Source organism: Lepeophtheirus salmonis, chromosome Z, assembly GCF_016086655.4.
Source record: "Lepeophtheirus salmonis chromosome Z, UVic_Lsal_1.4, whole genome shotgun sequence".
Classification (NCBI taxonomy): domain Eukaryota; kingdom Metazoa; phylum Arthropoda; class Copepoda; order Siphonostomatoida; family Caligidae; genus Lepeophtheirus; species Lepeophtheirus salmonis.
In genome coordinates, this window is record NC_092584.1 from 187,240 (window position 1) to 241,611 (window position 54,372).

The following is a 54,372-nucleotide window of genomic DNA, read 5'->3' on the forward strand; positions in this document are numbered from 1 at the left end:
TATGTCAATATAAAAATGATGCAAATCGAAATTGATTCACTAGCAAGAGCTGTTTTAATTGTATATGAATCATAATCAGATGAAGAACATATGCGTCGGCCATGGCATTTACTCATGAACATATGTAGTTATGATGGTATAGTAATTCTAAATGCACTAGTAAAATATATATAATCATGCAATAATATGTTACTGCACTTTTACATAGAGCAATCATCTGGATTTAGTACATAATAAAGTTTGCGTCTGTGTGTATTCTTTACCTGTGTCTACACTGTTGGGCCTAGGAGTCTGAAACTTTGCATGGGTAGCTCACTTTAACTTGGTGAAGCTAGGACGGGGTGCCGATTTAAGGGGGTGTAGTTTTGAATATCTGGGTATTTGTGTATGATTGTACATGTTCAAATTATGAAAAGAAAAAATCAGTAAACAGGGGCGTCTGGAGGATTATATATGTTGTTGGGGGAAGGGGGTTCTTGGTTTATTCAAAAATTCAAAAATTAAATTTCAAATATTAAAAAATTTAGAAAAAAAATTCAAAAATCCATAGCTATTTACAAAAAACAATTTCAATAATTAAATTTATGGAAAAAATATTAATTTCAAATATTTCAAATCTCAGATTTGATTCATTATTATATATTTAATTAAGATCCGAGTGCACTAATTTCTATACCGGGTGGTCACTTGGAATCTAAACACTTACTAATTGAATGATTAATAAAGGTTGAGTGACGAATGTTAATTCATATTTGGATATATTAAAGCATACAGATTTAGTTTACGAAACGAACCAAATCTGAGCTCACTCACTAGCTTAAAAAAAGTAAAACTTTTAGAAAAGTTTCAAAAATCCAGAGTTATTCACAGAAAATTAAATATTTTAGAAAAAAAAAAATAAATTGAAACTATATCTATATACTAGGTCTATAATATGATAGGATCATCATAAACAGTCAAGTCACATATCAAGCCATTGTGTTGCCTCACATTCCTTATGAAGACGTAAATAATAGTGATGGGGCGATTAAAAATAAAAAAATTATGATGCCGATGCAATTTTTAAAAAAATTTCCAAAGCCGATTCCCATGGCAATAATGATGGTTTTGGGATTTTTGAAAAATAATCCGAAAATAGAAAAAAATTTCATAAATTGAATTGAAAATAGTATATTTTCCACAACTATTCATAAAAAATTCAGAAATCCTATGGTTGTTCTCAAAAAATAACATTTTTTGGAAAAAAAATTCAAAAATCCCCAGCTGTTCACAAAAAAAAATATTTTTCGGAGAAAAGTTTTAAAAATACAAATTTATTCAAGCAAAATTAAATTTTATGAGAAAAAAATTCCAAAAATTAATTCCTTCTTATGCAGGGCCATTTTTTTTTTTAATTTTTTTCCTTACATAAAAAACGTAATAAATAATAAAATAAAAGCATTGGAATTGAAAATTAAACATTATTTTCCCAATTCCAGAAAAAAACAACCGATTCTTGAGTCCGATTAATTGTCCCATCACTAGTAAATAATTCAATACTTAAAGTGTTATATAATTGAAAAACAAAGCCATTAAAAAACCTCTTATGCTCAATCAATTGTAACTTCTAAAATCACATTAAAAAAATAAAATTATGATACATTGATCACAATGGCATCTTTGATTGTTCGTTTCATGTTCCAGAAACAAAGCAGGAAAATTGTCCAAAATCATTTGTTCGCTAATCAATACTTCTCAAATGTTGGGTTATTCTTTGATCACTCAAGATCAATGCGTAGGGCTATCCATAGGATTCTATTTTGGGGAAGCCTTATTTTTTAGATTTTTTTTTTATCCAAAATTTAAAATATTTAATTTTTTTTTTTAAAGCCATAGTTATTCACAAAAAAATTACTTTTTAACAAAAAAATTCAAATATTACATTTTTTAATTTGAAAAAATTAATTTTTGGAAAAAAAATTTCAAAAATTAAATTTTTTGGAAAAAGAAATTGAAAAATTTAATCTCAAATATTAAAATCTTTGAAAAAAAAAATTCAAAAATCCATAGTTATTTATAGAAAATTAAATTTTTTGGGAAATAAATTTGAAATATTACATTTTTTGGGAAATAAATTTGAAATATTACATTTTTTGGGAAATAAATTTGAAATATTACATTTTTTGGAAATAAATTTGAAATATTACATTTTTTGGGAAATAAATTTGAAATATTACATTTTTTGGACAAAATGAAAAAAATTCACAGCTATTCACATTAGATTTCAAATAACAAATATCTCGACAAAAAAATCTTCTAATAAAGAGCAAAAATTTCTAAATTTTGGAAGGGGTATACAACCTGTCCACCCAACCCCTAATGAGTGAACGTTGAAAATACTAGTCTGGTAGAAAAAGCAACAGCTGATAAAAATACAGTCTTTCAATTTTATAATGATATCGTCGTGATGACAAACATATTTATTTGTTGTGAGACTCGTTCTGTGATCCATTATTTTTGTCCTTACTAAAAAAATGTCATTTTAAATTGTAGAACCGATCTAGACTGATTTTTTGTGTAGAATGTACGGGTCCAGAGCACAAAAAAGTTGACAGTGGACAAAAAATATATTGAACTTTTTCATTTTTTTTCCAATAACGCTTGGATCATAAACAAATATTCATTATTTTCTAACTTGTTCTGAAATGGATTACTTTTTTCTGGTTAGTTTTTCAATAATTTATTTATGGTTCGATCTTTCGGTCCATACATCAATTTTCAACCATGGAGACAAATGTCCTATATAAAAAACGTCCTTTATATTGTGAGAGCGATCAAATGCGATTTTTTTGCGGTCCAGACATGAAAAAATCGACAGTTGACAAAAAATAGACTGAAATTTTGGTTGTGATAGCACCAAGACTATATACTTATTTATTAGTTTCGAAATGTTTTATTCTGGGGAGATTTTTTGTGTAGTCAGGGGTCTGAAAGCGTTCACCAAACTTGTTTTTTTGTAATAAAACTTTATTTTATATTGTGGTATTAATGTAAACCTATTTGTTATGTAAATTGAATTGTATGACAATACCGGTCCGGTCCGAAATGCAAAAATTATAGCTGTATCCCATCACTAATATCTTTAGTAAATATTATTAACATAAAATAATTCACAAATTTATATCCGTTCAGAAAGGGATTTGTAATGACTCAGTGATTAATTTATCCTAGAATCAATCAGCCTTACGTTTATTAAGCCAAATCATTTAAACAGATTAGCAATAAAAGGACTATGGTACTTGAAAAATCCATATTGTATGAATTTAGATTTACATATCAATTTATCGATGTATTATTTATCCATAAGACAAGTCTGCTCCTCTCCGAAATCGATATCAAGGTCGTTGAATGCCTTGTAATATATATTAAAGTATATTACAACATACTGTTATTTGCTTTTTTTTTTTTTTTTATTTTCATTAGCTTGTTGTCTATGACATTCACAGAGTTTAGTTCGTATTCAATCTTCATACCTTAGTGACTGTTGATTCTCTCATTTTGTATGCACTATTAACATTAGAGCTCAACTTTATATTAATATCGAGGAAAGTTAGTTAGAACAAAGCCTTAAAAGTCCATACCTGTCTGGGAATTAAACACATCAATAACATTAATATTGTTCAAGAAAAGTGACGAGTATATACTTGACCTTGCTCCTGATTGTTTGATTGACACTCATGTAAATACAAAAATAACATTTGCAGCTGTAAGTATCAATCTAATTACACACTTATTGTTATATTAATTAATGTTATTATGGACCGAATGGTCCATTCAAATCTGAACACTTTGAATTTTAAACTTTAACGAGATATGATTGATTAAGTAACTTAAGAATTTCAATACTATAGATATATGTTTGTACGAGCTCTCTTAAACATTAATGTTGCCGCCCTTAATGGCAATGATGGGTTCCAGGCGGTGACGGAAAGCCTGGCACCAGCTGAGGAAATAGTACTCTGTCATGCCGTCCCAGTGTTGGATGACAGTGGCTTTGGGGACCTTTTTGTTTGGATGATGAACACAACAGGCCTTGCCTCTCGACATGCATCCAAAAGTTGTATTCGAGGATGTCGGCATCAGAGCTGTAGGGCGTCAAAAGTGAAGAGTTCAACCGAGTCTTGCAAGAAAGATGGGTTTATTTTATTACTGGTGTCAAAAGTGGCCTATCTACCCTCACAAGGCTCTTTCCACCAACTTTTTTAGCTCACTGGATAGTCTTGTGTGAAGCCCCGAGATCTATTGCATGGACCCTTATAGACTTGAGGGGATTGACCTAGGATGTTTTCTTTAACTCCTCCGGGTACAGTTTGACCTTTTTGATGGAGCCCTTCCTCTACAACGTTACAGACTTCCTGACGACTTAGACAGTGGTTTTAAAGTGGCCCAACTGCTTGGAAATTTGTTGATCACCTTAAGTGGCATTTCTTAATTTGTACGTAAGCTACAGTCTCAAGTTTATTTAGTTTTGTAACTAATTGTTTATGCTTTAATATATCGGAATATGAATTAATTTCAATAACTCAACTCAAACTTCATTACTTATTGAATTAGTAAGTGTTCAGATTTCAATGGACCGTCTGGTAGATCTGGGATTCTCAAGGGGGGCTTGTGGTCCAAGTATGGCCCTCGAAACTATTTAATAATAATACGATTAAAACACAAAAGCTAAAAAATATGCATTATGTGCTTGAATTTATGGATTTGATGCTGGTATAATTCTTCTTTATTTGGATAAATAGGGGATGAATAATTTGGCATCAATCCTTTTTTCATCACCCGCCTTTACTACAACCATATTTAACCTCCAAGCTAAACTATTCACTACTAAAACTGATACAACGAAAGATTTCATTGTTCCCTTGCTTAATCCGATATTTATAACTTTTATATAAATCCACGGAGTCTATCCGTGGACTAGGGGATGAGCCCAAGATACAAAAAGGAAATAATACCTTAAATAATGAGATGTGATCTCCCTCAACCTCATCCTTCAGTCCACAGATCGACTCCGAGCTCCTCCTCCCACAGAAAAGACAAACTCACATTCGAGAGTAGCCTAAAAAGCGATGTTCTCAACCCTGGAGCCCGTCCAAATAGTACTCGGCCTTTGTCTCTGCAAAATTATTGTTCGCAAAATACTTTTTGTTTTGGGCTCAATTACTCCGAGTTGGATTAATTTAGATGCATCAAACTTTATCACAGCAAGTCTTGATATGTCTGCTATGTTTTGAATTCCTTTAAAGGTTATACGTTGAAAAACAAATGTATAATGAGAGCTCGATACTCGATTTTATTCATTTTGACAAAACACGTACATTAACTTATTCAAACCTCTGTTGTATAACAGCTGCAGGTCCGAAAGGGCTGAAACCTTTAGTGATTAAAGTCAACAGACGCTAAATAGATGTGTCTAGCTATCATTTACGGATTCAGCCATCTCTAAGTTGAGATCGGAAAGTTTTCAGACGACCCTCGTAAACATCTCTTGCCGATTTGTAAAAATAAAAGAAACCGAAAATGAATGTAGTAATCCGAACAATTTGAAGAATTGTTTTGGAGGAGAGCAGCTGACCTGTTATTACGTTTTATTATATCAGCCGGTAGAAGGAAATTAACACAAATCCCACTCTTTGTCTAGCAATGCACCAGACGAGAATTATAAAAATGGTGATCCACAATTTAATCGTAGAATTGAAAGGACTTACACTTTTAACTACGAGCAACCCCTCTTTGTTACTCTCCGTCTTTCATGAGCACACGCACTTGTAGTTACTGTATACTTAGATTTTCTCTCCTCAAGAATTAAATAGTAATAATAGCAGTATTGTAAACTCAAAATCTTGATTGTCAAGTACAAAAGACCGCTTCTACTTTTTAGGACACATTTTATACAACTTTGAGCCACAAAATGTTAGAAACCTGCAAGTAAAGGCTCGAGCGCGCCCGTTACAAATGAAGGTAGAACAACTGAGAGATTACAACAATAACATAACATGATTTCAATCATATCTCTATGTAAAAAACACTTAATTATTTGATTCAACTAGCCGAATAAATATTTATACCTAAAAAAAGGCCTGTTATAGCCTTCATATTGGAATTAAATAATTCCATAACAAATGGCATTTATGAATTTCAAAAGAATTTTTATAAATGATAAGTTTGTTTGACAATTTAACCCTAATTAATCCTTTTTTTTCTTCTATAAAAATATGACAAATGGCCTTTTTAACTTATATTATGTCATTGTAGTAGTTTTTAGCTCATCTAATACTTTTTTAGAGCGATATGCTGCGATGAAAATCTGGTGTGTAAGGGGCATGATTTTTTTTTTTTAAAGAAACCAAAAATCAATATGATAACTCTTACAATTTGAATTGCAATAAGCTGTGATAAGGGAGAAGGAAATAGAAACGGCCATTGGCAAGAATTACTCCAATGTCAATCCTTAATTCTACCCTAAGTCCAATTAAGACTTGCAATTATAATTCTCCAACAAATGCTCAAGGTCACGCTACGTCTTTTATGAACACACACGAATGTTCAATCAGATTTTGAATATAATTGAATCTATTAAAGAGAGGAATTTTACTACTCATGAATTAATTAATAATGACAACAGCTCCTAAGGAAAATAAAAATCCTTTTTCAGAGTACCAATTGCAAAAAAAACTGCCCAGCTAAAAAGTACACTGGATTTACACCACTAATTATATGTCTGAGCATAGAACAATTTATAATCGTAGTCGCGTTATATGGCGCAGATATTATCATTCTAATAAACAAACAACCAACATTCTCTATAAAAATACTTTATTTTATTCTTTAATAGTTGGTAATTTTGTTAAAGAATTTAAAATAAAACTTTTGATACCATTTTTCAATCTATCCCCCTTTGATCATGCTTCGATTTGTTATTTTGAACTTTTCAAAATCCCTTCTAAATGTCAATCAATGTATGAATGCAGGGATCAATAAGTATATTTATTGTACATATAGGGTGTGCAAGCTATCATTACCGCAAAAATTTCATTTTCAAACGTCATTTTCTCTCTAAACAGTTGTAAGATTTAAACTTATTAAATCTATGATTCTGAAAGCTTTATATATTTTAATTTATTTCATTCAATAAAACCACCTCCAGTCTCAATTGCACACTATTTACGAGACCTAAATCATGAGAAGGCCCTCACCACTTGGTCTTTTAGCAAATCATGGAATTTCTTCTTAATTCGACCAATAAGTTTGTTTTTGGTGTTGTAGGGGGTTCGATTGGCTTAATTTTGGATCGGGACCAACACAAAAAAATCAATTGTATTCAGATCTGATGAGTTTGGAAGTATAAAGATCCCCGGGATCAAGTCGTCCAAATTGTTTTGACGTAATTTAAGACTATTTTGGTTGTTGCCTCATAATCTCCTTTATAGGCCTCAAATTTCCTCCTAGCCTTGTGAAGGAACGTCTCACTGAATCCCAGATCAACTGTTATGTTGTTGCTCTAGGGATGGATTTCAAGGAGGCTCTGGGCTTTTTACAAATATTTGGATTAATTCGTTAATTTGTCGAATGATTCCATTTTTTTTTTCAACTGGTGCAAGTTTAAACAAGCTATTATCTACCGAGCAAAAATTAGCTGATTAATTATTTTTTCAAAAAAAACTACATCAAAGTAGAATGGGTAGCTTGTGTACCCTGTGTTATAGACATCCATCTTTATTGCGATGTTGATCCTTTGAATCTAAAATAATTAACTACTTTTTTTTTTCACGCCCTGGAAAATAAATCTGTTATAATATCATTATCAAAACGGTTTTTTATTTTTTCATTATCTGATAATAGTTGAACTCCACGAATTGTGAAGGTGACGCATTCATTGAATTATGTATCTTCATATTATACAGGGTGTCCACAATAAATTGGAACTACTTTAAGCTTCATCCAGATCCATAATGTGGATATTCGAGCTGAAATCTTACTAATATAAAAGGTTGCGTCAACGATACACTATAACTTCCACCACAATTGTTTTGACAACAAATAATAGTCATCATGGAATATGCAAGGAGAGACGCCATCCTCGAATTGGCTCGCGCAGGACACAAGCCCTCTGCTATCTACAAGCTTCTTAACTACACCAAGACCACGGTGTACCGGGTCTTCAATGTCTGGGAGGTTGAGGGGAAGGTCTGCCGCAAGGCCCACAACATGAAAAGTGACCGAATTCGCCCTCCCCGCTTCCTTGAAGGCCTCTGGAAGTCCATCATTTCTTCTCCGGGGACATCTTTGTCAAGGCTGGTCAAGAACCGTGAAGTGAGCAAGCAGATGGTCTCCAAGGCTGTGAATAAGGACCTCGGGTACAGGTCATACCGAATGGCCAAATAACACATCCTCACGGCATCCATGAAAGCCACCAGGCTCACCAACGGTAAGCGTCTCCTCAATGGCCTGAAGAGCCATGGAGGAAGAATCCTCTTCTTCTCCGACGAGAAGAACTAGACTATCGACAGAAGCTACAACGTCCAGAATGACAGGTGGGTTGCCAAGGAGAGAGAAGAGGTCCTTGCAGTCTTCACCACAAAGTTCCCGGCGGTCTTCACCACAAAGTTCCCGGCGGTCTTCACCACAAAGTTCCCGACCTACGTGATGACCCTGGGTGTCATCTGCAGTACCGGTGAGGTGATGCCTCCTTTCTTCTTCAATCCCAAGGAAAGGGATAATGCGATGAGGTACTGCAAAGTCATGGAGGAGTTCGTCATCCCCTGGATGAAGTGTACGGCCGCTGGGAGAGAGTTTATATTCCAACAAGACTCCGCACCCGCACACATCGCCATGAGGACCACTAACCTCTTCAACTCCCACGACATCACTTTCTGGGATCGCACCACCTGGCCCTCCAACTCACCCGACCTCAATCTGTGTGATTACTACTGTAGTGGAAGTTGGAGAGGGAGGTGTGCAAGGTCAGCCACAAGAGCATCGCGGCCCTGAAGGGTTCCATTACGAGAGAGTGGAATGTGTTCGATTCTGCAGAAGTCATCAGGGCATGCAAATCCTTTAGGTGTAGGATGGACAAGATGATGGCTGCTGAGGGAGGACATGTTGAATAAATTTATTGTTTAATATTATGGCTAACTTTTTCATATTAACAAATATACTTCAAATTCCATTTTTATCAAGCAGGTTGAATTTTAAGATAGTTCCAATTTATCGTGGACACCCTGTATACAGGCTCCTCCGTCTAAAATGTAACACTTTTTGAACAATACAAAAATTGTTATATTTCAAAAAATATCAAGGGACCCCTATTAGCACTTATTTTAAACTTTTATAGCCCCCTTTTGTTTTAATGACCAGTTTCATCCTAGTTCTGAAACTAGTTCTTTACAAAGCATGGACCTAGGTTGGCTCAAGCAGTAATGGTGGGGCCCTTTAGTTGGTCCTTTGTTGTGTATTGGACTCTTCGAAACTATCCTTTGTGCCCAAAAATATCAAAGTATCTTACTTTTCAAGCCTGCTGAGGAGAATTTTGTACTGGGTCACACAATTTACTCGATACAAAGGCTTCACATCCTCAGAAAGAGTTTCATTGTAGGTTTTAAGTCTTGCTTCACTAAACAGCGCATGGTGATCTGACTGATGTCAAATTGACTCTCACCTCGCCTTTTCAGCCTTGAATGGTTCCTTTAAATGTTGAAACCAATTTTTTTGTCCTTGATATGGGCCGTGCGGAAGCTTTTGGTGTGCCTTTTGAGGTCATCTGGTGCACAGTAGATCGGTTACAGCCGAGCACTTTATATATCTCTGAGGGGGATTCACCACGCAAGGATAGTTCCAGAATTGTAGCTGTGCGTTGCTTCAGGTGTTTGGTTATAGAACTCTTATTTCTCAGTTGACTTTGCCTAATACCTTTAGATGACTGTAAACAGTAAGCTATTAGGGTTGAACTATTTGCTACTAATTGCATATTATTTCTGCATGGAACACCCGTAAATATACTTATTATTTTTTCCCATAAATTGGGAAGTTGTCCATTTGGCAATATAGTATTCTGCAATGTGCCTACACATAAATTTTTCTCAGTAGAACTTTCTAAATATGTAACGTAGAGCCCCTAAAATATACAGAGGTCTCCTTTGTTAAATTTGTGCCACTCTGCCACTGTAGGTCATAGTATGCACAACCATTCCAAAGATATGATAACATGTACACACTAGCGAATTGATTGAGCAGAGTGAAATATCTGTTCTTTTGCAAAAACAAAAATCTTGCTGATTGTCTGAAAAAGTCTTTAAAAATTAACAAGAATTCAATTAAGGGCCATCTCACAAGCATCATGAGTATCCCAGACGTTTTTATTCCTGCCAACCTTGGTTAGCTCAATGAACTCCTCAACAACAGCTCCTATATCACTGGATTCGTTCCATCCGGAAAGAACGTTGAGACCTTTAAAAAGATCAACAGTAATAAAGGAACGGGAGCTTATCCTCATGTTGCTCGTTCGTATCGTCACATCGCCTCAAACACACAAGACGAGCGATCCAAATGGGCCGGTACTCCTGCAGCCGCCGCTGCTTCCAAGGACAAAGAAGATGATGACATGGATATCTTCGGCTCTGACGAAGAGGAAGTCGAATCTGCGGAAAAGATTCGTATCCGAGAGGAAAAACTCAAGTCCTACAACGAGTGTAGGTCCAAGAAACCTACAATCAGCCCCAAAACCTCCGTTCTCTTTTATGTCAACCCCTGAGATGAGGAGACAAACATGGTTGCCATGACAAAACAGACTTTTATTAAGGCTGGAGGTGATCAAATTGAATAAAATAAATCAAAATCCATGAAGCTTTCAGAATCTGTTTTTTTTTTTCAAATCTGATAACGAGTTGGAAAGAAAATTGCGTTTGAAAAAAAGATCCTCCACTCGACACTGATAGCCTGCACAGCCTATATGTTAGAGGGCGTTGTGAAAAATGTTTGTTTTCCTAGGAAGTTACTGACTGTTACCCCGCTTATCGTATATTTTTGTTTTTTACTTTGCTCATAGGCTGTTATGTTATGCGAAAAAAATATGAAATCTGGGAGGAAGGGTAGTATTGAAACAATGACATTGAGTAATAGAGTTCAAAAAGGTTAAGAACCACTGGTTTATACATTACAAGTAATATTCAATTATAGATTACTTATATATATATAACTGAAACTCAAGAAATTCCAATACATTGTCAACCATGTTAAATATGAGATCGATCTGATGTACACAATACTTTTTTGTTTGTATATAACTAGGACAAAAAGATATTTTTTTATGGTACATGGTTTATTTAACAGATGAGTTACTCCAAGGGCAAAAATGGATGTATCTAGACATTAGAGAAACATATTATATAGCCATTTTTCCCTTTAGCAAATTTTAAATTATTTGATTAATGCTACACTGAATATTACATATTTGACATTAATTACTCATTCTGTAGTTTTTGAGAGTGACGCATTGTATGTACAGGACTAATTAAGAGATTAAACCAAGATGGACGAGACAGGATCTATAAAAATAACTATTTAGGTTTATAAATTTGTTAAAATATTTATATATCAGTAATACTTTGGGCTACGACTAGTGGTGTGCCGGTCCTTTTTAAGGACCGTGGTCCAGTACAACTTGTTGCCCCTTTAACAAGATAAAATCCATCCCTTGTGACATTATAATTCTTCTTCCATTTTTCGTTATATAATCGAATATATGATATAACTAAGTAAAAATATAAAATGTTCATTATAACGAAGACTGTAATATAATCAACCATTTACATTTTTGGGAAATATCCTTAGGATCACCAGTTAAGGACCAGTCCCAAGGACTGACAGTGCCAAAGACTGACATTTTTTTTTTTTTAACATTTCCCCTTTCTCTCCCCGAACAAACAGATCAATTATCAAACAGAAAAAAAAAAAAACACTCAACGAGTAATAAAAAAAATAGAATCTTCATCAGCTGCTTTTGGATATTTTTTCTGTTTCTTTTCGGTTTAAAGATTGCTTGATATAATAAAAAGAACGAGGGGATAGCTATCGAACCTATGGTTGAAACCAAGTGGCGAATTAAAACAATATGATCTATATTTGTTCAAATTTAGTTGCCTACGTTTTTATTGTAACATTTTTGTATTAAAAACTGGTAAAAATACATAAAAAGTACTTGTGCCGTCCGACTTGAGATATTCTGTCAGAAGATGGGGGATCCTTGTGTATGAGAAAAATTCCGAATAGATCTTTAAAGCCCTCTTGATGGTCCCGCTGCCACAGAGAACTTGCTGGAGTGGTCGTTTATGGATTTTGTTGAAGTTTCCTTGATCCTCTTCTCCAGACTAGACAAGGACTCTGAATGCATCTTCAAATTATGTACACCCCTTCCTGCTTTCCTTGAGAGATCTTTTCCATTGTTTTTCACTTTGGGAATCTTGAAAACAAGGCTCCCAAATCACTTCACAATGTCCATTACCTTTTCCACACAAATTCTTGCGTTAATCAGATAAGTCCACTGCTTTTTTTGCTTCTTGCTCACTCATGATGAAGAACTAACGAAATATTTTTTTTGTTTTTTTTTTATGGACAAAAGACCAACGACGGAATGCAAAAAAAAAAAAAAAATCTCAAAACCTCCATATATTAATGAGAATACTACAGTTTATTACAAGTCCACGCTTCTCATACGAATCCCGTACATGTTCAATGTTCATATAGTAAATTTTGAGGGTTGTGTTGGCTTGCAACCCCGACCCTCCCGATATCTTCAAATAGATATAATTTGAAATTCATTCTAGAGGTGATCCAGGGTTTGAAATTTCCTCTAGGGGAGACCAAATTGTATTTAGGGGAGATTTAGAATACATGTTACCAAAAATCAACTTTTTTTTTTTTAAACTGTCATAAATTTCGCAAAATAAAAGATAATTGAATGCTCGGGCAATATAACATATGTAGTTATCTAAGACAAATAATTCCAAATTATTTTTGATGTAGTAAAATAATTAATTGTCATTTTTTGGTGTTTTCGAAACTAACCAAAAACAGGATACTTGATCCACCAGGTGGAGATATCATACAAGGTAGGAGGAAACATGGTACAGGGTAGGATTAGACATGTTACAATAGAATTAAACATGTAAAAACTACCATTTGTTATGTTCAAGCATTTATTTTACTTTTTATTACAGTTTGTCAGAATAAAGTAAGTACTTGTAATAATATTTATAAGATAAACAATTAAAACATTTACAGAAATAGAGCAAATTTAATATTAAAATTAAATTTTTTTTTTTTTTTTACTATTTACTGTGAATTATAATTAAATTATGTCATGAAATTACATAAAAAGTAGAGCATCATTATATATCAAAAGTATTTTAATTAACTGAACAACATGCTAGACTATGATATTTAGTAAAATAAAATTAAAATCTCAAACTGTATGATAGAAATATATTTCAACCAACACATATCTATAATGTTTACTTTTTGTGTCAGAAATTTCAATGTCGAAATTTTCTATAACTGTATGCATTAGGCAATCCGGGCTTTATGTTGATTTGATAAACAAAGGAAGACATTCAATTGTATAAGAACAGGGTGGTTAGTACATTTTAAAGTTATTGGGAATGAAACATGTCTCCTCCGTAACAAGTATCCTCATTCTCCCCTATATAAATACTCCCGCAAATTCAACCTATGGGTCTAAGCCTCTAAATACATAACCAAAATAGACTATAGTCAATTATGTAGAAGTTACAACATACATCATTTAACAACATACACAAAATATATAAATGAGATTACAAATATATTATATAAAATACTAATAAAAATTAAATTTGTTAAAACTATTATCGAAAAGCTATCCTTGAAACTTATATACTATTTACATTCTGTCAAAAAAGTACCGGGCATTGTTAATTTAAATAGCCCAGGTGGAAAGAAATTAAAAACTGGTTTTTTTTTCTAGGTCGGCAGCACTGTTTTTCATTATGATGTCAAGTTTGAGGGCGATCTGTAGACCAGTTTACTTGCAAAAACTAGATAAGCCAGGTTACCTCCCTAGTGATCCACAATTTTTACAATGAACGAAATTATTGAACAAAGAGTTTGCCTTAAATTTTTATGTGGAGAAACAAAACTTCATGTGCAGACGCGTTGAAAATTTTACAAAAAGCTTTTGGTGAATCAGTTTTATCAAAAACCTGTGCATATAAGTGTTACAAGGCGTTCAAGGAGGTTCGTGAGATCGTCAAGGGGAAGATCCTTGTTTTCTTTGATATCTGGGTTCTAGTGCATCATAAATTCATCCCAAAGGAACAAACGGTCAATAAGGAGTACTATTTGGGCGTAATAAGCGTTTGCCTGAGAAAATACGTCAGAAACTATGGAGTTATGGAAGAACAACTCGTGGATTTTAAACGAGGATAACGTGACATCGCAAAAAGCCACGATTGTGAGCAAATTCAACCACCATCTTCACCTAATTAAGCTCCTTGTGACTTTTTTTGGTTCCCGTGGAAACCCTTTTGAGTCTATTGAATCCATAAATAAAATTCATGGAAGGAGTTTAAGGCCATGCAAAAAGTGCTTACAAAAAATATTTCCAGGACTGGAGAAAACGTTGGCATATGAGTATTACATCCAATGGAGATTACTTTGAAGTTGACAAAATAAATTTTAATGATTAAATACGAAGTTAGTGTTTTATTTAACAATTACCGGAACTTTTTTGATTGAATGTATTTGACTTTTACGCATAGTTGGATCGTTTAAACTCAAATGGTTAATTTTATGCTTCAAATGATGTTGATGATAATAAATCAATCTAAGTACTGAAAAAAAAAATCAACTTCCATTGGTGCCCTAAAGTTTATATTTGACCTGTCACGGATTAATAACTACAAGGTGGTAAGATCAAATCGACACTTGCGTGTGTCGGTAATTTTGTTATGATGAAGTTGTCTAACACCGGTTGGTTTTTTTTTGCCGCCTGATGCTTTGATGGACCAACAAACTTTAGTGAAGTTTTGGGCGTCATTGCGACAGCTTTTCCAGATATAAAGAAGATTGAATTAACAGAGAAGGAACGGTCTTGCGCCAGGTCGAGGATTTTTGTCCACAAGAACATGGATATTTCAAATCGGGAGGTCTCAAATGTGACTGGAGTCCCAATTTGGACCATGCAAAAGATTCATAAGGTTCTTTTGGAGAATGAAAGTCCCAGACACGTCTTTAATCTCAAAAAAATCGAACAGGAAATTCAGGACAAGCAAATTCATCCGAAAAGTTCAGAACATGATCGATGATAACCCATCCAGAAGGTTCATCTATATTACTAAAGGAGTTAGGACAATACAAAGTGACCGTGAGAGCCTGTGTGTTGGAGTAACTGAGATGCAAGAGATACGGGATGAAAACTGAACTGCAATGAACCCAAAGGGCGTCCCCCAAGGTCATGAAAACGAAGTTTCCAGCAACTTTTGGTTGACTTTAGATTGGTCTCAAGTGAGGGGTCATCTTCAAAACTGATCTGATGGCCAACACGGGCATCTATCTGAAGGTGATAAATGAAATTCGGAAGGAAATGTGGACCTCCTTCCTGACGAGATCCATGCTAGGATTGATACTAAAGACGGATACATTATATGACCTCTTTTTCCACGTTCATATGTATAATTCATTCTAATTTCTAAGTAAATCTGCCGAAAAATGTGGTAACAATTTAAAGATTTTTGAAGAATGTGACAATTTGATCGGAACACACTCTATAGTTGTTACTTTAAATTTAAATCTCAAATTAAGGTCTTTAAATAATTATTTTTGATGTGTGACGAACATATTTTATACAGTATACCATTTAGCTATTAGCTATAATAATCATTATAATTTAAATCTGCGTATATCTAGTATTTGAAGTAGTCTTCAACAAGTGGACCAATGAGATAGAATCCAATAATTATTTAGCTATATTCAATATGAAGAGAATATGTAATATACATTACATGGCATGTTTATTAAATTTAAACATTCCCTTAAAAAAAGGGAACTCTTTGAGTCGAGAAATGATATTATACAATTAAATCTTCACTCTTAATTCGTTGATTCCACGTCTAGGAGTTAGTTAATCCCCATATATTAGATTACTCCGAAATGATTGAGACTGTCCTGGTAAGGCAAGAAATTACATTCAAAATCCTAAAAAAAAGTACTCAATCATCTCACATAGTCTCCTCTAGGTCGGATAACGTCATGGTAATAGTTCTCCAACTCCTAAAACTCCCTGAGAGCTCCTCTTTGTTCCCTAACTTCATCACCCACTGAATGCCGTGTTATGGAAGAAAAATCTGTCACAGAGATTGATGGGACTTCAAAATCTGCTTTCTGTGGTGTTGGAAGAGCTTAATCAGGATCCTACAGCACTTAACTCGCTCATCCTTGTTGGCCTAAGAGAGAGCATGGGGTAACCACACGCTGAGGAGGTTTTTGAAACAGTGATCATCTGTCATGATTCTAAAAGTACGAAGGATGGTAAGGAAAGCTTTGCTGAGACCTCTCGACCGCTCAAACGGAGTTTGTTGTTTACCAGGTCCTTGACTTGAGCGCATTTGTTGGGTGTCCTTGTTCCACAGGGACGTCCTGATGAGACACCTTTCTCGAGCTTAAAAGTGCCATCTCACTAGCCCACCAAAAGATGGTTGTACGACTAGGACAGGCATCAAGATCAAATATAGTCCGGTCAGTGAGAATGTCAGACACGGGTTCTCCCAGTGTGTAGCGGATCAAAAAGTACGTGCAAAAATTGTGAGTCTCATTCAGCGACGAATGAAGTTAATGAACAAAGAAGAGCTCTCCAGGCAGTTTTAGGAGTAGAACAACCATTCTCAGGATGTTATCCGAGCTGGAGAAGACTACATGGCATGAACGAATACTTTCTCGAAACTTTCGAATATAATTTCTTATCTTACCAGGACAGCCTCAATCATTCCAAAGCAGCCTAATAAAAATCCATTGACTGTGTTCCTAATGTTTAATTCATGGATTCTAATGGTAGTGTAATACAAAATTAATCCCTTCATGGTATTTATCTTTTGTTAGTGATAAATGCCTTTGATAAATTGTTAAACTATTAGTTATTACTAAAATGTACATACATTAGGCCGGTTGGTTTTTTAACTTTTCGAATTTCGATTACGACCGAACGGAGAAGTTGTTATGCGCTACGGAAAGAACCTATACAAAATTTTATTACTCCACCACAATATTATCTATGGGGCACAATTCTTGAACATGTGTTCCCATTTCTAATCTTTTATGTAGGTTGTATCAACTTTGATACTTAGAAGAGTTTTGAGACTTAGAAGGTAAAGTATTCAATCTGCTTGCCTTAGTCAATATCCAGATCTCTGCTGTTGTGTGCTCCGTTCGAATTAGAGCACCAATCTCGATTCTTTTGTCTGTTTGTGAGGTCATTTTTTGATTCAGTGCATATATATTTGTGAAGGGGCTATCAATATACACAGCTTATAAGCTGATGGGAGAAATGATTAATTCATATCCCGGGGTTTTGTATTCATCTCTTTCATAAGTATCCAAATTTCAACTACGCACCCGGTAGAGGCCACATATTGACAACTTTTCCGTATTTGTAATCGAAATTCCAAAAAGTGGAAAAACAAACCCTTCTAACCTAAGTACGCAAATACAAATCATACTAATATATTATTCACAACTCATTTTTTTAATTATTAGGTTTCATTTGAAATAAACTAATAGGCTTTGCAAGGAATTCCCCGTGCACTCTCTCTTGACATTTACGCATAACAATAGAATAATTACCTAACTTTATTTAGAGTTTGTTGAATGTATTCTTGAGGATTCGTATATATATACATATTATATAATGAATACGAATTTGTCATACGAGCCTGTCATCATAAGTAGGAATTAATCCATCATTATTATACGGAAGAGTAATTAAAATAGTGTGTATTTTTATTTTGTAATTATTACGAATTATTTACATATTTTAAATGTCTAATAATTATTATTATAATCTATATCTGTAGAAGCGTTTCAGTTTAATATTAATTAAGCTAACGGATGGTTTGTCATTAGTTTTGGCTCTAAGATTTCATTAATTACATACTCTTTGGAACAAAAGTTAAAAAAATATCTACTACTTTGTATTACTTCTTCAAATTGTGTACTATGTGATTGATTTTGTTGCAATTATTTAATTAATTTTTCCACATAATCATTTTTCAATCCTTCTTCAAGACATATTATTATTTATCAGGGGTATGTAATCGAGGTATAAGACTTAATTAAGAGTGGGATTTCAGCCTTTCCAGTGAGACAAAAAATCCATCTATCTCGAGTTATTGAATTATATAAATAGGGTACGACTTGATAATTAGTAGAGGGGAGCTCTGGGGGCCATATTTTGAAGGCATGCGACTTTGATTTGGAATTGATAGTCGTACCTCGAATATTTATTTGTCAGAGCTAAGCTTTTAAACTCCTGTCTTTCATTATGAATAATGGTGTTTTACACTTTTTAGAATAAAATGGATAGTTTTTAAAGTGTTAACATTCAATATTAGACTTTAGTGATTACACCTCACAATAAAACTAATATTATATTATCTTGGGACTTGAACTATAAACTCGATGAAAGTACTTGGATTTGTGAACATAGACTTGCGATCCGACTTGCAGTAAAAATACTTTTTCCCCACGTTTGATATACATAAATAGACTCAAAAAGATTTTATATGTTACCTTTATCAGGGAATTTGACTGGAAATTGTGATTATTCACTTGAATCCTGTGATAAGCATTGAATAAATAACTTTACCTCTTGTATAGGCACACTCTCAAATTGTTAGACTATAAATACAGTAATGACTAATGAGTGTGACTTAATATTATGCAGAATTTATAACCTTGTGATTAAAAATTTGACAGTTTTATTACGATTTTTTTTTTTTTTTTTTTTTGCCTGAGAGGATAGGTTTATGTATTTATGTTTTTTTCTTTAACTTGACTCAGCAGTACGTTTATATATTAATGCTGTAAGTAACTTATATTGATAATAATATAGGATACTCACCTAAATAAGCTCGTTAGACTATCTTCCGCTTTTTATACGTACAATATATGTTGAAGACAGTGTAATAAAAGTGTGGTACGCGTAATTATTACAGACATTTTAAAAAGACTTACATCAACCGCGCCCTAATCGGCGGACCCTCAAAATGGTCATTATATAATAACGAAGAAACGTATATGTATATATATATTTTTTTTTTGTCGTCTCTTTCAGGTTTCAACCTGGGTTCGTTGCCGAGTTATTGTCCTTCTAAGTCATCAGTTGAGTCGGATCAATCGTTAGCTTCAGTTCAAGAAATTATACGTAGAGATAAAATGGCAAACAATGAAGGCTTAGAGTTGATGATCAAATCTTTGAAAAAGATTAAGTTATCTAGTAAAGAAGATGATAAAAACCCTTCAAAGATATCTCATATTTTTGTGGTTATGGGAGCTTCTGGAGATTTAGCGAAAAAGAAAATTTATCCAACTCTTTGGTCCTTATATTTTCACAATCTGTGTCCTCCAAATACAAGATTCATTGGTTATTCAAGATCTAAAATTGATGTCAAGACTATTCGTGAAAAATCTGCCCCATGGGTTATCGTAAGTGCTGATCCATTCTTATTTTAAATTTGATTGTAACTACTTTTTTTTAAGGCCCTGAGTTATTTCATTAATTATATTTTAAATCACACATAGCGAATTAGTTTACGTAAATATTAATGTTGGGATTGAATTAATCTTGGGATGTTTTTTCGTTTTTTCAGTGTAAGGAAGAGAACAAAGCAAAATTAGAGGACTTTTGGTCTCTAAATTATTATGTTGCCGGAAGTTACGATCAAAAAAAGAGATTTTGAACTTCTCAATCAAGAAATGGAACGACTCGAAACTGGATACAGTGGCTCAAATCGTTTGTTTTATCTTGCTCTTCCTCCGTCTGTCTTTGCCCCAGTTACCGTACTCATCAAGGAATGTTGCATGTCTTTAAAGGGATGGAGTCGAGTCATTGTTGAAAAGCCATTTGGAAAGGACTCTGCATCCTCTGCAGAGCTCTCAAATCATCTTTCATCACTATTTAGGGAGGATCAATTATATCGTATTGATCATTATCTTGGAAAAGAAATGGTTCAAAATCTTATTACACTTCGATTTGCCAATCGTATCTTTAGCCCTACATGGAATCGTGATAATATTGCTTCTGTTGTGATTACTTTTAAGGAACCCTTCGGTACTCAGGGCCGAGGTGGTTATTTTGATGATTTTGGTATAATCCGAGATATTATGCAAAATCATTTGCTTCAAATATTTTGTCTCACGGCTATGGAAAAACCCTGCTCAACCTCACCTGATGATATCCGTGATGAAAAAGTAAAAGTTTTAAAATGCTGTCAGGAGGTCGTCATGGATGACGTAGTATTGGGTCAGTATGTAGGAAACCCAGAGGGAAAAACTGAAGACGCAAGAATGGGATATTTAGAAGATAAAACTGTACCCGATGACAGTGTGACCCCAACGTATGCTGCTTGTGTCTTGAGGATTAATAACGAAAGATGGGACGGCGTTCCTTTCATTTTAAAGTGTGGTAAAGCCTTGGATGAGAGAAAAGCTGAAGTCCGCATTCAATACAAAGATGTTCCTGGAGATATATTCGATAAATCTACTATTAGAAACGAATTAGTACTTAGAGTACAACCTGGAGAAGCAGTTTACTCTAAAGTTATGACCAAAACTCCTGGAATGAACTTCAATTTAGAAGAAACAGAACTTGACTTAACATACAACACACGTTATAAGGATGCAAGATTGCCGGAAGCTTATGAAAGACTTATATTGGATGTATTTGTTGGATCTCAAATGCATTTTGTGAGAACGGATGAGTTGGCTGAAGCCTGGAGGATATTTACTCCTTTATTACACAAAATTGAGAATGATAAAATTAAACCTACTCCCTATCAATATGGGGGACGAGGTCCTAAGGAGGCAGATGAGCTTATGGAAAAGAACAATTTTAAATATACTGGAAGATATATTTGGAAGAATAAAGATTAATCCCAATGCATTTTTATATCAGGTTAATTAGTTTAATTTATTAAACAATATTTTATTTTTTTTGTTTTGTTTAAGGATGTTTTTATTTTATTATTACTTTGTTTGAATCTCCACTTTTTTGTATCGCGAAACTACTTATTTTTCAATTTTTTATCAAATATCTCCTCAATGTATAATTTTATGTATATGTTATAATAAACCTTTTTTTTTTTGTTGCACATATGTTACATAACGAAAAAATGTTAATTAAAAATAATATTCAACAAGAATGTGTTAATCTCAAATTATTTTCATATCTATAACAAATCTGTTCATAACCCCCCGAGTAGCCAGTATTGTTATATTGTATCAAAAGACCGGGTAAAAAAGTAATTAATATCTTCGATACATTGAGTGGGTGAGAGTGAGTTATTTGATTAGTTATGGAGCCTAAACTTTAAAATATGTTGATAATAATGGTAATAAATAAAAAAAGTATAATTTTCTATAGTCTTATCCATATATTAAATGTGAATCTCCATGTATGTGCACGTTTGATCTTCAATCACGGCCAAACAAATGAATGGATTTTCCTTTATTTTTGTATGTATCTTCTTAACACTCCAGATACGGTTCTGGTAACAAATTTTTTGCCCTTAAAGGCCAAGCGCACCTTAAATAGCATTTTTTAGTACTTCACCACCTGTACCACCTAAGTGCCAGGGTTTATTTTGGATAACTGAAGGTTCAAGGAAGCGGCAGTCGGTGAATTTAACCTGCCTTAGGTACCAGAACCTCATTTAAAAACTCCGTGGGGTGTATTATAGCATATTGGAAGGGGTTAATGATGCTTAGAAATGTGGCGGAGAAGAAGTTTGAACTGCCTGGAGGCCCAGTAATTCATAAGGACAATCTGAAAGTCGGGGTTTATTAGGAGGGTTTCTTGATTCTCAGGAAGGGGTGGCGGATAAATTTAACTTCCCTTGGCTATAGTTGTTCATCTGCACTTCCCGTTGATTGGTGTGAGTTTTAGAATATTAAAAGGGTCCCTTGATCCCTAGAAACACGACAACGGTGGAGTTTCAACTTTACTTTGGCTTTGCACTTCACCTGTACAATCTGAGAGCCAGGGTGTATTTTGGATATTAGGAGGGTTTTTTGATGTTCAAGGAAGTGGTGGTGGAGAAATTTAACTAGACTAAATCCCACCAGTTCACCTGCACAACACATGGTTTGGGGTATATTATAGCACGTTGGAAAGATTCCTTGCTGCCTAGAAAGGCGGTGGCAGTAAAATTTAAACGGTAAGTACTTCATTTGTACACCCTGAGAGCCGATGTGTATTTCGGGATATTAGTGGGATTCCTTGATGGTCAGGGAAGTAGCTGCGAGACTATGAGGTCGGCACCTGACCCAGAATAAAGCAACCACTTCCTCCTTGCGTGATAGAAAAGTGCCTATATATTAGTTTACTCATAAAACCGACATGAGAATCATTCTTAAAATACTACAATCTTTATTTTATGTTTGATATTAAGCAGAAGAGTTTTTAATTAATTTTAATTTCTTAATGTCCCGGGCAACGCCGTGCAAACCTATCCTAGCAAATTTTTCAATACAAATATTTTAGTACTTTGTTATACATGTAATATTATTTATACCTTTTGTCTTATGTAACAAATGTGTAGCAAAATCAATTAGAAGAACTTTCAAGAACTAGGATTTTGCTGCACATACTCAGCAATTCTCTTTTTTGTTTCAAATATGGAACAAAGGCACGTTAGGGATATTTTGTTGTTAACATCATATATTCATGATGAATTAATTTATAAGGATAAGGCCTTATCTTCACTTCCCCAGAAACCAAAAATACACCTATCCCTTTGATGAAAATAATGACTGATTATATACAATCCAACCAGTCGTTGAAAATTTCAAAGAAAATTAGTCTCAGGTTCCATTTGAAAAGAGCCCCACAAAAGGTAAATGTTTCTTTAAACAGTATACGCCGGCAAGACCTCATAAAAGTCATAACATTTTTATATTATGTGGTACCACAGGATACTCGTATTATTTCGAGGTGTATACTTAGGAAAAAAATAATCCTTCATGGCTCTCATCTCTGACTGGTGAAACTTCTATTTCTAGAGTTCAAAGATGTAAGCTCACAGAATGTCATTTAATGACGCATGTACATTGCACTTTGCTTTAATAAAGATTACAATTGTTTTCTTATACTTCATACAAAGTATTTTAAAATATTTTCTGATATTACATGTTTTCTTTTCATCCATGCACAGTAAAATGTATTTGGTTTATGTTTTGACATAACGTCTAAGTCAATTATTATATATTTTCTTCTTCCAAAGATCATTTTTTCTAATTTATATTACTCCTATTATAAGTTTTTCACACGATATTTTTTTTAGAGCTTAAAAGGCTTATGAATAAAGCATTTAAGGGATAATATGTCAAATATTTTATTAATATAGTCTTATTCTTATTAAATCTATGCATATATTTTATGTGAAATTCAATTCTAATGTCCCTTTATTTCAATTATGTAACCTTTCCTCCAAAAAAAATAGACAACGGGCCTGAAATCAGTTGTTAGATATCCAAATAAGTCTTCTATAACAACTAATAGCAACTGCTATTTATCTTCTTCTATAATAATTAATAACTAATAACAACTGCAAACAAATCTTTGAACTACTCTCTGAGTTCCAACTATCATTGTCGTTTTATTTATCAACATTTTTTAAAATGAAATAATATGATTAATGCATATATTTAAATAAGCGCGCATAATTCAAAATTAGAAATGATAGTCAAAATTTCTTCATATAAATATTAGGTCAAATAAAAAGCTCTGAGTGTTTTTCACTAGATGTCTTAAGTCTATGATTTAATAAAGAGGGATGAAGACCCCCCTCACACACTAAAATTGCTGTTTGGAAAGAAGAAATTATTTTGTTCTTTGATTTTTACCTTATTTGAATAGAATATCACTCTAAAGAGAAGGATTAGTTTTCAATTATACATTTAGGATTTATTAATTGTTATTATTATAATAAATGTATAATTTAAGATACGATGGTCAATTATCGGACTCGAGTTGGACTTGAGTCCATATTTTGAAGACTCATTACATTTTTGAATAAAGACTTTCACGACGACCTATGGTTTAACAAATCCTACCGTTCTAAATGTAATTTCCTATTAAAAGAAGCAAACTAAAGAAGATTTAGTTTTATCAATATTTGTATCCAAAACACACTCCTGAATCTTACAAAAGGAGAAATACAAATTTGGTATCTTCTGAAGCAAGATGCAGTCAATAATTAGAATTATTAAATGAAAAAATAGACTCGTTTCACTCCTCCAATCAACTCAACAGTATGTCAGACATCCAACTAAGGTTGTTTTTAGTGCAAGAGCTTACTATTTATCCTTATCAAAATCATAAGAAGCTTCTAGAGTCAAAGTGTGTGTATATTGTAAGTTCAAATAAAGTTAGGATTGTTGATGCAACTCATATTGTCATAGCTTATTTGAAAGTTATTCTTGGGTAGGAAGACTATAACATATACTAATACTAATATATACAATTGACCTTGTTTATAAGTGCTATATGCGTAGTCAAATTATATGGTAATTTATAAATTAATTGAATTAATAGCTTAGAAGCGTCTAATTTCATAGTTAAGAGCTATGGTCCGCCTGTTAATCTGTAAGAAAATAGAAAACACAAGAGACATAGTGATTCTGGAGACAATAGAAGAATGAATAAACTGTCAAATCCATCGTAAATTCATTGTATGTGTCTAAATCAAAAATTATTGTATTTAATATAATAATTGTATCTATAATATTTTAGCAAGTAAATGTGTTTTTCATTTCTGTATTCAGGGTGAAATATTATTTATACTGTACTAATAATTTTTTTCTGTGACGGCATTTTAAAAATTCGTTGTATATTTTTTTAGACTGGAGTCTTGAATGTATTAATATTGGTTTTCATTTGTTTATATAATGTAATTAATTGTTTTTCTACATTATAGATATTGTTTTATTGAAGCCGTTTACTTTTTCTTAAGAACATAATCTCCATGTATATAAAGATATTTTACTTTGTCCCTTGGCTTGTCTCCAAATCATGCAAAAAATCAAAGATTTATTTTTTGACGGTTCCCCTCAGTAAAAACGAGGTTTTGTGATTATAATCTCCGTATTTCATCCCTTTTCATTATAAGTTATAACCTAGCACTATAAAAAGTAGTCCAAATTTTCAAATTCAGGAATACTTGATTTACTTTGTAAATCCCTTAAAAATTACTTTCATATTTCTATATTATAGATCTAGTAACATTGAGATCTCCTAAATTTATTCCCTTAAAGTTACTAATATAATATGCTATACACTCAATAATCAAAAACTAATGGCTAATACTTTACACATAGAAGTAGATTACTAGTAAATTGATAATTTAAGGGATTATAACGTATATTTGTGATATTAATTTAAAAAAGTATGAGTGAAATAAATAAAAAAAACGATAAACTATTACAAAAAGTGTTAATTAAAATTTTTAGTAGAAGTTATACATAGAAAATCAAACCAATTAATGATGACAAATGATACGACATAGAAGTTATTAAGATTAAATATTACAAATGGATTCAACAAATTATTAGTAACAAATGTAAATTATATATATACATACAATAATGAAACATTTACACTTATTTTTTACACAAAATATATATAAGGGAGAGTGATTGTTACACTGACAAGAACTTGAAAATGTAAAGTTATCCAACGAACCCGTTCTTATGTAATTGAACTTTTTCCTTTGTTTATCAAATCAACATATAAGTAACCCAGGTTGCCTAATGCTTTCAATTATAGATAATTTTGACATTGAAATTTATTGATACAAAAAGTAAATATTATAGGTAAGTTTTTGTTACGATATATTTATATTATAAAACATGAGACTTTAATTTAATTTTGTTAAATGACATAATATAGCATGTTGTTCATTTAATTAACATGTTTGTAATATATTATTAGTTTCAATATTCAGTCCAAATCCTTTATTCTGATTCCAACAATATGTAGGAGACTTGTTTCACCCCATTTTTAGTATATATAATCGTACTATATATGTAATGAAATATATTATATTTAATTATGTTTTACTTTATATGTAATTTGATAATATAATTTAATTATCAATCACAGTAGGTAGTAAAAAAAATTATTATTAAATATGCTCTATTTCTGTAAATGTTTTAATTGTTTATCTTATAAATATTATTATAAGTATTTACTTTATGCTGACAAACTGTAATAAAAGGTAAAATAAATGCTTGAACATAACAAATGGCAGTTTTTACATGTGTCTTCCTGCTTTAACATGTCTAATTCTACCCTGTACCATGTCTCCTCCTACCTTGTATGATAATTGATATCTCCACCTGCTGTATCAAGTATCCTACTTTTGGTTAGTTTCGAAAACACCAATAAATGACTATTAATTATTGCACTACATCAAAAATATTTGGAAGTATTTTTCTTAGGTAACTATCTATGCCATGCTGTCCAGACATTGAATTATCTTTTTAATTGTGAAACTTATGACAGTACAGCTAATATATCAGGCCTTTATTTTCGATGAGACGAAAATACGGAAGCTCTTCAGACATGTTCTCCAAGAGATGGGACCATAACGAGAGAAAAGAAATCGAAGAAAGATACATCTAACTTGAGTATCCATCTCAAGAGAGTAGATTCGTCTCCTTCTTTGCGAAAGAGATTCCAAGATTGCAACATTCAAGAGATCCATTCACAATGAGTAAGGAATTTCAATATTTCAAATAATGAAATTAGTATTTACTTTACTTCAATTTGTACGAAGCATGGTATTATATAGTTATATTAATTATTACAAAGCATGGCGTCTTTATCGTTACATTAAAATAGTGAACATTATCTTAGATAATTTATTAAAGTAATATAACGTATTTTTATAATAGTAAGTTGAATAAGTATAGATAAATTTTAAAAAATGCAACTAAAAAAACAATTATATTAATTTTAAATTTTAATATAAGTTATAAACAGAGGATCATACAAATTTAAAAGGACAAATGAGACGATTTGGAAGTTATTAATATAAAATAAAACAAATAGATTCAACAAATTATTAGTGACATTATAAATATACAAAATTAATGAGAAAATTATAGAGAAATACATATACATACTTATTAGCACAATAGAATATGCGTTGGCAATGCAGACAAAACTATTGGGGAAAGAGAGACACATTATCTTTAAGAGTCTAGAGTTATATTTTACTCCTTTTCCAATGGCAAAAGAGGTACGCAAGTAACAAAGAAATCAAGGGTCCAGGTTATATAATTATCCATATAGATGATACATAAACCAAATCGACATTATAAATGGAATTGTGATTGAGAGAAGTTATTTATGCATTATATACATCAATGAAACTGAAGTACTCCTATCAATGAAATATTATTCTTAGATAAAGAGACGAAGCAGAGTTTACTTAAGAAGAAAAGAACTTCAGAATTTCAAGGAAAGAGTAGTGTATGAATGATTATAACTCAACTCTTTTTCTTCCTCACTTGAGCTTTCCGTCTATTATCCTGATTTTTTATAGAAATCATAGCTCATAAGTTATAAGCTATTGCAGTATAGGATTTTTGTGTAGAATATTTAGAGGAATTTATGTACTTTTGAGCATAGAGGCAATGATTCGCGAGGTCAAAAGTCACTATCACAGACCTTGAAGCCCCATCCAGCCTTAAGTATCACTACAACCTAGGTGAAAAGGCGGAGCAGGCAGCCCAAAAAGTGGTGCTGTTTATGGACCCAAAACGGTATCGAATGATACAGCAAATCGGTCGTTCCAACGTTTCCATTTTTGATAATATGGACGTCGCAGATGCTGCACGATCTGCTAGGACAATCATCGAAAATGTCGATAAAATAATGGAAATCGTCGAATTGGACCGGCATGTTATTATTATTATTTTTTTTAATAGTCAAAATAAAGCGAAAAAAGCTAACACTCCACATATTAATAAGATTACCTATATAACATATTATGGTATATACAAGTTGTAACCAAAAAATCAGATGAATAGTTTTAAATGAAGGATTTAACGTAATTATTATGAGGATAGTACAATACGGGAATATTTTTTATGGATGGTCGATAAATTAATGGTGTAATTGCGGACTATTTTAGTACATATTACTATCATATAAGTATTCTATGGCATATTATACAGTTCAAATATACACAGTTAGACGACTCATGAATATATAATAACCATGTAATTTGAATAGATTGAAATGAAATGATAGTATCAATGTATGGTTAGTAATTAGAATGACCAAAAAAAACAGCAACTTTTACAAATGTTTTAGTAACAGTTCAACAAGAAATTGTATTCCTATCTATTTGTATACGGATCATAAGTATTCATAACTTATTACTTTGTTTATTTATCAAAAATAATAAATTATGAAATAGCCATGGCTAAAGGACTCAAGGGAAAGAGCAGTCAAGCGAAAAGTAAAGAGTTCAAACTAAAACACAGGAAGAATATGTTCTGAACGCACGTCGTTATCTTTTTTGTATCACGCAACCTTTCCTCCGAAAAGAACCCCCTGCCCAAAAAAAAAAAGGCCCGAAATCATTTGGTAGTTAGCCAAATAAGTCAATCACACCAACTGCTACATATGTTTTATGTACTCCTAGACTATTACATTCGTATATTATTATTTCACCATTTTTAAAAATATATTTTGTAATATTTAAATTTACATTGTATTTTATTCGTAAGATTATTATAGTATTGCTGACTAATATTTTATTAAAGGCGTAGCTTTTAATTTATATTACTACATGATAGCCAAAATTTATTCATATAAATAATAAGATGGCCAATATATATTATATATGCGACAAGGGATCAACAACAAATTGTATTACTGTCCTTTTGGAAACGAAGCATAAGTATTGATAATTTATTACTTTGTTTATTTTTGAAAATAATAAATTATGAAATAGCCATGACGTATTCAGCGAGAGGAGGCAATGGACAGCTGACGAAAAAATACAAGGGGTATTTTTTTGTTAGCGAGGTAACGCCATGAACGTCGTCGTCCATATTCTTCTCTTTTCACTAGGGTGAGACTCACTCCTTCATTTCCCCTCACCCCCCCCCTACTTGCTCCGTGCCTAGGTAGAGGAACATGTAGCAGCTTCTAATTTTAAGCCAATCAGAATTGAGAACTACTAATCCCACATTCCTTGTCTTGAGTGTCCACGTTTTGCCTAGAGTCCTTTTGCCAAGTTGTATCAAGTGTGAACACATCGATAGCTGACAACAAAATACGTAGGGTATTTTGTTGTACGAGGTTTTTAAAGGAAAAGCTAATTATGAATGGATAAGTATTATGTAATACTTAATATTTAGTCACAAATAGATCACATGTGCATAATATGTAAATGCAAATGGATATTATGTAATTATGATAGATCTTTATAAGGGAAGGATAGCATCCAATTGATATTGTATTAATTGAAATAGCTGATAATAATTATATCATTGAATAGGACTTTATGGAATGAACGAATTCCTACTTTTACACGGCATGCTTAAAATTATGTTTTTGTATTCTTCGTAGATTCCTATTAATTTGTTTGGAGGTGCTGCAAATTACAAATAAAGTCGTCAAACTAATCTTCATAATGAAACAATTAGAAATAGAATTGTTTTATTTGAAATGAACTAAAATATATGAGGCAAAAATCGGTCTAAAAATCAAAGGAAAGAATATATGATATGAAATAATAAGCTACATCAATGAGTTTCTAATACAACCTGGAGAAGAACAAGCTCCAATCACGCAGCATAATTTTTGATATGAAATTCCTATTTGTCGTAGTTGTAATTTTATAGAAGCAACTCTTCCATTTTGGGATAATATTGGAAATACCAAAAAGTTTTTACCAATTTTGTTATCTTTCATTTTTTTTTTTGCTCTTAAAACAGTTTTAAATAGTGTTTAAAAAGATCACAAGTTAATTGCTACTATAAATGGCTCATGTTTTAATTAAATAAGTTACAACTTGTACAAAATTCCAATTACATATTTATATTGAAAATACGTAAATACATATTTTCACCTCATATTCCTTTATTCTGCTTTCTGTTATTCGATAATTTCCCCAAAATTACCTGTGTCCTTATGGTTAGAAAGTTATTATAGATTAATGTATTTCCTTTAAAAGTTCAGGTTGCGTGATTTGTGGGGGAAATAAGGGTTGCGACCATGAAAAGGTTGCGTGATTTTGTTTGTTTTGTGTTGATACAAATATTATTATTTATACTTTGTGAGCTGTCCCGGGGAATCAACAATAGTTCATATTCATCGACTAAATAATATAATTAACTCAAATATTAAATATTCTCAAATCCTGAGACTCCAATGTTTAAAAACACCTTTCAAAGTGGATTCCTGAGTATACTTTACTCCATAGGGAGCAAACCTCTTCAAATATGGGATAAAAAGGTACGAAATGGTCATATTAAGCGAATAACAGATGGGGATATCCAAAGTTTTGTACTTGAAATTGTGGGAACAAATGTGAGTACGACTTATATAACATGTCCAGCGGATCCTCGGAAGACTCTAGGTATCAAATTACCCTATTTGGTCATGATTGTGAAGAATATGAAGAAATACTTTACATTTGAAGTACAGGTAAAATATTGAGCTTGTTATTTTTAATCGAACACATTCATATAGTATTACAAATCCCTTTTTTTTGTAGGTCTTAGACGATAAAAACGTTCGAAGACGCTTCCGTGCCTCAAATTACCAGTCTACAACAAGAGTAAAGCCATTTATCTGCACAATGCCAATGAGATTAGACGATGGTTGGAATCAAATACAGTTTAATCTTGCGGATTTTACTCGTCGAGCTTATGGTACAAATTATGTGGAGACTCTAAGGGTACAAATACACGCCAATTGTCGTATTCGACGGGTCTATTTCTCAGATCGACTATATTCCGAAGAGGAATTACCCGCAGAGTTTAAACTCTATCTCCCAGTTCAACAAAAGCAACAAATAACGGATGCAAATCCCTTAGAAGAACCCATAGCATCCACTTCACAACCTTAATTTATACAAATTTAATTTACAACTTTGATTGAGCTTCTTCTCTCTACACCCTTTTTTTAAATTAATTATTGGTAAAAGTTTGTGGCAAATACTAGATTTGGTTTTCATACTCTATAACCAATAAAAAATGATAATATTCACACATTAAAATTTCATCACTATGATTGGTCCCTTCAACATTATTATTTGGGGGTTTTTTAATCCCGAGTTACTTATATCAATGGTAACTTCTATTATTTTTTTTTTTTTTTTTGATATGCAATACTATTTAAGGATTAGATATTTTCTTCTTCATAGAAGAAGCCATATGCATTCACTTTTGAGATTTCTTTTTTTAAAATGTATTGATTACGTTATTCTCTGCTTAAGAGTCTCCTTTTTAATAGACAATAAATACTTCTTCTCTTGATTTCTGTTTAATCAATAATTATTATGTTTTTTTGATATTTTTAGAGGGTGTTGTTCTACATTTGATTCTATGACTTAATTCAAAAGCATATACACCTAATGACCCTGTTTTAGAAGAAGAAGAAAAATGTTTCGTTTTTAAATAGACATTCATAGTCTTTATTCAAGGAGTATATCTTGAGATCAATAAAAATATCTTTTTTTTTTTATTGTTTAAAGAAATATTCATTATTAGGAATGTGAAAACTGTCTGAATCCTCGTGAGCATAATTTTAAAGAAAATATATGCTAGTATTCTGTAAGGCATTGGTGCCCTTAATAATTATTTCTCCCTATTTTGAAAATTCAAATGTATTAGTGAGTAAGGATCACCATACTTTATTAAGTGATCTTTTTCAGTAGATATGTTGTCTATCAAAAATCTTTTCTTTTGGATTTACACTCACGAAGATTTAGATAATATTCCCAATCTTATTTATTTTATAATATACATTTATTTTAAAGTTATATAGAGGATGTTGGAACAATTTCACAGTAGCCTTTGTTTCCAACCAGACCAAGCAATACAGTAAACCTTGATCTAACGGACTTATTCAGGAGAGAAGGTGTTAGTTACAACGAGGCGATGCTTTCCAGTAGTATTTACTCCCAATAATGCTAAGAATATCCACATTAGTAGTTGGAGAAAATTTGAAATTACCGAGATGTTCAGGAGTCTTGTAATAGAGGCATATCATGATCATTACCACTAATAATTATACGTCCAATTGTTCCCATAAATGGAAGATCAGGATTTCACAACTTGTCACAAAAGTATTTCTCATTTGCTGCAAGATTCAAGAGGAACTATTTAACAGTCAATTTTGTGCCAAATTTATACTTCCTCTAATTGGCTGTTGTCGGAATCTGGCTCCCTCCGATACGAGGGTTTTTGCAGTTGGATTTTCCCTAAAAAAATATTGTAAAAAGCTGTTGTGTAACCTAACTAAATCCCAAATTTTCTCTATCTATTTCATACTAGTACAGAAAATGAGAAATTTTCACGGAAAAAAAGGTAAAATGAGCAGTTTTCCTAGAAAAGGTTAAAGTGATCAATTTTTTGACAGATTTTTTATTATTTTTTTCTTAGTCTCTCCTTTTTGTTATCAATGACAGGATAAGCTAACTGATGTTATCCCAGATTTGAAAATCACGTACTATCAACCACGATATGTTGTACGTCAAGCAGTATCGAGAAAACTTTAATCTATAGAATTATCTAAAATAGATATAAACTATTAAATATTGGCTGGTATACATAGAAATATTAGGTATTGAGTGTTTTCATTGACATCATAAATTGAAGGCAACGCCATTTTGGAGGCTAAAAATCACTAACAAATTACCTAAAAATGTGATTAAACTCCATGAAATGGGTTTATGAATTTCCCTGCATTGAATACTACTTAATGCCAATGATAATATTTGAATTAAATCAAAGTAATATGCATTGAAAATCCCTAAAAAGGATTAGATTTCTATACGTTTTTTTATTTTGTAGATGAGGGATGAAAAAAGTTAGATAATTGGAGAAGAATATCCTATTTATTCCATTATAACAGCTAATTAGTATCTACAACGTGGGAATAAGATTGTATAACGATGTAATAACATATTTTAGAGTCATAAATACAATAAAAAAATGCAATTAACCCATACAATTAAAGTTAAATTACAGTTAAAGTTATTCTATTTGTTGATTACATTTGACATCCCATAGTTCACTATTTTAAAAAGTATTAATATTTAAAAAAAAAACGGATTTTCCTTCTTATATAAGTTGGCTGTTTAGGCCTCCAAAATGTATGACATCAAAATTGTGACGACACGTGAAAACGCTCTATTTACAGCCTTTATTTAATATATTATAATTATAGAAAAAGTTGTTAAGCTCCGATATGACCTTCTAAATAGAATCTATCATATCATTTTCATAGAATTTGTACGACCTTTATGTGTCATTTGTGGTATCTCCGAAGGATTTATGTACAGAAACATGAGATCATATAATTGAAAATAAAATGTAATCAAGACTAATTTATGAGAAAAATCATAAAAACAATATACAATGTGCATTAGCAAAAATGCATCATAGCCGACAACATTAAAAAAATCATCAGGAGCTCAAAAGTTAACACCTTTAACTTTATTAACTAGTGAAAAAACACCTCTTTGTTGTTTAACATTTGAAATATCGAACTTTTACCTAAATTCCACCATTTTACACGAGGTCGGAAGGCCTTGTACACTCTGATGACATACTTATAAGATCCCTCAATTGAGGCCTCCAGCAGAACAGTATTTTGTGGGAGACAGCACAGGTATTGGATTCAATGGCGTACCAATCCCCATAGTCAAGTGGGTTCAGATCTAGTGAGGAAGAAGGCCACAATGTGCAGGGCCAGTAATTACTTAATTCTCCCTAAACCAGTTTTTGGCCTTGCTCAATCTAGTGGTCTTTAACGTTGCTGTTGTGAGCTGGCGTTTTCAGTGGACGTAGTTCTTGAGGCCCATGTCTTTCATGGCATTCTTGATCGTCCATTCGCTGAAGTTGTGTGTGTTTTTTTTTTGCAAGCTTGTTCGTCGAGGTTGGAGGATTTGCCTCAATACTGTCCCCTTAGGTACTCATGAACTCATCGGATTGTTGTACGTTGTGTCCCCCGCTCCCAGGCTTCCGTTCATAGCTAGCATTACCCTCAAGCGCCTTCCTGATCCTCAAAACAGTGCCCTGTTAACTTCCACAATCATGAGCACTTCACAAAAAGGAACTCCCACGTGAAGAAAATCAATAACTCGGCGGCCTCACGAAGCTGATTTCGTTTACAAAAATGTAATGACGTAGCTCGGTGTTACCTCGCTAATACAAAACAGGGAGCACTATAGACATGGAGAGTGCACTTCTTTTCAGAAAATACACAGTGTTGACATAAACATTCATCCTTAGTATATCTACGTGGCGTTTCATTGTATAAAAGATTTTACGTAGATATAATGCTTATGTCTACTTATGTATTTTCTCAAAAGAAGTGACTAAATTATCCATGTATATTGAGTTCCCTGTAGAGACATACCCTATGTATTTTTTTGTTTGCTGTCAATTCCCTCTTCTGGCTTGATACGTCATGGTCATTTCATAATTTATTCTTTCTCATTAATATACAAAGTAATGAGTTATTCGATACTTATACTCCGTTTTCAAAAGGACAGGAATACAATTTTTTGTTAATCCCTCGTTGTTTATATAATATATCTATTGGCCATTTTATTATTTCTATGAAGAAATTTTGGCTATCATATACAAATACAAATGTATAACTATCTTTTAATAAAATATTACTAAGCAATATTAAAATAGAGTATCGAATAACATACTATGTAGGTTTTAATAATATGTAATTCATTTTAAAATGGCGAAGAAATAATATGACAGTGATAGTCTGGGAGTCCATATGAGTTAGCTGACAGTTGGCATGATTGACTTGTTTGGTCAACTACCAGAGGATTTCGGTCCTTTTTTCTGTTTCTTTTTGAATGGAAGGTTGTGTGATAAAATAAAAGTAAGGACTTGGATAAAATGAAGGTCTCAAGACTGCTCTTTCAAACAATGTATGTCCTGCATTAATTTCCTTGGAATTTATTTAAATTTTAATGCTTGATGCACTGTAGTGTATCAATCCATGTCTTTGTATACCCATATTATTAATAAAAATAGTTAACATCAAGTATTATATGCCTATCGCTTACATATTTATTATTATCTGCGGGAAACGATATCGAACATGTATTGTTCAGAACACAAAATATGCCAAATTACTTTAATATTGACGCAAACCACAAATATTTCGATAAATATAATAATCAATTTAATGTGGTAATGTCTTATATATCACATGTCATGGAACAAGTAATACACGAATATGCCTAATTTGAATCAATTTTTAGAATAAATAAATAAGTGTTTTTGTTGCCTTAAACACTAATTGCTTAGTCAGCGATTTAGATTCGTATACTTAATAGCTTTTTTTATGATTACACTACTAAATCAAGGAAGAGAGTGTTATACGTACCTCAATTTATCAAAAATAATTTATTTTTAGAAGGTGTTTTATCAAAATGGCTCTACTAATAATTCAAATTTAATTATTCAATAGAGATGGGGACTTGGATTCAAACCCAGGGCCGTGACGACGGGGGTGGGGCTGTTTGGCCTCCATCCCATGACTAAAACCTTGTTATCAAATTTGTCAAAAATATATATACTTATATTTTTTGTCAATTATCTTTTGTTTTTGGTACAATTTTGAAATTAAGAGTTTTTTTTGTATTACAAATGGTGTCTTCTTTTTTATTTTCATTTTTTGACTGAAAAAGTACAGCTAGACAGGGTGACAATAATTTTATACTAATGACTGTCGATAGTATATTCTTTTGCAAATATTGGCATTGGAACTCTTTGGGAAACGAAGGTTAGCACTCCTCTCTTTCATGAACCAAAAAAAATAATTATGAAATAAAGATGGCAGACACAGAGGACAATTTCACGAGCAGGACACATGAGTTCCAGCATCTTGCAGACATAGAATGTCTGATAAAGAGTTTCAAGTTCAAATACGAGCAAAAAAATGAGCTCCCGCTCATTTTTCATTGAGTGGGAGTGCGATCATTCCTTTACAAAACAAGCGGGAGCGCGCTCACAAAATTAGTAACTGAGCGGGGCTGGGAACGCACTCAGGATTTCTTGAGCGGACTAACGCTCTGGCAATTAGAGTTCAAATCATTTCTGTTGCGTTTGTTAAGTGATTGGGACCTAGTACGACTAAGTACAACAATTTTGTATTTTAGAAAAGGTTTATTAAGCCTTATCATTACCCAGAGTCTTAGATGTTGTATTTGGTTCCAAGGAGTTCGAAACTATGCTAAATATTTCCATTGTAGAATCTGAGATACTTTCATTGGTATCACTGTAGCAAAATGTTAGTACAGCCTCTATGATCAAATCTTTGAGTCGATTTGCCTTACAGTTCTAAATATCTTAGAACTTTGTCTACTGTAGAGACTGGACTACCGTCATCTTTAGTTAAATATCTTGGAACAAGGATCAAACACCTTAACAGCAGAGAGTTAAATGTCAATCTTATAATCGATGAGGTCTACTCTGCAGAAAGATTTGAGTTTGTTTGAGGTAAGTTCTTGGGATACGAGAACAACCAAACAACTAAAACTGTCCTTACAAATGTGATCAAATCCCTTGGATGAAACACAAAGAGTCAAAAAAGAGCTCAGAAACTACAATCTAAGTAATAGTTGATACTCTGTGTGATGAAGGTCACAAATGGGCAAGCATTTTTGGCAAGGTTTTACAAATTCTCTTCAAGCTGATGGGCAAAAATTTGGTTTCTCAACTGAATGACAACATCCGACAGGAAAGCAGAAAAAGATCAAACTGAAAACAAGCTCAAATTTAGAAAAGTTAATGTTTAAGTTATGAACATTAATTTTTCTGGTGGCTGCATCTATTTTCGAAATAATTAATACATATTATATTGCTGATATATTGGAGCCTATTTAGTGTTGAATTTTGATTAATTGTCCTATTATGAATAAAAGTTTACTGATTTTAACTCATAGAGTCTGTATTGAAAAACTGTATTAATATATTTTTATTACAAAAATATTATATTCGTGAACTTCTTCTAAGCCATCCTTGGAGCGTGCGTTATCTAGTCAGTTGTCCAAGTGCTGGAGACGTCTATACTATAACACATTTTACATAAGGTACTGATGGCCACACAAAATTGTTTTCGTAATTCAAGTTTCTCAGATTAATCTAAAAATTAGTTTAACTTATTTGAATCACGGTAATAATCGTAGTTCAACAGTTTATATAGCCAATAAATCAATATTTTACTATAGTCTGAATCACTAGAACATATATTATGCTTAAAAAAATACACAATAAAACATACAACTTAAGACGACCGTAATATTTTAAACTATCTATCTATAAAATCTTCGAGGTCAGACGTTCTCAAGACTTGGCCTATCGTTTTGTTAAAATATATTTTGGATAAAAGTTTTGTTACTACAAAGTCTGCTTTTATATGAGGCATTGTTGTAGGGCATAGCCACAAGATAATCTTCCTTTCTATTCCCTATTCCTCTTCTATTTTTGTTTCCTCATAGGATCAATTCTGCTACATTCATTGAACAAATAGAAGGAGGATTCAATATAATTCTTGCAGAGTTTATCAGCATCTTCTTTTTTTTTTTTTTGTTATTGAAAATTGTTGAGGTTGCAAGACGATCTCTAAATTATTTTTCCTTTGAGTTGGTGAACCGAATTCTTAAGACGGATTTCCATCCCAATTCACCAATGTCTGAGTTAGACCGTCCCAGATTCGGGAAAGACTAAGAGGACCGTTAATACTCTGGTTGCTCTCTCCCTCTCCAATCACTCGCATCTTAAGATGACCTAAAGCAATATAGAAGGGATATGTGGACCCATGCCTCGCTATTGCCTTTCCTATCCACTTCATGACTAAGTATAGGTTTTAGAAAAAGGAAAACGGTCTTTTTTGTTTAATATGTTATACGTCGTCGTGTTGTTAGGATTTGAAAGAAGAATTCTCGCCCATCTGTGGTGTAATTTTTTTTTAAAATGCGTAATAAAATGAATAAATATATTGATTTATATATAATTATAATAGTTTACTTATATTAATGCTATTTTCAATGTAGAAGGTTCTGCTCTTTATACGAGTAATTCATTTTATCCCTCCAAAATCATAGAATATGCAGCTGATATTAACAAGAGTCTTCATTCAGGTGAACTTTATGTCTTGCTCCCACCTTCTCTTTGAACTCTTACAAAATCCCATATCTAAGGATAAGAACTTAACCCCACTTCTGTGATTTAATCAATTGTACAGTATTCAACCTCCTCATGGACTATTTTATTATATAATAGTTCATATAATTTAAGGGATGTAACTTAAATCTATCCTTAAAATACGGGATCTCTGATAGAATTTTTTTATAATTAAATTAAAGAAATAAAATGTTAGTGCGTTATTTACTTAAAAAAATAAACTTATTACTGAAGAGTTTCAATATATGAATTGACATTTATATATGGAAAATAAATAAACTGAATAATCCGGGCAATTGTTCCCAAATAAAGTACCCGTTTAAGGAGGGGCATTGGTGTCCTTTGACCCAGTTTCACACTAGGTTATATAAAGTACGTGCCTCTCCCCAAGAGTATATTTATCACAAATTATTTTTCCTTATCTAAAAAAGGTTATTGATTTGAAAAACATAAATATTGAAGAGACCCTGTACTTTAATTTCTAAAAAAGACGATGATTCAAATTATTTGATTAAAAAATTCGGTTTTTTTAAGTTCGAAATTAAAATCAAATTTAAAGAAAAAGAGAAGAAAGGGGACCGTACATTTATTTTTGTTCTGAGCTCCAGTTACGGACATGACCTGAAGTAGTGTTGGATCAGTCCTAAGACTGATTTCCTAATAACCTCCCCCCCCTTTCATTATTTTTTTTTTATCGGTACAATCCTTTTTAACTTTGAACGATCCTAAGGACCGATTAGACGGTCCTTCAGTATACGGTCCTAGCTATCCTTTTTTTTTTTATTCCCTTCTCACGGCGTTACTTAGCAAACACAAAAATACCTTACGCATTTTCTTGACAGCAGTCGATTACCTCGTCTAATTTGATACTTCTTTTTTTTTTGTAAAATTAGCGCAAAACAGTTGTTTTGCAATATTCTTCCCAAATTTCGATTTTGTAATTTTTTGACAAAAATAAAAGATGGACTTCTCCTCTAGACTAATTCTTTCATGCCTATTATTTGAAGTTTATAACACATTATTTTTAAATTCATACTAATACGCTCCATATAATACACAGGCCCTACATTATAATACTTACCCTCACCGAAGGAGTCTAAAAAATAAGAGGAATTAATAAAAACATTGACCGTTGTCAATGTTATTTCCAGCTCCCTCCTTGGCCCGAGCAACGCCAGGTGACCTTTTGCTCGTATATTATGTATAAATGCGGCGTTTTGTATATGAGTTATGCATTAATTTTATATTGGTAGAACATGGATGGTCTAAATTACTTAACCATGTGAAGTTTTTTTTTGCAAAAAAGGTATATTCATTATTATGATGGTTCATAAAGAAAGTTTCGACTAATTAAAAATTACTTAAGAAATAATATAATCCATAGCATTACCAGTAAAATATGTCTGCAATAATATTTACAATATTAATACTACAAGTTATACGACAGCTTGACAAAAAACAATTGAATATATCTCAGTGGTTTTATTGCCACAACGTTACCTTACTATTACAAAAATGTACTCTCTATTTTATTGTCAGCTGTCGATTTTCAAACTTACACAAGAGAATAATAGGAAGAAGAGAAAATGTTTTTTTTTCTTCTAGTGGTGGTATCCTGTACTGCCTGGAGTTATTAGGCATCGTCAAACAGACAAACTTTGCTTTAAAAATTAGAAGATAATCCCCCAAAAAAATTATCCTTGATACTCACCATTCTTTAAGTGCACACGAACGTTATTACTCAATACATAGATGTTCTCTCCTCAAGACTAATAAAAGATTGAAAAATAATAATAATATGATATTGTTAACGAATAATGAGTATGAAGGCCACATGGTTTTCCGCCAGAACAGAATGTTGGTCTCTAAAAGGACAGTGTAACATAGGGTATGCTTGCCAGTACATCATCTCGTTGAAGTGTTTGAGTCTTTAAAGCGCTACCTAGCTGACCCTTAGTTACACTCGCTCGATGATAATACATGCAAAATGCCAGTTAGATTTCATTAATATGATTACATTGTTATTAATTAGGTCAGTGCTTCCCAATTAGGGATACGCGTAACCCTTGGTGTAATTAGAGGCACTCTAGGGGGTACATGAGATTTTGCAAGAATACTTTACAAGTGGTACATAAATCAGGGGCACGTCCGCAGGGATGGGCTGAAGGGATGTAGCCCCCCCCCCTCCCAAACTTAAGGAATGTTTATTTTTTACTAGAAATTTGAATATTTAATTTTTTTTTTTCAAAAAATTTAATAATTGAAATTTAATCTTCTGTGAATAGGTATGGGTTTTTGAATTTTTCTGCAAAAAATATATTTTTGTGAACAGCTGAGGATTTTTTTCCAAAAAACTTAATTTTTTGTGAATAGATATGGATTTTCGAATTTTTTTCCAAAAAAAGATTAAATTATTGTTAATACCCAATGGTTTTGAAATTTTTTTCTCAAAAATTTAACATTTTGTAATTTTTTTCTAAAAATTTTTTATTTTTGGATTTTTTTTTTAATCAGCGAGAGGGGTGTCTGCAGATACCTCATTCACTGAATCTCAAAATGCATTGTGCTTGTAAGGGGGTACATGGGTTAAATATAAATATTTTACAAGTTGTATATCACTAAAAAAAAAAGTTGAGAATCCCTGACTTAGATCAACCTTATGTACAGGGAGCGGGGATCAAATTGTCGCCTAATTTAAACCTTGAATCTTGAATACGACATTATCAAATAAAAAACCGGTTACCAAATAGGGAAGCTATTCTCGTCAGCTGACGATACGTAGTTCAGATAGCATCATGCCGCCATCATATGAGGAGATAAAGAGCTATAAGTGATAACTTTACATTTTTACCACCTGAACTTTACGACAACTGAGTGTGTTAAAATATTATTCTATGTACTGCTTCACTCTTAAAATTTATAAAACTTTATTTTGTAGGCAGAACAAGAATTTGAGTGATTCCCGAGTATAAATTTAATCATTACTGGGGTGGAAATACTTGAACGGCGTTCATTTAGCTGTTGTTTTTGCGTTATGTTTTCTCGCTTCTTTTTTAGTGTCCCCCAAGGATATATTTTACCCAGAACCAAAGCTAAATCCAAGTGGCGGAACGATAATCATGAGGCAATTTGTAGTCCAAATTTTATTTAAACAATAATACTTTTTTATCCGCTAGGGGGAACAGAGAGTATCATGAATTACTCCCGTAACTAATATCACAATCTCCATGAAGTCCCAAATGCTGAAATATTTCATACAATACGAGGAAAAAAGATGTGTTCTGTGATTATCTTACTAAGAAAAAAGTTTTTTTTTGTAATCAATTAAATTTGGACAAAAAATGATTACGTGGTCGTCTTCACACTCTAAAAAAATAAACGCATGATTGCCTGAACGGAAATTTTTCAGAAATGGATCTATGAACGAAAAAATTAAATGGGTCCAAGTCTCAGAAAAACCAGCATTTTGACTTCCATAAGATATAGATATTTAGTGTAAAACTCTGGAGATCAATAATCAGACAAGTAAATAATATTCTGAGTCAAATCTCCTATACTTATTTTTGAAATAGAATTATAGGTGTACTATTCTCAGATAATAAAATCAATATCCAGATATTTTTTCTAGTCAACTTTTCACTCATATCCGGATTATAAATTATGTATATACTTAGTTTGGAAATTTGTTGATGTTATATTAATTGGGGGCTTGAGTGGTTGTATCCCTCCCCCACCAAAAAAAAAAAAACAAATCAAGGAATTTTTGAAGAATTATTGATATGGAAGAAAAGATTATCAGGAGATTTTTTTTTTTTTTTTTTTTTTCAACGATTTCTTATCCTTAAAAAAACCAAACACCCCTCCCCTAAAAATAATAAAATATATATATTTATAATCCAGCAGAAACGCATTAATTTTGAAGCTTCATCTATAAAGTAAGTGCAACATTTACAAATAGGCAAGGTTATTAGATGTACAAGGTTATAACATAACGCGTGTACGCCTGATGTTTGACTTCCACCACGCTTTTAATATTGACGTCATAGTAGATGAGTGGTTGTGTTTTTTTTTTCAAAATCTGTTTTTCTTAACCTGCAGTGGCATGAGACATTAAATTGACAATTATAGCAATAGTGAGGTCATACACTATGAGTGTATTGTGTGTTTTGTCAAAGTCTGCCTGTCTTGCCAGCAGTCGGTACAATACATCAGATTGAAAATTCTATCAAGCCCGATTACATGATGGTCTAACGTTGTATTTTTATTAACCTTACAAATAGTCAAAATATCATCGTACGCTTACTTTCCATAAGGTTTCAAATCGAGGATGATGTCTTTGATTACGTGTAAAGGAATTATTTGACATTAAAAATCAATTCGTATTTCGTATCTATCAAGACCCAATCTATCTCATATATAAACAAATGTGATTCATTTTAATAACTCTGGAGAAATAATATGAGAATGATAGTCAGAGAGTACCTAAGAAATAAATAGCAGTTGGTATGATTGACTTATTTGGCTAACTACCATCTCATTTTGGGCTTCTGTTCTATTTCTTTTGAAGGGAAGGTTCTGTGCTATGATTTACCTATATCTTAATGGAGTAAATTCTAAAAAAAAATAGCTTTAAGGAAAAGAAGTACAGGGCATCTTTGTTCATTTCAAAAGTTGATCCTCATCACCCTGTTTCGAAGTTCAGATAAATAACAACATACTCGGGATCAGTGCTTGAAGTAATACGTGTATAGAATGATGAAAATAAAAGATTTTGTTAATTGTTAACCAAAAATTATAATTATATATATATATATGTATATCATAGTATTAACATAAGGAATAACTGGAGGTAATGCTAGAATATATTATAATATACAATATAATGAGGAATAAACTTGGCAGACAAAGAATAAGAATTGTTTATGTACACGTATCTTATCAGGGGATTTTTGTCAATAGCTAGTCTATTTGTGGTAGGGTACTCAGTACTCACTAATAATTATTTCATTGTATGTATGTAAGTATTAGTGTTGGGGCTCTGTCTAAAAATCCGAGTCCTTTGTCATTTTTAGTGTACCAAAGTTATTCGGTCCCATAAATATGCTAGACGAATTATATACAGAGTAGTTACTGCATAGCCAAAACTTTGCAAACGCATGACAAATTACGAAAACTGTGACTTTTATAGCATCAAGAAAAGATAACTCACAAAATAGGATTGAACAATGTTTAAATACTATATTCACACAAGGTTAAAACATCATGTAATCGGGCATGCTAGGATTTTAAATCTGATGTATTGTAACTACTGTTTGATAGGCAGGCAGACTTTGACGAAACACAGAGCCACTCATAGTGTATGACGTCACTATAGCTAGAACTTTCGAATTTAATGTCTCATAGCGACTGCTGGACAAGAAAAACAGATTCGGACAAAACGCACAACCACTCATCCCCTATGACGTCAATATTAAAAGCGGGTTTGAAGTCAAACATCAGTCATACACGCGGTATGGTATAACCATGTATTTCTATTAACCTTGCATTTGCCTATATTTTTTATTAACTATGTCCTCCTTCACATGTAATAACAGCCTGTACACACCGGCGAACAGATTGGAGGCCGTACCACACTGTCATGATGGTAGCTCAAAGCGAATCCATAGATAGAGGTCGAAAAAACTGGTCTATATATTGAGCCCCAAGAAATTGGTCCTGGATTTTAAAATCATTAAATTTGCGGTCTGGGCTGAAGCATTAGTTCAGAAAAAATCCCTCAAAACCGAACCGAATATAAAATTCGGTCTTGGATCGAGTCTGAACACCAATACCTACTATGGTGTTTAGACCAATTTCATGGATGAACTCTTGATAACATAAGTTGGTATGCATAAATCATATTTGTAGAAACTCAAACATATACCAGGGGAGATGGGGAGAATATTGGCCCATAAATTGAGACCAAAAAAACCATCTGTGCCCATGAAATTTCCGTCTACCAGTGTGTTTCTTCGCTATTATAAAAATAGACTGTGTATTTTATTGTAAGCTGACGATATTTATGACTTAATACGTCATGGGAATTCTTTTTGATAAAAAAAAACAAAGTAATAAGTTCTTCAATTCTTATGCTTTGTTTCCAAAAGTATAGGAATAATACAATTTTTATTGATCCCTCGTCAATTATACATTATATATATATATTGGCAATTTTATTATTTATATGAAAAAAATTTGGCTATCGTACAGAAGTACAAATGTTTAGCTACACTTTTAATAAAATATTATTAAACAATATTATTTATATCAATAGAGTATCGAATAAAGATCCATGTAGAATTTCAATATTACAAAATATAATACATTTTAAAATTGTTTAGATAGGCTAGGAGTATCTAGGAGATAAAAGCCGTAGGTAGGATTGGCTTATTTGACTAAATACATGAGAATTTGAGCCTTATTCTATTTCCTATCGGATGAAAGGTTGCGTGATCTAATAAAGGTGACGACGTGTGAACAATTCCTAACAAGGATTGAATACAATTCTACAGCTAGGAAGAATTGGCTAACCAACAACTAATTTTTGGCCTTCCTCCTCCCCTGTTTCTTTTCTAAGGAAAGGTTGCATGATACAATGAAAGTTACAACGGTCTGAGATCCGGATCTGTACCGAAATATCTCTTAAAACAAAAACCAGGGGAAAATTTCGGTCTCGGACCGACCCTCAACACTAGTAAATATATATGTGTAAGGCTTTCGTTCTTATCTTTTGGAGCAGCTGTTCAAAGAACCACAGTTCTATGTAATGTTTATTTATACTCAGCATTTGTTGTTATCGTGAGAATGCATTTTTTATTTATTTACACCCTCCAAAGTTGGTGTATATTGTACAAAAAAGTATTTGTGTTTCTAAAAATAAACTCGTAGCAAAATACATTCAAAGTGCATTTGTCTTTTTTCATGTATATACCACATAAAACATTTACCCGTTCTTTTAAGGATTCAATATCATATTTCATTTCATTACAATATGTGTTCGTAGATCCTATGTAATTACAATGTCCAATCAAATCACACTTTATTTAAAGCACTAGAACAGCATATGCTCAACTTAGTAGAGTGTAATCCCCTAATTCCAAATATAGTCTTAATTTTTCTCCGTTTGCTCCATGACCTTCAGAAAAAGGCCACAAAGTTTTTGTTATTTTTAAGGTTTCAACGCTTTTTTAAGCCCTCAGTGTTAGAGATAGGGATAAATTATGTGAAAATATTTTAAAGTCTAACGTTGAAAAATTCTAAATCCTTTTATAAAATGCATTTATCATGCTCAGAACTCGAGTTATGATTGTTTAAATTTGAAAATAGTTCCTTTATATTTAGAGGCTCGTAGCTTCAAGGCGAATATATTCAAAAAGTTTAAAAGCATTTCATTTGATAGCTGAAAGTTATTAGACTTTGTATTGTGGAACAATTCTGACATTTTTGTGTGAAAATGACTGATTTTTCTATACTGGTTTTGAAATAATTAGATTAACATATGTCACAAACCCAAATGTGAAGTGTACAGGGGTGGACAGAAGTTTAAATAGTAATAGATGGCATTTTTAGACAAAATTTATTTCATATGAAATTTAAATTGAACAGTTAGCTGTTTTACCATTCAATATAATCCCTCTCGATACTGATCAACAACCGTAAACGGGACATAAAAGTTGAGCAGGCCTTTATTACATCTTTCGTATTGAAGCGAGACATGTTCTTCTTCACAATGAGCTCAGGAATCTCAAGGAGCTATGGGGTTGTTCGTTTTCCTTCCTTCTAAGCTCTGACAAGAACTAGAAATCATACAGTTAAGGTCTGGCCTGTAGGAAGGGCACTCATCAGCTTTGATAACGACGAATAACTGGCTTTCGAGTTAATGCATGACAGTTTTGGCAACATGATGAGACGCTGAGTCTTGAATCTACTTGAACCTTGTATCTAAAAGTTATGTGGTTTCCAGCCATACCATCATAAAATCCTTCAAAAGGTCCCAATACACAAAGACGGTATATTTGAGACCGTTGTCAAAAATGTGAGCCGACAAGACATTCCCGTCACGGTTGATCAAGTCAAACACTTCATTTTGGACAAGAACTTGGTCTTCATCACAGGAGGAATATCACCTCCTGGTTCTCCGAGCCCTGGGCACTCTTTGGGTCGTAGGCTGAGTCAAAGGTGAAGTTTGACTCATCTCTGAATTACTTTATGATCCCTGGATTTGATTTATCTACAAATTTGGAAGAGTTTCTTACCTCTTTGCAACCGATGTCCTTCATCTTCGTGGTAAGAAGGCGACACCTTTCCCTAATGTAGGACTTCAAACCAAGGGTCGTTTTTGATGGCCCTAGCCACCGACTTCCTACTGTTAGACCTCCTCCGAGCATGAGCGGCCATTTTTGGTGACAGGATTTGCTGTAATTGAATTCTTAAGCCCAGACAAGAAGTGTCCAGTCCGCTTTTTGAACCACATGAAGAGTGGGGAAGACCCTTACCTACCTTCAGTCGCTTGCAGACCTCATATACGGTATTTTTGTGACTTTTATTATTGCCCTAGTATCGTTGCCAATCTCATACAATTCTGCAATGACTTTACGTTTGTCCTTCCTCTTCCTGCTTGATGGTGAAACTGAATAAATTAAGTATATACTTTTTGGAAAATTTTAACATGGTCAACACCAATTTTGATAATTTTGTGGTTATCCCCAACAAAGAAAAATAGGACTGACATTTGAGAATTATGCCAGTTCGAGGACTTGTTTCGGAGTTCTTCAAAGTTTGGTTCTTTTCGAAGGATACTCGAAATTCCGTGTGATATTAGCCTGCTCAAGCTCAACCAATTTCAGAAATGTTTGCTTTAAAATACTTACAAATATATGTTTACTCTTTTATGAAAAGAATAATATTTGTGCAAAAATACCATGCAAACATGATTTCGAAATGTTAAAAATGACACCTCAGCCATACTTTAAGATGATTTTTTTTTTAAAGTTTAACTTTCTCATACACTATACCTACGCAAAACATTAGAGTTGAATCTCAACGAAGTCATCGTCATATAGACCTATAATTTAAAAAAATTCTAATTTGTCAAAGTTGTAAATTCCTAATTTTTGCTGGAAAAAAATAGAAGAATTATTTTTTTTTATACAAAAGGTGAATTTGTTAACGTTGTAGACTGTTATGAAAATTAGAGTCTTTGTAATACAGGACATTTCTCAAGGCTGTCATATGTGTCAACAAATGCATTTTCCGTATACTTAAATAAATTAATGATTTGTTGACTATTATCTGCAGGTACAGCTGCCATGATATCATCACAACACATTTACTCCAATGCAATGTAATGAAATACTTGAAGGCCAAATTCGAAAATTATAAAAACTTTTTAGAGGACGTTTTAGTGATTCTTTGATAATTGTCGGAGTGAAAATACCCCCTTCAAAAACCTCTTTCTGGTGGGAAAATGCCCCAAAAGCTTCAAATATATGCACGTTAGTACATAAATGATGCCCTTCAAAATGTCTTCCCTTATAAAAATGCAGAAATTTTTTAACTACTACTAAAAATGTTGAAGGTTGGAAAACCCATAAAGAATAATAGCCACTTTTTTTACCACTTAGGTGTCATGGCCATAGCTCTCATGTACTCAACAAGCTATTTTGAAGAGATCAAGAAAATTGTCTGTTAACTGAATCAAAAGGATTACATGCAAGTTCTTGAAGATACAACCCCTGCAAATCAAATTTGTCTTTGATCAAAGCAAATCTTCCATTTTTATCGGAAGCAATGACAAAACTAGACACATAAGAAATGCCCATTTCAGATTATCTGAATATACAGGGTCGTTGAGGTAAATCCGTACCATATAGAACCACATCCTGAACAATAAGAAAAACCTTTAACTTATTTAATTCAATTTTAAAGTGTGGATGTTGAGCATTAGTTTTAAGTTAGATGCACAACATTGAATTCGAAATATACGTATATACGATGGGGGAGACCCGGATGAACACCATCATCAAATTGGCTTTCCCGGAACACAGCCCAGAGTACATCAATAAGATGCTCGAGTATCCAAAGAGCACAGTTTACGACGTCAAGAACTGCTGGAAGGAGGAAGAAAAGTCCCAAAATGATGAAAAAGCGTACTCCCAGATTCCTCGTTGTCCTGAAATGGTGCGTGAATGCATCTTTTGGGACTCCGATAAAGCCAGAAACTCTCACAACTTTTTACTTTAGCTATTATATGAATACAATATATTCCTACATCCCAAAATTAATCAACTACCCCATGGCATTGGTGTTGCGATCCCATATGGGGTCGAGACCCACAGCTTTGGAACCACTGGTTCAATCTCTCGAAACTTCCGTTAATAAAAAGTTGTGATAAATCATAAGTTTTTTTAGAGATTCAGTGTATGATTTGTATTTAGTAGAACTCATAGTATCTCCACGATCCGAGTTGACTCGCGATACATCACTGATAAAAAGGAGAATGAACCTACTACCTTAATTAGATGATAAGGAGGTGTAAATATACAAGATACGGAACCACTATCTGAAAAATACATTAAGAGCAACTCTTCTAAATATAAAAAAAAATTAAAAATACAGAACTATTTAGAAAAAATTTAAACATTGAATTTTTTTAACAGTACCTTTCTGGCGTAGTGTTGCATTTGGAAAAGATTTACTTCACTTTAATTCTTCCAACACTTTTGTAATAGTTATCAATCTTGACATACAGACTGAAGAAATTTCAGAAATGGTTGGTGAAAAAGTAATTTCGAATTTCCCGCCCCTTTTGGCTTAACTAAGAATCTCTTCTTTATTATTGGTATGATGGGATCATATGAAAACGCGTTGTAAAGATGTTATTATATAGTACAAACGCTTTTTGGACACTATTGGGCTTGGCAGGCTGAGTTGTTATTTATCGTGCGTCGAGTATGGAGGTATTAAAGGAAGAAATTCGCCATATTTTACATTTTCACACCTTGAAAGGGGAAAACGTGTCAAAAGTGACCAAGAAAATTTGTGATGTATACGATAACGATACTCTTTTGGTTCGTGTTCCAACACAGTGGTTCGAGCGATTTAGTGGAAGTAAATCCTGCGCCACATACTGGTAGGCCTATCGTTGAAAGTGTCGATAAAATAATGGAAAAAATCTCCAGGATAGACAGTCATTTTAGCAGTCGTAGAATTAAATCGATCATAAAACGTTTTGATCAGTAGTTTGAGCGATTTTTCCCGCTCAATCCTCCCCTCTACTGTAAACAACTCAACCGTTTTAAGCTGGCGGTTGAACAAAAGCGGCCGGCATGGGTGTTTATGGGACAATAAGACATCATCAAGACAACTGAAGGCCACGCACATCTTTGATGACCACCCATAAGCTCTGGGAGCTTAGTTGGAAAGTTATCTTGCATCTACATTTTATTCCAGATCTGTCACCAAGTTACTACCAACTGTTCTTGTCTATGGCCAACACACTTAGGGGTACAAATTTGGCCTCAATAGAGCTTGTTGAAATCGGCTTTCCGAGTTTGGTTACCAATAGGCCAAGGGTTTCTATGAGAAGGGAATTATGATGTTGGATTTTCGTTGGCCACAAGTTATCAAACATAACAGGGCATACATGGATTAAATCAAATGATTCTAACACTTCTTTTAAAGTATTAAAATATAGCGAAAAATACTAAATTACTTTTTTTTTCCCAACTATTTTATGAAATTTATATATTTTTTTTTTTACTATTTGTCATAATTCATATTTTATTTCATTTATTCCAAAGTCACTTTCAATTTAAGGGAAGAAAAATAATTTACAGAGTGCTCAACAATAAGAATAAATTTATCTGCTTTGTTATTCAATGAGTTCTCTAGGTAATTCAATTCAACATTTAAAAAATATATAATTCTTTTAATAGCTCTTTCCATATGAGCCCTCAGGGAAGCTATTTTGTGGCAAGCATAATTTTGTTTGTGATATAAAATTTGCTTTGCACTTGAATTTTTCACTCTTTATAGTGTTTTCAGTCATACTTATCCTTTCAATTTATGTGAGTTTTTTCTTGCAATACTACAGCCTTGCATAAGCTGACAGGACCTGCCGGACATTCAACAAGGTGTTGCCTCCCTAACACAAAAATATCCTATGTGTATCGTATGTATTTTGTTGTTAGCTGTAAATTCCCTCGTCTCACCTGATACGTCATGGAAAAGAAAGGATGATAGACATATTTGGCGTGATTGACAAACATCAGCACAACACTATCTGCTTTTTCCATACTTTACTTTCAGCTTGGATTTCTCACTTTTCATCATAATGTTTGCACTCATATTTAGTAATGATTTCTAGATTCAACTGTGTGTTATTTCCGCGACACTAGCTCCTCAGCACATCCACTAATAAGTCGTGCCGGACGTTAAACAGTCACACTAGAACAGGGTTAACCAAACTTTTTTTTACTGCAGGCCTGATAATTGAAAGAATGACGAGCATGGGCCACATAATCATTCTGTCAAGACTTGCAAGCCAGAACAAAAGCTCTAGAGAAAAAGATAAAAACTAATTGGAGCATTCAGCCATGTTAATCGTGGGTGAGTGTTGTGCAATGAACAAAAAATAACATGTTTATTTACTAAAAGTTATCAAAGAGGCAATATTAGCATAATATTGATACATGAGATATAGTGCGCAATGATCCGAATCTTACAACCCAGGGAGCAGAAAAAGGTTTGTGAGATTTATGAAACTGAAATCTGGCTTTCAAGATATCATCAATCTTTGTTTTGGATATTGCAGCATTGAATTAAGACAAGATAATTGACTTCATATGTTCATCAGTCAATCGTGTTGAATGAGCTGATGCGACATATTTCATTTTTGGAAATGTTTGTTCATCTGAGAATGAAAGAACAGGAAGGAAGCGTAATTGAGGGATCCCCAAATGGGGATGAAGAAAATACAGGTTGGTCCTTGGTCCTGTAGGTGCTACCTGTACACTGAATTTATATTTCTCGAAATACATGGAACAGGATAAAGGTACTCTACATATAGTTATTTACAAGATACTGTGGATAAAGTACTCAACAATAATTGTAAAATTAAGGGCCAAAGCAATCCGGATCCTTTTGTATTCTAAACATAATATTCAAATTTTATCAAAAAGTTTTGTGTTCCATATGTTTTAGGATGCAAATTCAAGTACAATCGGCGGACCGGATAAAATGAGATCGCGGGTCAGATCTGCCCGGCGAGCTGTAGTTTAGTGACCCCTACTCTAGGAGGAAGTTTGGGTGAGGGCGGGTGGTTATGTTAAAAAACGAAACTATTCCCAGAATGATCCTTATTTCTTTAACTGAAATATATGTAAGTATAAACAAAATTAAAACTGTCAAATTTTGACTTCAATTTATACTTTTGTACTTAGAATAGCTTATTTTTAAAATTAGAGATGACATTTTATTAAATTAAATGCGAGCAGCTATGAGATGAAGATAATATACACAAACTCCACTCCGAATTTTCTAATTTCTCCCCTCATCCTCTTTACAGCCGCTATTAGTTCATCTCCTCAAAAACATTCTTCAAATTGTTAAGGTTACAATGTTGACTTTTCTTCTTTTTTAACATGCAGAAAATGCACCTTATTATCATATGGGTTTTTGTAAGAGCACGATGAGAAGGCGGGAGCGAGACATGTGGTATCCCTGAATTAAGACCTATGTACATATCAAATGCATGTTTTATGATTTTTAAGGGTGAAAATGAATTAAACCTATTAAAAGGAGAACCGTCCACATTTAAAATAGCATTAAAATGATTGCTTCCAGGCCGTGGTGGAAAACCTGGCATCTACTCTGGATGTAGTCCTCCAACATGGCGTCCCAGTACTGGCTGACAGTAGCTTTGAGGGCCTTGGAGTCTTTATGAAGGGCACTGCAGGCCTTCTGCTTGACAAGCACACAAAAGGTGTAGTCAAGGGGCTTGGCATCAGAGCTGTAGGGAGGCTTAATGACTCATTCAAAAGGGTCTTTTTACAGAGAAGATTGGGTTCTTTCATTGCTGGACAAAAAGTTACCTTTCCACCCTCACAAGGCTATTTCCACACACTTTTTTTATTGATCTTCGGACAGTCTGGTGTAAAACCCTAAGATCTCATGGACTTGAGGGATTCAGCCTGGGTGTTTTCTTTAACTCATCTCAGTCCAGTTTGGCCTTTTTGAAAGATACTTTCTTCCTCTCCAACGTTTCAGACTTGCTGACGGTGGTCCTGGAGACGCTTAACTGCTTGGAGTGCGCGAATGGAAATTCATTGATCACATTTTTGTGTCGTTTTCTCGAACTGTTCATAGGCTAGAGAGCTCAGATTTGTTTTGTTTTGAAACTTATTGCTTATGCTTTAATATGTAGAACTATGATTAATTATTGAATTAATAAGTGTTCAGATTTCAATGGACCACTCGGTTCACCCAAGATAATCAAGGATTCTTAGATTAGAGGGATATTTTAACAGACTCAAGACTGATTAAATAATGAATAAAAGGGAAAAAAGAGCTCACTCATCTAACGTTTTTCCTTGTGTAATAGATATACTATGTTGTGTTTTTTACACACTTCCCCTCCTTAATAACAAAGCGAGGACACACAATAGCTAACGTGATCTTACATGATACCAGCCTCATCAAGCAATCTATGCCCCCTAAATCCGACTTTGCCTAATGAATATTAGAAATCACTAAGACGGAAACGAAAAAAGAAAATGGACTCGAACCGATTACCAACACTACTAGATGCATATTTGAAATTTTACTGTTCAAGAAATAATATGTAATGAGATTGATCACAAAACTTAGATATTTGACATTTATTACTTGTTCCCCACTTATTATATAATACTAAAAATATGGCAAAAATTCCTATTAATTATGTAGTTTTTACAAAAAGTATGTGGATCGATGATATAATATGTGTGTACCTAGTCATGTTGTTTCGAGTGAATCTTCTTGCAATAGTTATTTTAAATGTTGAAAATAGTATCACCTGTCAGTATGCTAAAATGAACGTGGTCAATCAAATAATTTGAAGAAAGTTTGAGAGAAGGGAATGACATGACGTTTCATTAAATTCGCTGCGAGAACCTTTGAAATGAAGGAAATACACATTGTACCATTGTGTAGCCCGTCAGAACGTTCGAAAAATGGAAAAGGAAGAAGGACTCTATCAAAAAGCCAAATTGGACTTGGATTAGTTAAAAAACAGCCCAGGCCAATACCCTGAAATCTATTATGGCTCATTTAAGAGATCTCGAGGTTTCACACCAGACTGCCAAGAATACTATCAAAAAATTGGATGAAAGGGCCTTGTTAGGGTTGATAGGGCACTTTTAACACCATTTCCTCCGCTGCAAGAATGATTTGAATGACAATGACGTCGATACTCAATACTACTCCGATTCCAACAAATTCATACAATTATAACTAGGCAAAAAATCCCCAGTACTAATTTTCGTCTTTCACGGACTAGTGACTACATACTTAAATGTTATTTTGTCAAGAATAAAATTAAATTGATAA

At 32.9% G+C, this 54,372-nt stretch overlaps 2 protein-coding genes across 2 annotated transcripts; both read left to right on the plus strand.

Annotated features, from left to right (window-relative positions):
* The first annotated feature begins 3,512 nt into the window (after nt 1–3,512).
* Nucleotides 3,513–21,479, plus strand: LOC121130118 (glucose-6-phosphate 1-dehydrogenase Zw). The gene is given in 4 exon segments (XM_040725833.2): nt 3,513–3,745; nt 19,397–19,767; nt 19,932–20,006; nt 20,008–21,479. Coding segments are annotated over 3 exon segments (1,551 nt in total). The 5' UTR covers nt 3,513–3,745; nt 19,397–19,497; the 3' UTR covers nt 21,214–21,479.
* An 8,097-nt stretch (nt 21,480–29,576) lies between these two features.
* On the plus strand, nt 29,577–31,839 carry Bug22 (cilia- and flagella-associated protein 20). The gene is made up of 2 exons (XM_040726105.2): nt 29,577–31,006; nt 31,077–31,839. Exons 1-2 carry the CDS (start codon nt 30,731–30,733, stop codon nt 31,428–31,430), a joined length of 630 nt encoding a protein of 209 aa, XP_040582039.1. The 5' UTR covers nt 29,577–30,730; the 3' UTR covers nt 31,431–31,839.
* The last annotated feature ends 22,533 nt before the right edge of the window (nt 31,840–54,372 follow it).

Excerpts from the sequence above, each read along its gene's own strand:
- Bug22 (XM_040726105.2), top strand. The coding sequence starts at position 30,731 with ATGTTTAAAAACACCTTTCAAAGTGGATTCCTGAGTATACTTTACTCC. Across the intron at positions 31,007-31,076 it reads ACTTTACATTTGAAGTACAG|GTCTTAGACGATAAAAACGT; the intron begins GTAAAATATTGA and ends TTTTTTTTGTAG.